This window comes from Helianthus annuus, chromosome 4, assembly GCF_002127325.2.
Source record: "Helianthus annuus cultivar XRQ/B chromosome 4, HanXRQr2.0-SUNRISE, whole genome shotgun sequence".
Lineage (NCBI taxonomy): Eukaryota > Viridiplantae > Streptophyta > Magnoliopsida > Asterales > Asteraceae > Helianthus > Helianthus annuus.
Window position 1 is genome coordinate 34,262,485 of NC_035436.2, and position 72,089 is coordinate 34,334,573.

The following is a 72,089-nucleotide window of genomic DNA, read 5'->3' on the forward strand; positions in this document are numbered from 1 at the left end:
CTCTCACACCTCATCCACCACCCACCACCACCATAACACCATCATCCACCACCATCATCCATTGTCCATCGTAGAGTGTGTGAGTCGTCTCGGGATCCAAGATTGATCGTAAGAGTTCTTGACAATCAAGGCCATGTTTGCCTAAGTCTCTTACATCACTTGGTGAAGACAAGTGTTTAGTATAATACTTTTTATTTTTAATCTTTTGCACTTTTTATTTGGTTTTGTATTAATGACTTTAATAACTAGTTACTTATGTTGAAGGTGATCTTTCCTTATCGTTTGTCCGTGGTGTCTTGGCATTATTTTACTGTCTATATAAAATAAAAGATTTTCACCATTCATATCTCCACGGTCTATATGGAGGTATGTTGGCTACCTGGTCGGGGGTTAAGGGAACGGTTTGGTAAGGGTCTTGCCCTTGTTCAGCGTTTAGAGGTCCTGCTTGGGACCTGGGTCAAATTTAGTAGGATCTCCTTCAATGCCCATAGGTATTGGATGGCGGGGATCCAAACTCTTTGACCCCCTCATAAGTTAACTACTATTAATACTATAACCCGGCTATTTAGGACTGTATCCCTGCTGACTCAGACTACTTAGCCGAGGGTAACGTCACCGCCAAAAGCGGGGCCTACCATAATTTGCATTAATAACTTAATTCATTATCTTTCAATAATCCGACCCTTTAGGATTGTATCCTTGCTGACTCAAACTACTGGGTTGAGGGTAACGTCGCCTTCAAAAGAGGGGCCTACTACAATAACTAAGATAATCTCTTAAACAAGTGCAAAAGTGCGAAAATAATCAAAGGTTATACTAACACACGTGTCGGATCCAAGTGATTCATCTTGTCTATCTGTTTTTATTTTATTTTTAGTTTCAGCATTTAGTTAGTTTTTATTTTCTTAGTTTAAAACATTTTTCTAACCTTTTTGATTTGATTAGACGTTGAGGATAAACCGGTATTAAAAGCTCTTGTGTCCTTAGACGACCTCGGTATCTTACCAACACTATACTACGTCCACGATGGGTGCACTTGCCCATATGTGTGTTTAGTGTTAGTGAATATCGTGTTTTATAAATTTAAAACTTGGCTAAAAGTGTAAAAAGGGGCTTAAATATACATAAAAAATATAACACACTTCACGCACATCAAGTTTTTGGCGCCGCTGCCGGGGACACAAGGATTTTAAGAAAGTTAGGAATCAACGGCCTAATCATATTTTTATTTTTCTTTAATTTTTTAGGATTTTTCTTAGATTTTTCAGCTTCTGCAGAGCTCAGCACGGGGCCGTGCCCGCTGAACACGCCCCGTGCTCAATCATTGGAACTGGCAATCCTGTTTTAAGTCAGACAGTAGGCTGAACACGGGGCCGTGTCCACTCAACACGCCCCCGTGCCCAAGATTCAGTTGCTGAAAACAGAACCGTTAGATCCCGGCGGTTGGTAATTTCTGACACAAACATGAGTAATAGTAATTCTTTTTACTTTCGGCACTCTTATGGTTTGTGGTGTCGAATATGTGGAGGCGAACATGAGGAATTAAAATGTTTTTTCCTCACTTATAGGCCCCACTATATAGACCCACCGATTCCTTGTAACCTTAAGAGGGGCGAAAGTAAAAATAAGCACTATTTCTCCCTCGAATGCGCCCAGCCAGATATTCTAGGAGAAATGCTCCTTGACGAGTTATTTCAACTAGAAGAACTACTTCTCAATTGGTCAAAAGAACTTAGGAAGGATTTTTTAGATCCATCCCAAGATGATGACCATGAGGAAATGTTGGAACCGCATTCCGACAACCTCGTTGCTCCCGAAAATACCTTCTTACCTAGAAAAGACGCGGACGATAGTCGTCCCTGTGCCGATTGTGCCGTGAAGGACTCCCCATCGACTTCGTTCGATGCATACATAGACCTGAGCGATTCGGCATACACCTTCTTTAACGAGAGCCCGGGAAAGGGTTGGACTTGTCCACCTAGAATGAAAATAGGAATTACCCTCACCGACAACCTCTTGCGTTCTCGCCTTAGTATAGGACAATTAAGGTATCTTAGGCACTTTGGGGTTGTTCCAACAAGTCAAGAACCACCCGATATAGATTAGCTCCTTAGTAAAGACAAAACTTCATAAGACAGCTTTCCGACACGGGGCCGTGCCCGGCCAACACGCCCCCGTGTCCACCAAAAGATTCCCCTCTAATCAGAACGTCAGAATACGGACAAACTGTGTCAGAATTTCATCTGCACACGGGGCCGTGTCCAGCGGACACGGGGCCGTGTCCAGCAGGCAGTCGTTTTCTATAAATGCAGCCAAAAATCCTGCACATTTGGACCAACTTGGGGACAGAGATTTGAAGGAATCTTCTCTCAAACAATCCTAGGTAAGTCTAAAAGAAGTTTCCAACAACCCATCTTGTCCTTTCCTCTTCTAGACATTTCCTTCTTCTTCATCTTTCTTCAAGAACTACCATGAAAAGTTTGAATTTTCAATCTTTGTGGTAGGGAACAATGAGTTTTGATCATAGAATCTTGGTAAAAACATGTTATGTAACATTGTTTAAAGTTATTTACTGTCAAAAAACTTGCGTAAACTCAGAAAATAACTTAAAAACCCAAGATTCCTTGCTCAAAAATTCTGCAGAAAGATGAACACGGGGCCGTGCTCAATGAGCACGGGGCCGTGTCCAGAAACTGTTTCGTCATATAAACTGCTTTTGGTTTATTTTTCGTAGAATGGCGAGTGAAAACAGCGAAACATCATCCGTTCATTCCTCAAACAGCCGAAGGGGAAGGAGGCCCTCCGTTGAAGCTACACTTGTGCACTACGTGATAGCGCTAAGGGAAGCTCTCGACGAAATGACGTCAGTAGAGGAGGTCCTCATTGACCGTATTAACGATCTTACAATGGGACTTGAAAGCAGCTTCCAAGAGATTAACCTTTTGCACCAAAGGTTAAACATTTTGGTGGCACCCCCTATGGAACCAGTCCTTCCACAACAAGACTGGAACTTGGCACTCGGTGTTAACAACCCTACCGGGTGGGAAGACTTTCCCGCAGAACCTCCTATGGAAAACCCACAAGAAGTTCCAGCGGAAGTTGAAACTCCTCAAACCAATGCAAACGAGCCCTCTTTTCTCCTTCCAAGGGAGGTAGAGGAGTGGCTTGCCGACATATGAGGAGAACCGCACCCGAAGGGAGGAGTTCTACAAAGCCTTATCTAACCAAGACTAATAGCTTCTTGGAAATTTTGCTAAATTAAAATAAAACATAGGGCTAGAACTCCATAAGTTTAATATTTATGTAATTTTTATCTTTATGTAATGTCTCTCTATGATTTGCAATGCTATGATGGTTTTTATGATTGATGGTTGACGTGAGAATAAAACACACTCATGGTGGTAATGGATGAAAAGGAACGAGAAAAATGGAACCATGCACGAAGAACAGAGCAACCCGACAAAAAAATCTCCACCACAGAAGGCTCAACACGGGCCGTGCCCAACCAACACGGCCCCGTGCTGAGCCCCCTGCAGAAAAACAAGGAGAAGCATAATAGCTTTATGAAAGGCCTTGCAAACCTTATCAAAGGGAAGAAGAAGTAGAGGATTGTTTTATTTTCTTGGTTGTTGTAAGCATGTTCCTGTGAGGACATTTGTTTAATTTCTGTATCAAGTCCCTGCGTGGACTTATTTTCCTTTCTGTAGGCCCATGCGTGGGCAGTTTGTCTTTTCTAAGTCCCGTTTAGGGCAGTTGTATTTGTTTTCAGTTTAATGAAGTTTTTAACTTTGTTTTTTTAATTATGTATTTTATTACACCATGTTATATCTTTTCAATTTATAATTGATCCGCCAAAGAAAACTCTTAGAGGTATAACTTAGCCAAAGTACTAATTGGCTATGATGGTACAACCTTTTTATGATAACAAATCTCTGTTAACATCTGAAAACATGTTGACATTCCTAGTTGTGCGGTGCGAGAAACCACACAAGCTTCCAAAAGGTACTTGGATCTTTCAGTCACATATAGCCTAAAATGATCAATGCGAATCATGGCTAATAAACATCAATATGATGTGTACACCAAGACATCCTTAGGAGATGTATGCTTATAAGCAAAGGTGTAATAATGACAACGAAAGTTAAATTTATAAACTTCTTGTCAAAAAGGGCAATGAACCTTGTTCGACCCTTAAAAGATCATTGATCCAAGAGATCGGTGGATAGATCTTAAGTCGTCCCTGTGACAAGCTTCCTAAGCGATTTTAATGTTCTTTGAGACGAGCTTAATGATAAATAAAAATGTCTTTCACGGCATTGGCAGTTGTGGAAATTCTATCTTTCCCTGCCTAATAGCATCAAGAATAGTATATTCTATTGATTTTTTTTTTGCTCTAAATGGTTTAAATAATACCATGACCATCTGATCATCAATGCGATGTATTTATATATAAATTAAATAATCATTATTGTTTGATTATAGTATTCAGTAAATGGCTGGCTCAGACGAAGCAAACAGTCATCCAGCAGAGGGCAACACCAGAATCAATATTACTGGTGCCGAATTGCAAGCATTAATCACCGCGGCAGTTTCTCAGGCGGTAGATGCTAAGTTTAAAGAGCCGAGTGTTGTCCGGTCTCAAACTCATTCTAGAACCCATTCTCAGCCACATACTCACAGGAAAAGTGAGTCCCTGCACTCGTCTAACCAAGGTAGTGAACCCAAAAAGCAGGTAGTTCTTGAGCCTACCCCTAGGCACGCCAAGGGTTGTACCTACAAGTACTTTGTATCCTGTAAGCCAAGAGACTTTAAATGAGAAAAGGGGGCGATAGACTGCATGAAGTGGTTAGATGAGATGGAAACTATGATAGATATTAGCGGTTGCGCTAAGGAGGATGTGGTCATGTTTGTATCCCAATCTTTTAAGGGCGATGTCCTTACATGGTGGAAAACGCTAGTACAGTCCACCGGGAAAGTGCATTTGTATAATCTCTCATGGGAGAAGTTTGTTGATCTGGTTAAGGACACTTATTGTCCGCAACACGAAGTCGAGCGTGTAGAGACTGATTTCCTCACCCTTGTGATGAAGGATCTAGACTGTAGATCCTATGTGACTAGTTTCAATTCCATGTCGAGACTTGTACCGTACTTAGTCACTCCTGAGCCAAAACGCATTGCGCGTTTTATTGGTGGTCTGGCCCCTGAAGTTAAGGGGAATGTAAAGGCTTCTAAGCCAACCACCTATAGATCCGCTGTGGATCTATCATTATCCCTCACTTTGGATATCGTGAGGAGTCGGGCTAAGAAGACCACCAAAGAGGGAAAGAGGAAAAGAGAGGATGATCAGTCTTCTCAGTCAAACAAGAAGGGTAAAGGGAACTCTGGTTCCAAGAAGGGGCAATCTGGTGATAAGCCCAGGTGCAAAACTTGCCACAAAAGGCATTTTGGTAAGTGCAACCGAGACCCACAGGCCAAACCATGTGGGATCTGTAAGAAAAAGGGGCACAAGTCTGTCGAGTGTTGGAATATTAAGGATGCAACCTGTTACGGTTGCAATGAAAAGGGGCACATCAAAACCAACTGCCCCAAGAATGCGAAGAAGCCTGAGGAGGCTAAGAAGAACAACACCAGAGTGTTCCAGATACAGGCAAGGGAAGCGGTGAATGATGAGAACGTCATAACAGGTACCTTCCTCATCAATAATATTTATGCTAGAGTCTTATTTGATTCCGGTGCTGATAAGTCCTTTGTAGACCATAAGTTCTGTAAGTTGTTGAATTTGCCCATTAAGACTCTAGACATAAAGTATGAGGTAGAACTTGCTGATGGTACCTTAGAAACAACTTCAACTCTTCTGGATGGGTGTTCCATATCCATTAAGAAGCATTCTGTTTTGCTATCCCTTCTGCCAATGAAATTGGCTGGTTTTGACATAGTTTTAGGCATGGATTGGTTGTCGCATAACCAAGCCCAAATTGCCTACGATAAAAAGCTTGTCATTATCAAAACCCCCTCTGGAGAACCAGTCACTATTCAAGGAGATACACAGTACGGATTACCCAGCAATGTGTCTATTCTCAAAGTATCTCAGTGCTTGAAAAATGGATGTGTCATTTACATGGCACAAGTGACTGTGAATGATCCAAAGCCGAAGATTGAAGACATTCCAATCATTTCAGAGTATCCTGATGTCTTTCCTGACGAGTTACCTGGATTACCTCCTAAGAGGCAAGTAGAATTTAGGATAGACATCCTCCCTGGATCTGCGCCTATTGCACGAGCTCCGTATCGTCTAGCACCTACCGAAATGAAAGAGCTCAGAACTCAATTAGATGATTTATTGGAAAAAGGTTTCATTCAGCCCAGCTCTTCGCCTTGGGGAGCTCCAATTTTATTCGTGAAAAAAAAGGACAGATCAATGCGCTTATGCATTGATTACCATGAACTGAATAAGGTAACGATCAAGAATCGTTATCCTTTACCCAGGATCGATGATTTGTTTGATCAACTCCAAGGAGCGAGTTATTTCTCAAAGATTGATTTGAGATCTGGGTATCATCAACTCAAGGTTCGAACTGAAGATGTTCCAAAGACGGCATTCAGAACGAGGTATGGACATTTCGAGTTTTTAGTGATGCCCTTCGGGCTCACTAATGCGCCTGCAGCATTCATGGACCTCATGAATAGAGTCTGCAAGCCATATTTAGATAAGTTTGTCATTGTCTTTATAGACGACATACTTATTTACTCTCGTAGCCAAGTGGAGCATGAAAAGCACCTTCGGTGTATTTTAGGACTGCTTCGACAGGAAAAGTTGTATGCCAAATTCTCCAAGTGTGAATTTTGGCTTCGTAAGGTCCAGTTCCTTGGACATGTTGTCAGTGAACAAGGTATTCAAGTAGATCCTGCCAAGGTAGAAGCTGTTATGAATTGGGAAGCACCTAAGACACCTACGGAAATTCGCAGCTTTCTGGGTTTAGCTGGATATTATAGAAGATTCATTGAGAACTTCTCAAGAATAGCAGCACCATTAACTTCTTTGACCCGTAAGAATGTGAAATTTGACTGGGGTCCAAAGCAGCAGGAATCCTTTGAAATCCTGAAACAAAGATTGAGCAACGCTCCGGTATTATCTTTACCGGAAGGAGTTGAAGATTTACTCATGCAGCGAGGCAATGTAATCGCCTATGCATCGCGACAACTAAAAGTGCATGAAAAGAATTACACCACCCATGATTTAGAATTGGGCGCTGTTGTGTTCGCACTAAAGTTGTGGAGACATTATTTATATGGAACTAAATGTGTGATCTATTCGGATCACAAAAGTCTCCAACATCTGTTCAATCAAAAAGAGCTTAATATGAGATAATGTCGTTGGATGGAAACTCTGAATGATTATGATTGCGAAATTCGCTACCATCCAGGTAAGGCGAATGTGGTTGTTGACGCTCTAAGCCAAAAGGAAAGAGTTAAACCAATTAGGATCAATTCCAAGAGTATTGAGTTGAAGAATAGTCTGAATGAAAGATATTAGCTGCACAAAAAGATGTTGTTTTGGAAGTTAATCTTCCAAATGAAAAGCTAGGTGTAACTTCTGAACAGTTAACACCTGGGAAGGATGGAATCCTCAGAATGAATGGAAGAACTTGGGTTCCTATTAAAGGAGGACTTCGAGATGTGATCCTTCAGGAAGCCCACAACTCTAAGTATTCGGTTCACCCTGGAGGTGACAAGATGTATCAAGATTTGAAGGCTAATTATTGGTGGATAGGTTTGAAGAAATCTATTGCCACCCATGTAGCTAAGCGCCTTACGTGTGCTCAGATTAAAGCTGAACATCAAAAGCCATCAGGTCTTCTACAACAGCCAGAACTCCCTACGTGGAAATGGGAAATGGTAACCATGGATTTTATAACCAAGTTACCTAGAACGAGGCACGGAAACGACACTATATGGGTTATTGTTGATAGACTGACCAAGTCAGCACATTTCTTGCCCATCTAGGAGACTCATAGCTCCGATAAGTTAGCCCAGTTGTACGTTGATAAGATTGTAGCTCTTCATGGTGTACCGGTGTCTATTATCTCGGATAGAGATACTAGATACACCTCTCATTTTTGGAAAAGTTTCCAACAATCTTTGGGCACTCGTTTGAATTTTAGTACTGCTTACCATCTTCAGACTGATGGTCAGAGTGAGCGTACCATTCAAACCTTGGAAGACATGCTTCGTGCATGTGTTATTAATTTGGGTGGTAGTTGGGATGACCACCTGCCATTGATCGAGTTATCCTATAACAATAGTTATCATACCAGCATTCAGGCTGCGCCTTTTGAGGCATTATATGGTAGGAAATGCAGAACGCCTGTCTGTTGGGCAGAAGTAGGAGAAGCTCAGATATCAGGACCTGATATAGTCCTTGAGACTACGGACAAGATTGTCCAGATTCGTGATCGCCTAAAAGCTGCCAGAGATAGGCAGAAAAGCTATGCTGACAAGAGGCGAAAACCTCTAAAGTTTGAAGTAGGCGATAAAGTTTTATTGAAAGTGTCACCCTGGAAAGGTGTGATGCGCTTTGGTAAAAAGGGCCAGCTGAGCCCTAGATATATCGGACCATTCGAGATCATCGAATGTGTCAGTAGTGTAGCTTATAAGCTAAGATTGCCAGAGGAGCTGAGTGGAATTCATGATGTGTTCCACGTTTGTAATCTTAAGAAATGCCTAGCCGATAAATCGCTAGCAATGTCTCATAAAGACGTACAAGTTGATAAAAGTTTGAGATTCATTGAGAAACCTATATCGATCGAGGATCGGCAAGTCAAAAAGCTCCGAAGAAAGTATGTACCTATAGTAAAGATCAAATGGGACGCTCGTAGAGGTCCGAATATACGTGGGAAGTCGAGTCCACTATGAAACAGAAGTACCCTCACTTGTTCAAGTAAATCTCGGGGTCGAGATTTCTTTTAAGGGGGTGAGAATGTAACACCACGTAAAAACGTGTCCAATTATGTATAGACATGTGTCCTAAACTTTAATTGTGAGAAAGATTGAGTTTGAAGGACTAAAGTTGACAAACAGTGAAACTATGCTTACAGAAGGACTAAAAGTGTCAAACTTGGGCCTCTGAATGACCACACGTGAAGAAAATATTCTTAAACGGGTAATAAATTGGATATAAGAAGCCGTTTGTAAAAATAATCGGAAGATTATAAATTACAAGGGTTAAAAGCGTCAATATGTCAATCCTGACCTCTGAGTGACCTTTTAATGAAACCGAGGCTTCGAAATATTCAAATATACTCCTGAGAATAAGTGGTAAAAATTTCACGTGATTCTGAGATCGTTAAGCATGTTTTCCAAACTTTGGGTTGAAAGTGTCAACTTGATGAAACTTGCTTTCATGAAGATATTTAACGAACTCGAGCCTAACGAAGTTGGATATTCATCCTAGAGCTTTACCAATTAATTACAAGGGCCTTATATGTCAAAAATAAGGTTAAAAAGGATTAAAAAACGTTCAGGGACTGAAACTGCCAACATGGAAACTTGTTTTGCCAGTTACCCATGTCCAGGCGGGCCGCGTAAGACCCTAAAGGATCCATATGCGGGCCGCGAGAGGTCCCTAGTGTCAGAAAATGTTGCCAGGTGCGAGTTTAAGCTGTTCCATCGCCTTATCTTCAGTTGTAACGATCCCAGGAGCTTTATGTCGGTTTATAAAACTTGCTAGGACACCTGGAGTGATCCTAGGGCCCCCCATAACACCTGGAAGTGATCCTTGATCATTCAAATTGCTATTTAAAGGAGCCTAGTTCTTGAGTTCATTTGCTCATGTGTATCAATTACTAATCACAACCATCTGGAGCTTGCTAAGGACAAGGAGAAGACTCTCAAGTGTAGAAAAGACTGCATGGACCTTAAGTAAGCCTCTAATTACTTGTTTAGTCGTTATAATTAGCTTAATTACTCTAGAGTCAAACTTAGCGTTAGTTTAGTTTGACTTTTGAATTAATCATGCATAGGTTAACTACTGATCAAATTGAAAGTAGTTATAAGACCACATTAGTATAGGTGATCAACCCTTAAAAGGGCATCTCCTAATTATCTCGTTTGACCAGTTAATTGTCGGGTCAAAGTAGTTTGACAATGTCAAACTAGACAGAAATTACAAAAATGATTCTAATTAGTAAACCAGAGGTTCTAAATTATATTTTAAGATTCTAATGACTTTGTAATAAATATTTAATCATGTTTTATCAGTCCTAATCCGACAATTAATAGTCTAAGGTCAGTTTATAACCGAAAGTCGCAAAAGCTTGACTTTTGCTTTGACTTTCAGTTCTGACCTGTTCAAGCTTAATTCTTCCACGTTTTAAGCTTCCATTAGGACCACATTACTTAGTAGTATAACCCTCTGGAGTTATATTGCATGGTGCCTAATAGTTCGTATAAAACCGAGATTTTTAGCAATGTGAATGGACTAAAACCTTTGCTACTGATATTTAGACATGTCCCGAAAATTTGACATCAGTTTGAGGTCTAGAATAGGAGTTATGCTCAATAGCGTAATTAAGAAACTTTTTAGTAATTAAAAGGCGTAATTAGCATAAGGCCTATCTAAACCCGATTTTTTGGCACCAAAAATTTTACTTACTGATGATAAATACTATTTTGGGATTTTTGAAGATTTTTATTTATTTTTAGGCTAAGCATAACATAGGATTATAGTCTAATTTCGGTTATTGTCGGTTTTATCCTTTTCATACATAAAATGAGTTTTACATAACATTTTAATGCCAAACTTTTTGCTACTGATTTTATATGATAAATATAATATTTTGAACCTTATAAACTGATCAAAAACTCCGAGTTCCTATTTTTACCCAAATAGCCCTTTAAATCGGTTTTTAAGCGTTTTAGCACCTAGTATGGGTCAAAACTATATTTGGCTTATAAAACTCATTACCTACTGATGTTTTAAGCTAATATATGTAATATTACAGTAAGCTAAAGTTTTTAAACCCAGAAGTCTATTTTGACCTTTAAAAGCTTAGGTAAAATTACCAAAATGCCCCTTCGGTGCATGAATAATTATAAAAGGTATGTTTCTCATATATTAAGTATCCTACAGATATAACTTATCAAAATACATGTTTTTACTAATTATAATCAGACCTGGAACTCAGTTTTATAAGTAAACTCTTTTAAGGGTATTAAAATTACCAAAATGCCCTTATGGGACTTATTTTGGTTTAAATTGCTTTTTGGGCATATATGTTAATATATTACTGATATATTAGCATATTTTGAGCATAATAATGATTAAGGCCTGTATATAATTTATTTGATTACCCGTTGCGCATTTACGCGTTCGGATCGGTCTACGTGACTAGTTTACGTAAAATAACCGAAACGGGCTTAACCTTATCATTTGATTCTCATTTTCCAGAATGTATTTAGTTTACCCATATTATACAAGTATCCAAGCTTGTCGGGTCTAAATCACATTCTATCCCGGTCTCCGCTTAATCTAGCATTTAGAACCGTAAGGTTTCCTTCTAGCTAGCCGGTCTAAGTCCTTGACTTATTTGAAGACCCGTTAGCATCCGAATAGGCTAATTAAACCTTCTATACAGATTAATAGCTTCCGGTAAAAGTGCCTTTCAAGAACCTTAGGAATTTTACTGCTATCACTAGGTAAATACTTTTAACTTATTTTCCCTATACGGGCTTGGGATACGGTATATTAATACCGCTTGGTTGGGTATGAGATTATTTTGTCGGATTGTGATTTAATAAATCCGCATAACCCGTTTTAATATGTATTGTTTGATAACATAAACATTTGGGGGTTAACGATCGTGTCCTGGATATCCTCGGCTCATTTAAGTTATTAATGGCCACGACCTATGCACGGGGTGCAGGCATGCACCTGACAGATGCAAATGCTAAATATTAAATTACCCACAAGTTAGGGATAACTCCTTTGTGGGTTCTATAAGTGGTGAGTCAGTTAATCATGTCCGGCTTTCAAACCGGCCCCACATGTATGACAAACATGTAAAACTGTATAGAAGATTTTAATAAAGATTGTCCCAAGTTATAAATGATTTGTGCCTTGTGCACCTAAATCAATTTTCTTAAATGTATTCAAAACGAGTCAGTTAAATTGTATTTACCAGTGTAAACTGACGTATTTTCCTAAAGATTGATTGACAGGTACTTCTCGAAATAGGCTGGAGTTATAGGGTGTTATAGAGGATCTTGCAAATCCATTAGATACCCGAAGTCTGTATTTTTGTTTCTTTGTACATTATGATCCGCCTGTGGATCTTATTACATTCCTGTCTGTACATTCATAAACTCGAACGCTCAGACGTTATGGTTTGTAATAGTTTATTTTACCCAGCCTTCCACTGTGCTATATTATTGTGTGTATTGACTATGATGATGTCAACTACGTCACGATACTCCCCACCAGGCCCACCGGTAATACATGGAATATTGGGGTGTGGCATACATGGAAGAATTGGCGACTTAAAACGAACAAAAATACTCTGAAGTTTCCCTAGAAAAAGCCTTACTATAAGTTTAGTCAAAACCATTAAAAGTTTGACTAAAATGTCAAATTATAAATAATGAGACTATTTACCATATTTAAAAAACTTAAATTCTGGATAGATAATATTTACCATATTTAAAAAAATTAAACTGTACCTCAATCGACGTGGTATAAGACATTACTTATTATTATTTCTGCTTAATGCAATATCCAGTATTGTATGACTGCTGCAATAAAAGGGAAAACAAATAAGCAACACTATCTATACATAATATTAATAGCAGAAATCGTCTGAAACACCAGGTCACAGAATTGAAGTTGTCTCAAAAATACAGAACCAACAAAACAATTATTTGATGATACTTTAGACATATATTGGTTACCTGATGTTTGGGTCCTTTCGAATGGATTTGCTTGAACCAAAGGGCAATAAGGAGATTGCAAAAATCAGATATGGAAAAAAAATTATAAACACAGGATCATCTAAAACGACCCGAATGATACAAATCCTTAAATACGCTAGAATTGACCAGTTATCTCCACAATAACAAACAAAATCTATTAGACGAACATCAAAACCTGAAAATATATAAATATCGAAATTATACCTTTGTGCAGACGGCATTTGTTTGTCAGAAAAGAAAACAAATCGAAGATCAACAAACCCTAGGTTATAACGAATGAAAATCAAATGAATGAACAATCCGAACGAAGATTGAATGTTAAATATTGATAAAATCATCGTGTTTAGTTGAAAGTATTTGTGATCTGACCTTGATTTGAAGCCTTGATATGAACTCCAACTTTTAAGAACGAGTTATGATTCAAGCAGAGTGGAACTTGTCGGAGAATGATTAGGGTTTAATTAGAAAGTTTGTAAGAAAATAAGAAGACATATAATCAAGAATCAAGAATTTATCTGATAAAAAAGAGAATCGTACCTTGGTGATGGGATTCAATTTTGAGATGGATGAGAGGGAAAAGATGCAGAAACCCTAGATCCGGATGAAAAGTGAAGTTCTGATTGGGTCATAAAAAATAAATAGTCACGCTAGATAATGACCCATTTACATCAAATGGGTCCGCTTTACCCATCACACAAAGGAATAGAAGTTTGAGCGGGAAAACACTAAAATGGAGCTCTAGATGGTGGACATGTGTCCCCTAATTAAGGCTTTTATTAGGTTGTATAGATTATACATGATTTTCTAATAGTCAGTAAAGTTAACATCAACAATTTTGAATTTAGTATAGTTTTTTTTGAACGGCAAAAAATCTCAAGTGTAAACCCATCCTGTTTGGGGCTATGTCCAAGGTCGACTTCTTGACCGCCATGAGACCATGCCCTCTAATGCGCGGGAACCTAATGGAATCCGTAACCCCCCCCCCCAGGGTCATGTTCGAAACCGGTATTAAAGCTCTGATTCGTCCCTTCATCCAAATGTCGCTCGAAAATGACCCAAGCGGGAATCGAACACGCGTCTCCACTAAGGAGGGCAGGCTATTAACCACTGCACCAACATCTCATGAGTTTAATTTAGTCTAGTTAAATTGTTGTTACTCATTTGTATTTATTATGGAGATATTTACCCCTAAATTAGCTCTCCTTATTTTTGTATATAATTGTTTTATGATTATGATTTATGATAATGAGATAAATGAGATTTTAAAGTTGTGATGTTACCAACCAAATATGATAATGAGATAAATGAGATTTTAAAGTTGTGATGTTACCAGCCAAATAAACAAAACATCCTCAAATTGTCGCCCACTTTCGAAGTCACTCCTCTGTCATTTTGTTTTTCCGATCTTCTTCTTTCCCATAGCCACCTCTAATATCATTGATGTTCCTCTTCAATCTCTATGCCACCTTATCGCTATCAAACTCAACTCCAACAATTACTTGACCTGGAAAAGTCAGATGTTTCCTATCCTAGCCTATCTCGATCTTTTTTTGGGCACATTGATGGCTCCCCTGTCATCCAACCGGAGTTCGTTACCACTGACTGAAAAAACCGTCCCAAACTCATATTTCACTATGTGGAAATCTGCAGATTAGAAGGTCATCCTTTTCCTTCACTCCACCCTCACCGAAGAAGCCATGGCCGAGGTGATCGGGCATACCTGGACTCGTCAAGTTTGGCAAGCTTTAGAGTCCACGTACAGTTACAATTCCCTTGAATGTATGCACACTCTTAAGGATTCTCTCAAGCAACTTCAAAAGGGAAATATCACCGTCTCCGATTATGATCACAAGTTCAAAACATTATGTGACCAACTCGCCGCCATAGGTCATCCGGACACTAATGATAACAAGCACACTGATTTCTTTGCGGAATTGGGTTGACTTTTGAAACCTTCTCCACAACTCAAAGGACCGTACACCCATCACCAACCTTTAATGGCGCATGCAAAGAGCCATGAAATTTTTCTTCTGAATCTTCATGGCACTCAAACTCCTCAAGTGGATTTTGTTGCTCAATAACAAAGAAATACCTCTAAACCTTCACATGGACGCTACATGGGGGTCCTCCTCAACTCGTGGAAGGTCTATAACAAACCATCACCGCCTCACTGATAACTTTGCAAAATAAAGAAGGCCATTGTGCTAGTTCATGCTCTAGTCTCTCAAGCTTCTCTCAACGGGCACACCACTTGATGCTCATCTAGCATAAGCGTTTCAAGTAGAATGTAACATCGCCCAAAACACACTAGACTGGATCGCGGATTCGGGAGCAACAACACACATGCTTTGCTCTTCAGATGGTCTAGACACGTCCTACACGGATTTCGGTAACACGTGTGTAACCTTTGGAAATGGTGAATCTTTACCCGTTAGCTGAATCAACCCAACCACTGTTAATAATCATATACTCTTACAAAATGTGCTTGTGGTTCCTAATATTACTAAAAATCTCCTTTCCATTGGTAAATTAACACATGATTCATCCGTTGATGTATTATTTTCTAACAATTTCTTTCACATTTAGGACTAAAAAAATAGCAGAGCTCTATGCTAGAGGTACTTGTGAATACGGATTTTATGTCCTTTCTCAAGGTCATAAGTCTCTTGTTGCTACTCTTTCTACCTCTCACTTTCGTTCATCTTTTGATAAATGGCATAGTCGCCTAGGACATGTTTTGTTTGATTTATGTTATTTTAAACTTGAATAAACTTGGTCACGTTTTTGTTGCATCTTTATTGTCTAAACCCGGTTTATGTTCATCTTGTGAATTATCTAAGGTGCATTGCCTACCTTTAGTTGAAATTACAAAAAGATCATCACATGTTCTAGAATTAATCCATTGTGATATTTGGAGCCCCGCACCCGTTATTTCTACTGATGGATATTTATATTACGGGATTTCCGCTGACGATTTTTCATGCTTTACATGGTTCTACCCATTAAAAGCAAAATCTGATTTTTTCAATAAGTTAGTCGTCTTTATGCAAAATCATTTTTCACATAATATCAAAGTTTTCCGAAGCGACAAGGGAACCAAATTCACAACCAACCGGGTTCAACAATTTTTCCAACAACATGGCATTCATCACCGATTATCTTTGCCCTAATACACCCCAATAAAATGGAAGGGCTGAACGAAAAATCATCACATAACCGAAACCGTTTTAGCCATGATGTTCAATTCTCATGCACCATTTAGTTTAGTTTATGGGTTAATGCTTTGTCTTCCACTACTTATAGAATAAACCTCATACGGACACACACTTTTGAAAACAAATATTCTTTTGAAATCCTCTACAATCAATCACTATCTTACATAGACCTTAGAGCTTTTGGATGTCATATTTTGTCCATTTCTTAGAGACCATACCAAACATAAGCTCCTACCACATAGTGCTCCTTGTATTTTTATTGGTTATAGTCCAAATATAAGGGGTACTGATGCCTTGACCCAACAACATCCCGAGTGTACATAACACGTCATGCAAAATTTGATGAAAACATTTCCCCTTTTACTACCACTTAATGAAGCATCTTTTATATATCTTCTAAAAATTTGATGACACCATTCCCTCACCTACAACACCATCGTACACTGTTTCCCCTACCCACACATCCAAAAGGTTAACTTTCACTCATACATCTTTGTGCGTCACATGCACTAAGCATCCCTCCACTCCTCTTTTTTTCAAACCCCTCAATCTACCTCAAACTAAATTCACTCATCAACACAACACCCATTTTCAACCCAGCCTATCTCACACTCAAACCCTAAACGTCCCCACAACATAACCCATCAGATCCTATATATCACAAACCAAACCTTACAACAGCCTCACCCGGTCTGACATCTTCAACACAACATTCATCTACTACCAATCCACAACACCCCGTCATATGTATCATCCATAACACCTCTTCGTCCCATGCTATGACCACCCGATGTAAATCCGACATCTTCAAGCCAAAACGGCATGTTGAACTCACCTCTGACTTCTAAAATCATCTCCATCACACCTTACTCATCACATACACCCCAAAAGGCTTCAAAATTGCCTCAAAAATATTCTAAGTGGGTAACGGATATGAATGAGGAACTTACCGCTCTTCATAGTAATGACACTTGGGAACTTGTTCAACGACCTACACATTCCAACGTTGTGGGTTCCAAATGGATATATCAGATAAAGTACAAAGCCGATGGCGCCCAAGGTTTCACACAAATTTCGAGACTTGATTTTTCCCATAACTTTAGTCCCTTTGTTAAAGCTTCTACAATAGGAGTGGTGCTTAGTTTTGCAACAATTCACAATTGGATGCTTCATCAACTTGACGTCAACAATGCGTTCCTATATGGCCACCTAATGGAAAATGTATACATGGAGCAACCACTCGACTTTATCAATCCAAAATTCCCAAACGATGTGTGCAAATTAAAACGAGCTCTATACTGTCTTTAACAAGCTCCACGAGCTTGGTTCCAACCATTTAAGTAAGTTCCTCGTTACCCTCGGTTTTAAATGTAATAGACCATCTCTGTTTGTTTACAACCAAAATACCATTTTACTTTATCCCCTTGTTTATGTTGATGATGTTATCATTACCAGCAACAATGAAAACATCATCCAAGAGTTCACAAGTCACCTAAATAAGGAGTTTAAATTAAAAGATCGTGGAAGATTAACTTTTTTCTATGACTTGAAGTCGCACACACTCCCACTAGTCCTTTTCTTTGTCAAACAAGCATGACTATGTCATATTGTCTCGAGCCGACCTTCTTGATTGCAAACCGGTTGCCACACCACTTAATACCCCCAATGCCTTCACCTCCAATGGCTCCTCCCTTCATGACCCTACATCTACTGCTCACTCGTGGGAGCCCTACAATATCTCACCATCACTAGACTAGGTTTCTCGTATGCCGTAAACCAAGCTAGTTAACACATCCAAAATCCAACAGCTTCCCATTTTCAACTCGTCAAACGAATCTTACATTATACAAAAGGGAACATCATCATATGGACTCACATTTGATCATCCTATCAAAACGGTTCTAGGGGTTATTCGGATGTAGATTGGGTGAGATGTATATAAACTAGACATTCAACATATGGTACTCCATATAATTAGGAGGTGGCAACCTAATCTCTTGGAGAGAAAACAAACAAGACACTATCCCACGTTCTAGTTGTGAATCTGAATATAGAGCCATGGCTAACACTGCTTTAGAAATCATATGACTAACAAATCTATTACGGTGATTGCATGTGTTACCACCGGGATGACCCACACTTTTATGCGATAACAAGAGTGTATTATTTTTAAGTCAAAACCTGGTATCACACAAGAGAGAAAATCACATTGACATTGACTACCATTTTGTACGTGAATTAGCCTCATCGGGGCGTCTTCATACTAAATTCATTCCTACCAAGCTCCAAGTAGCGGATATTTTTACCAAAAGCCTACAACGTCCACTCTTTGAACGCTTTCACTCCATGCCACGCATTGCTCCCCCACCTGTTCGCTTGATCGGGGATAATAGGCAACAAATTTAATATCGAGAATTATGAATTTAGTCTAGTAGAATTGTTGTTACTCATTTGTATTTATTATGGAGAAATTTACTCCTAAATTGGCACTCTTACTTTTTTATATAATTGTATTATGGTAATGAGATACATGAGACTTTTGAAATTATCAATTCCCCACCGCTAATCAAAGCAAGTCAATATGCCCAAAAATTTGTTGAAAGTTATAAACAAGATTTCATTCCACTCAAGTGAAGAAGAAGAAGTGAATGACAACTCCTAGGACCAAAGCAGTTGAAAAGTCAAACACTTCCATTAGTATTATTACATATAAGGGTTGTAAATGAACTGAACGTTCAGCGAACAGTTCGTGAACCGTTCGGCGGGAAGTTCGTTTATGTTCGTTCGTTTATTAAATGAACGAACATGAACAAGAAATTTCGTTCGATTAGTTAAATGAACGAACATGAACAGAGGTCTCGTTCGTTCAATTGTGTTCGCGAACGTTCGGTAAGGTGTTCGTGAATGTGTTCGTGAACATTCGTTCATTTGCGCTCGTTTATGTTCATATGTTTGTGTTTTAATTAAAGATTTTTGTACTTTCATATATTTTTTCTATACTTTTTATATTATTAAACTTTTATTTATTTTATTACCCTAACAATTAAATTAGGAAACCCTCTTTCACCTTGTTTATGCATCATTTCCCTTTCCTTTCTCATTATTTATATCGACGAATACGATTGACATCCGTTCCACAATAAAGGATTTAAGTTCCAGTGCTACTTTTTGGGTCATCCACCTTTATCCTTTGTCGCGTTCGCCAAATATATTTTGTTCGTTTGTGTTCGTGAACCGTTCGTGAACACGCTCATTTCCTTAATGAACGACCACGAACATAAAATCTCGTTCGGTAAGTGTTCATGAACCGTTCGTGAACGCATTTATTTCCTTAACAAACGAACACGAACAAGGCCTTGTTCGTGTTCGTTCGGTTCGTTTACAGTATAATATGTTCCAACACTTGTTTCTAGTTCTATTGTTCATATAAGACAACCCATAGTTGTTTGGGCTTAAACAATTCAAACTATTAACTGATGAAGCTTTAGGTGAGCTGCTTGAACTGAAATAACAAATACAACAAAAGAAGATTTTTTTTTGATCGAGATAATATTGAAATATTTTATTAAGTTAAAGAAGGAAAATATGTAAAGACCTAGGCTTTAGTATATCATCATCCCAGTGGAAAAACTGTTGGAAAAATAAGGACCGATAAAGAATACAAGAAAAAAACTCAAGTGTTCCTATCGAAGGTAGTTCCTGCCGATAAGTGTTGCTACTGAAAGCCCCCTAGGGATAAACCAAGTCTTGTAGCCGAGTAATCATTACTACCGATAGAGAACTAGTAGTTTACCCGTCCGCGGTCTGGGTATATATGATTAACACCATCCAAACTCACTGCATATTTTAATATCACAATGACTTCTTACCCGACTATTAAGAACATCAATAATTGTCTCCATATTTAAGATAATGATGACTTTTTATTCGATTTTGATTAGTAACTACAACTGTTCTTGTATTGTCATACATCGAATTGTCATACATACTAACTTAAAATCTTAGATCTAATTCGCACAATTTAAAATATTGAAGTAATTATTTGTAAATTGATTAACGTAGCAATTACTAACACCATTAAATGAAGTTAGATGAGATCTATGAAAGTTAGATGTTTACGAAAGTGTTAAAAAAACTACCAATGACAATCAAACGTAGATTATATTTATTGGCATAAAAAAATTATACAACAAACATATTTTAAACATAACAGACCAATTAAAATAACACATTAATTTTTAAAATTGATTCTCCATAGAGAAAAATATAGAGTGAATTGCAAGGATTCTCCTTTATCTTTATACCCATTTGCAGGCGCTGTCCTTTATGTTTAAAATTGATGAGTTTTGTACTTTATGTTTGCAAATCATACACGTTTTGTCCTTTAGCCCTAACCCAGTTAATTTTTTCTGTCAAATCTGGTCATGTACAATGCACATGAGGGTAAGATTGTCTTTTCATCCTATTCTTTAAAAATACATATAAAAGAAAAAAAAGTATTATATATCATAACAAAAACCCTCTTTTTCCCCAACAAATCTTCAACAGATCCCACCATTCTCATCCCCCATCTTCCCCTTCAAATAAAACCCAAATTGGCATCATAGCATGAGATCGAAGACATAAACATCTCCTGTATTCACACAAATATACAGGCTGAAAAAAAACCACAATCAATTTACAGCCTCACAAATAAAACCCAAATCAACCTCCGATTCAAGCCTTCAAACCAATCTGCAAGTTGAAAAAAAAAACCGACTGCTTGTTTTTGTTCACCGGAGATGATGGTGGTTGGTGCGTCTACTTTGATGGCGGTAGGTGGAGCAGTGGTGCGGTGGAGACAGTGGTGGTTCTTGATGGTTGATGGTGTTGATTGTTGGTGTTGCCTGAGGGATTGAGAAAGAGAGGGGGTTGCGATGGTTGATGGTGTCGCTAGAGGGTTGTAAGGGGTGGGTGGGTGGGTGGTGGTGGTGGTGGTGGTGGTGGTGGTGGTGGTTGGTTAAAATACTCAGTTCCTTTTTTTTTTTGAGAAAATTGAGTAAGAATTGGTTTGAAGGTTGCCGACCTGGTTACAAAACCGGATTCGATATCGATCTGATCTTGTGGAGTTGAAGCAATCTCATGATATTATTGTCCAGCGGCACTCACAAGCATCTCAGATGTGTGAGGTTCCATATCTCAAATACCAATACCCCTTCCAATGATAGCCTGTTTAGATCCCTTCAAACAAAACACCCATATTCCATTCATTTGACCTGTGAATTTTTCCCTTGACCATTATTTTGGGTTTATTAGCTTCTAAACACTGAAACACTTTTTATAGTTTGAAAGCTCTTTATCGTAGGTTGATTATAATTACAGAAGTAATATCGTTTCAATGTGGAATTGAAGGGGAAGATGGGGGATGAGAATGGTGGGATCTGTTGAAGATTTGTTGGGGAAGATGAGGGTTTTTGTTATGATATATAATACTTTTTTTCTTTTATATGTATTTTTAAAGAATAGGGTGAAATGACAATCTTACCCTCATGTACATTGCACATGACCAGATTTGATAGAAAAATTTAACTGGGTTAGGGCTAAAGGACAAAACGTGTATGATTTGAAAACATAAAGTACAAAACTCGTCAATTTTTAACATAAAGGACAGCGCCTGCAAATGGGTATAAAGATAAAGGACAATCCTTGCAATTCACTCGAAAAATATACCAACCACAAAACAACCACACACATAATAGTATGTATATAACACAAAGATAACAATAAACAACTAAATACAAAACCATAACTAAAGATGTGAAACAATAGTTTCAATATAGCTTGCACCTAATATGCCTTGCGTAAAGATGATAGGAAAAAAACCATGCATCTTCTTTGCCCTTATGTTTATCTGAGCAACATCACCCCATTCGTGTACTATAATTAACTTGTTATTTCCATCAATATAGTGCACAGATGACCCTATCATCAATGGCATAAACACACGGGATACAAAAGACACCACTTTCGACCAAGTTTCATTTTGTAGACGCCACAATTGAACATCTACACTACACATTTCAATACTAACCAACATATGAAGTTCATCTTGTATAGTCACCAACTGACCTATAGATTCCACACTCAGTGTAGTGTATCTGGGTATCCTAGATTTTCTATTACCTTCGACTCAAGATCCAAACGAAGAACCAAATGAAGAACCAAGAGAGAGAGAGATAGAGATGAGTTGTTCTGAAAATATTGAAGCCAAACGATCAATTATTTTTTATAAACTACTATAAATATTGTAAAATAAAATGTTACTATACTTAGTATAAAATGTAATATATAACATACAAACAACTACTAAAAAAGTAAAGACAAAAAAAACACAATGACAAAATACATAATTGTATAACATATTTGTATACACGCAACACACCTTGTCGGAGTACATGAATATGAAAAATAAATGAATTACTATGATGAATAATTATTAGAGAGGCTTCATGTTTACTTTTATTTTTTACATCGCTCATGTATTTGACACTGTATTTTAACAATTTTAATTAATAACTCTATTCTATCATTTTACCAGATATTTTTTTTGTTTATATTTTGATTTATTACATAACTGTATTTCATATATAGCCTTGTGTTATACTATTATTGTCATTGTGTTAATGATAACATTGTGGGTTAGTGAAACAGTTTGATCAATATTGTGTTTTTGTTATATATAATCTTTCTTGAGTATTATTATAATGTAAATTTATCTATTACAAAAGAAATTAACTATTCTCTACACACAAATTGAAATTTATGAACATTACTAACAGTCCTAATACAAATAATAATCACACAAGATACATCACTCATAAACTTTGAATTTAAATACAAAAAAAACAAACAAAAGAAAAGGTTTCGTAATCCACAAAAATGAAACACACAACATACATTTTAATTCACAAGCATAAACGTAACACATTAGTTAAACAAACCAACATACTAACTACATTTAAACTAAAAAAATAAAAACATAACCCATTTCTGGAATGTGAACATACAACGACGAACATGAACTACTTAACGCGTTTCACCTTCTTCTGATTATTCCTAAGTCTCTTCCTGTAGTTTAATCCACTTAGATTAACAACCGAACAACCACGAACCATTGAGTTAGACATATTGTTATCAACATCATGTACTCTTATCTGACTTTTGCTAGAATTAATATTAAATGTAATATATAACATACAAATACATGCACAAAAATAATGACATAAAAACACAACGGCAAAAACACAATTGTATAACATATTTGTATACAAGCAACACACGTTTGGTTTTTTTTATAAATCATGTAAAAATTTAAAAGTTAGTAAACTTAGACAACATATAACAATTTATGTTTACAATTACAACACATATTTTATAAAAAATACATGCTTAATGGCAAATGCTTTAACTAAGTTATTCTTTTTTAATACAAATGATATAAACCTGGATATACAAGACTTAAATACTTACATTTGTTCTTTACCATAAAATTATTTAAATTAGTAAGAGTAACACTTCATACTTATACATACTACAATTGAAGAAAATAAAATAAACAACATAAACGAAAAACTAAACATAACAGAACTACTCATATGAAAGTAAAAACCTACGCTTCAATTCCATTGAAACATTGACTTGTTTAAGTAAATCTTTTATATGTACCATTAACTCCACGTCCTTCATTCCATTCTCACTGTTATACAGAATTGCCATGTCACGGACGGCGGTTGGAGGCATTAACAGCAAGGTCTTAGATACAAGGTCTCAAGACGCAACTCCATTCTCCATAGCATCAAAACATTTCCTAATATCTTTAGCAATCACTTTGTCACCTTCATATTCTTCCCTCGCTTCTTTTATAAAAAAGTTGCTTGAATTGCTCTCCTTCATTAGATGAAGTTGATGCTATTATAACAAATTTACTTTTTACTGAGATATCTGTAAAACTTAAATAAGTTAACATCTGTTTATGGCCAAACATCTGTTTAAGGTAAAACATTTGTTTAAGTCCAAATAAAGACCATAATTCGAACTTACCTTGACTCTTCAGCCGGCAACCCTTCTGATGTGCGAGCACAACTTCGTCGCTAGATAGTCGCTTAAACAATCCAACATGGAGGTGACTAAATCATTCGACTCTCAACAAATACTTTCAATGTGCCAGCCTCCTAAATGGATGCAAATCACAATAAAGATAGTATAAGTATACATACTGACTCGCAATTAGAGAGAGGCATAACTTCATATAAAGAAGTCATGTATTAAGTAAAGTTCACATTCATGTAGAGTCTATATTTAACTAAAAAAATATCAGTTTGTTATCATATTCTAAGATATTTACACAACAAACAACAAATAAATCAACTATAATATTAGGAAGAATCGACATACCATAAGAGCATTATAAAATGTGGAGGAGGGGCAATGATACACAGTCTTTTTAACTCCATCCTGATAAAATTTGTATTTTTATAATGACATAAAAGTTGTACTAATTACTTCAGAAGTAAACCAAACAAAACTACACTTTAAGCCGAATCAGTAACCAATTAGCATTTACATTAACCTAACTCATCAAGTAATAAACATGGTCTGAGCCTATACACCCTTTAAGTCGAATCAGTATGTGAAACTTTAGTAAATCAAGCTTCCTTATAAAAGCCGAATCAGTATGTTTAGTAGATTAAGCTAAGCTTCCTTATAAAATATCGAGTTAATTGCCCGGATAGTCTCTGTGGCTTCACGCTTTTTTACGTTTAGTCCCTACCTTTTGGAAATAGCAGGTATGCTCCCTATGGTTTGTTATTTTGTTACTCAGATAGTCCCCTGAGTAAATGTCAGTTAGTTTGGTCAGTTAAGTTGGTATGAAATTACTAAATTGTCCTTACTAAATATAAAAATCTGCTCTCTCCTAAAAACCACTACCACTGTCACGTCCACTCCACAGCCGCCATCATCACTCCCCACCACAGCCGCCACCACCATCAACCACCCGTCCCTAAATAAACAACCACCACCATCCTCCACAATCATCCCCATCGTCACCTCCACTCCACCACCGCCACCATCTCTGCCCACCACCACCGCCGTTGCCATCCCCTTCTATCACCACTACTCTGCCTCCGAAACCTATACCCGCCTTCACCATCTCCATCTTTCACCACCACCATAACACCTCCACAGTCCCACACCACATAACACCACCACCACCACCCCTATTTCCCAACCACCATCATTTCTTTGATTTCTTTCCTCTGTGTGTAAACTAAGTAAACATATACTATCATCAACTAAGTAAACTATGAAGTCAACAGTAAGAACAATAGATTCTTCAATTATAAATTATTAATTATTAACATCAGTCATCATTCATCAATAACTAATCATCAACTAACTGGCTAAGAAGACAACAGTAAGCAGTCTAATTGAAAAACAAAAGTCAACGGTTAATTAAAGTTGGTATTAACAGACCAGACTATCGATTTGAACCAAACTAGACCAAAACCCAAAAAATTAACAGATTTTTGTTGTTAAAACCGACCATTGTGCCTAAAGACGCATGGTCGAACTGGTGCGGGTCCAGATTTAACTGGTTCGGCGGAGTATTCCGGTGGCGGTGGAGGTGTGTCGGTGAACACGCGGCGGAGAGATGGTGGTTTGTTGGTGGTGGTGATGATGGCATCCGGTGATGGTGGTTTGTTGCAGAAAAGGAGGAAGAGAGAAAGAAATGTGGGGATCAGTGCGGAACCAGTCCAAAAAGTTAGGGGTATCCTAATTTTTTTTTTTAGGATCAGGGGTATCCTTTATATAACAGAAACGGAGTTGAGAGGTATTTTTACACTACGAAAATGGAGTTAAGGGGTATTTTTACACTACGAAGACGGGGTTGAGGGGTAGCCCGTGCTACCCCTATTTGTACTATAAGTCCGCCACTGGTGGGGATGGTGGTTTGTTGCAGACCGAACAGAAAGGAAAGAGTGGGTAGGGGTGGGTAGGGGGTAAAAGTGAAGATTTTTATGTTTACTAAGGACAATTTACTAATTTCACACCAACTTAACTTACCAAACTAACTGAAATTTACTCAGGGGACTATCTGAGTAACAAAATAACAAACCATAGGGAGCATACCTGTTATTTCCAAAAGGTGGGGACTAAACGTGAAAATCGTGAAACCACAGAGACTATCTGGGCAATTAACTCTAAAATATCCATTAGCTTATTCGAAAACTTTTTATATGATAGCTTTGTAGATTTACCCATTACTTAAAATCTAAAACATATAATTCAACTTTTGTAGCTGCCATCATTTATATATGAAACAATATTATTAATTATCAACCTAAAGTAAACTTTTTTAACAAAAATAACATATAAGGGTGATTTAAGATTGTCTCATCCGAGGCATATTTATCTGATTAATATGAAATAAGAGTTAGAGTTAATTACACAAATGGGTCCTGTGGTTTATACATAATTTCGCCTTAGGGTACTAACTTATTTTTTTTAACAGGTTTAGGTTCTATGGTTTCAATTTTGTAACACCTTTGGGTACTAACACCAAAATTAGTTAATTAATGACTAAAATACCCTTGCATTTTTTTAAGTTTATCAATGTAACACATTTGGGTACTAACACCTAATTTTATTTAAGTTTAAACCAATTTTACAAAATCTATTTATTTTTTTATTTTCATTATTTTATTATATCTCTTAATTAACATAAACTCTATTTATTTTTTTTATTTTCATATTTTTATTAAATTTCTTATTTAACATAAAATCTACTTGTTACACCAGTATTTTTTAAATAGATTTTTAAATAAAATCTACTAGCTATATAGTTTTATGTAAATTAAATTTTCATTTTCAATTTTGGATTGAAATGATTGATAATAATAAATATCTTTCATGTAAAAAAATAAGCCTTTTTTTAACTCGATTTTTTTGTTCATTTACATTTTACTATTTTAGAAAGATATTTAATTTACATAAAACTATATAGCTAGGTATTTTAGATAAAACTATATAGCTAGGTATTTTAGATAAAACTAAAAAAATTTAAGCCTTTTTTTAACTCGTTTTTTTTTTTGTAAAATAGATTTTTAATTTACATAAAACTATATAGCTAGTAGATTTTACTGGTGCAACTAGTAGATTTTATGTAAATTAAATATTTTCTAAAATAGTAAAATGTAAATGAACAAAAAACGAGTTAAAAATGGATTAATTTTTTTTACATGAAAGATATTTATTATTATCAATCATTTCAATCCGAAATTGAAAATTAAAATTTAATTTACATAAAACTATATAGCTAGTAGATTTTATTTAAAAAATCTATTTAAAAAAAATACTGGTGTAACAAGTAGATTTTATGTTAAATAAGAAATTTAATAAAAATATGAAAATAAAAAAAAATAACTAGAGTTTATGTTAATTAAGAGATATAATAAAATAATGAAAATAAAAAAATAAATAGATTTTGTAAATAAACTTAAATAAAATTAGGTGTTAGTACCCAAATGTGTTACATTGATAAACTTAAAAAAATGCAAGGGTATTTTAGTCATTAATTAACTAATTTTGGTGTTAGTACCCAAAGGTGTTACAAAATTGAAACCATAGAACCTAAACCTGTTAAAAAAATAAGTTAATACCCAAAGGCGAAATTATGTATAAACCACAGGACCCATTTGTGTAATTAACTCTAAGAGTTATATAGAATGCATCCAAATGTTAAACATTTAAAAATTAATAAGGAATCATGTAAAATTATAACTATTTCCCGGAGTCAGACAGTCAGTATGTGATTTTGATGTAATTCATTCGATGGGAAACAAAAGGTGTGTAATTACTATTATTATTACTATACATATAAAATGTAACAAACCATTACATGTGTAAAGAAATAAAGAGAGTAACCTTTCTCCCACTTAGCCGAGTAATCATTTACTATGAGTATTAGATAAGCCTGATCAGGAGTTAACACTCATTTTAGCCTTAAACAAGTACTATAGCAGAGAAATACAGCCGTTGAATCATTATGCGACTCAGGACCCCCATTAATCATACTATAGCCTTAATTTAAAACCTAATCATCATGATCAAAATACACGTAAGCCCTTTGTTTGATTTGTAACTTTTATTTGTCTATATGCCATCATACCGGTTGAACATATTCTAACAGACATACAAAATCAAACTTGAGGAAAGTTAACTAATACTTAGTCATTCATAGTACGATATGCGGTTGCGCATGGCCATTAATTAATACCCGTCTATGAGCTCTCTTAATAAGACTTATGGGTAATAGCCCTTCAGTTATAGGATCCTTAAGCATATCATGAATGTATTCGATACAAAACTTAGTTTCCTCAATTCGTTCATAAACGAATAATTAATTGCGTATCGAAACTTAATGCAGCACCTCTTGAACTGTTACTGTTCAAGGAGTTATGGTGGCTGACTTTATCACACTAATTCTTCAAAACATTATATGGAATTAATAAACTTATGAGTCCACTGATTAAATTTCCAACAACATTTAGTGACCATGTTATGTCATTATAACTTAGGTTGTTAATATCAGTGCATTATGACTCCTCCATGAAATAGGTTTTGTCTGCTGACATAAAGATATACCCGAAACTGCATTTTATAATCTTTGAATATCTCAAAGTTAGAGTAATAAACCGGTTTTAATTCTCACTTCTTCTTTAAATTGTAGTCTCTCGTTTCTTTTAAAGATATTGTAATACTCCATTAGATGCTACACATTAATCTAGACATATCTAGTGTGTTGCAATATGAGTAATATCTAAACGAGTATAGACTTAAACTTACATAAGGCTTCTAATTAATGAAGCATAAATAAATAATCTCATTTATCCTATTATCCTCTAAAGGAGAGCAATATTGATTGTTACATATGTAAGGACCCATTTAATGTTAAACTTATGGAACGAAACTAATATCCCATTGGGTCTATCTCAGTATGTTATGATATCAATCACGTAAGAGATATCTCTGAGTTTTATTATATCAAAGTTTGTGTTAACAATGCTTTGACTTATGTAACATATGCTTGTCAAAGAATGTCATCTATATAGACAAGTTTATTTTAGTTGCTCCCACTCATCTTGAGGTAGGTACATTAATCCACTTGATTCTTGATGAAAATAATTACGTTAGCTTTTCATCACATTATGATGTTTGCATTAACCCATACATGGATATTATTGGCTTACAAACAAAGTGTTCTTTAACCTTCAGTTTGAAACTTTAGGTTGTTATCTAATGAACATGTAAATGTGTCAGCCATTTATTAGGGAAAATCGTTTTAATGTTCATCTAATGTAGCTTAAAACTATTATAAGCTACTAGAACAGTGATGATCCTCAAAGAAATCTTTTGTTAGATATGCAATAAAGATTCTTTAATAATTTATCTCTTCCTGAGTACAACCTTTGACAATCAATCATGCTTTTGAGTGTCTTAACGCTTATATTAGGATTTGGTTTAGTCATGAACACTCTTAGGTAACTTAATCAAATCCCAAACGTTATAAGAACACACAAAGTCAGTTTCACTATAAAACTGTTATATTCCATTCAAATGATTGATTTACACTAATGGCTTAATTTGAAGAGATAGGATCAGTAAACATTTCCAAAATCCATTTCAACTTCAATTAGGGAGGTTATGTAATCATCAAAGTTAGTAGGCTTTTAAACCTAGATGACCTCCTGAGTTGATTATTGGGTTCATTAGAAGTTTCAATTTTATGGATTAGCTCTTGGTTAGGTTGCTATCATTTTCATTCTAAGTTTGTAAGAGTTGGTGCAGTATAGTGTACAAGAGGTGTAATCGGAGTTAAATTCGGAGTGAATTTAATGACACTCTTCCCCCCGCCTCTTGTATTCCTTGCAAGTCATAATAAGGACTTTGACTGCTCCCACTAACCTTAGAAATCTTTAGGAACTCAGCATGCTTAGGGTCAATACTTAACGACCAACAAATTCTAATAGAGAAAACATGAGTCGTTGTAGTTTCTCTTGTTGAGGATTATGTTAGTTTAGGTAAGAAATCTAAGTGCGCCCACAATTAAGCAACAATGAAACTTTTGTAAGAGTAGCATTAGATTTAAGGAGATAAGGTTTGATTGAACAGTGTCGTGATGGAGCGATGTCTTGTACAAGAGGTGTGAATTTAATGACACTCTTCCCCACCTCTTGCAACTATTGCAAGTTATTATTAAGACACTTAATGCTCCCACTGATCTTTAATATCTCTAGAATGCTACAAGAGAAGTTTCAATGAGCTACGTGACGTGGGAACCTATCACATATATGTTAGACTTTATTTGATTTCTTTAATGTCCAGATATCATAAGAAACTTTAAGGACATATTTAATAGAAATCTGATTAACTACATATATGAATAGAGTTCTTCTAAGACCGTAGGCCATATGCGACAAAGTTTAGATACAAGTTGATAGTCTTTCAAATGATAAATGAATTATGTCTGAATATTCCATTTGGAATAAGTTCCACGAATGTCAATGAATGACTTATGATGGACCCATACTTATTCCTTAAGCCAAATAATATTTAGGGCTGTAACGTCATGATTTAAAATCACTTAAAATGAGATTAGATGAATAATCATCCTCATTAACCACGTCATGATTTCTCATGAATTTTGGTTCTAATGGATGAAATTTATAAGTCTCATTTTCCTTTTGTCAAATTCTCGTTAGCATGATGACAAAGGTTGTGAAAAATAAGGTATCATCTAGTTTCATCTTGGTAATGTTTCTATCCAGATATTTAGAACAAATAAGAGGAGAGTTTAAGATAAGTGTGACTTTATGTTGACTATGCAAACCTCACAACCTTCATAACATTGCTTAATTATGATACTGTATTCTGATTAATCTCCAGAATATATAAGGTATCGAAAAGCGTTGTTGGAAGACTGTTCATTATGGTTCTTATAGTCTTAACATTTAATTTTGTCACTAACTCTCATGTTAGTTATTTGTCGAGTTCTGGTAAGGAAACGTATGGAACTAGAGTCAACTAATCATGTGTTAATTGGAATATTAAAATTATCAGACTTAAATATCATTAGTAAGTTTCTATCTAATTAATTTATCCAACTGTTCTTTAGAATAATGGATAGTCTCGTTGCTTATGCCTAATCTAATGACATAATTATGCAGTGAGATTTTCCCTTGAAGAACCTTAACGTTGGGATTAGCACTTGTAATTTGTCTATGGACTTTAGAACAATCCTCTCTTAAGGTTTTAGTGGTTGTAAGGTGAATAACATCTTATTTTCCAGTTTCAAACATTTATTTCTATGTACATATGTTGCTTATCAACACACTCGTTATACTTTGGTACTTTTGAGTGTTATAGCTGATTTATAATGCATCAAATTGTACAAATGAAAACTTAGTATGTAATGTACTGGAAAATGTACTTATTTCCATGCGTAAGCCCTTAACTTTATGGGTCATGGTATTGTACATTATAATATATTCACATATACCACTTAACCATATAATTTATAATTAGTTAAATAAAGACATGCACCTTAGGAGTTCTTGTAATTGTTCCACAATTATAGATTAGTCTTAGGAAAAACTTAATCTGGAATAACTTTAGTGATAGCAATTATGTTAGAGAGTTCTTGATTATCATAAGAGACATCATGTTCGATTTATCCTAATCATCATGCTATACTTTTCTTCTGTAGTGCCTTATCAGAAGAGAGCAATAAGGTTATCGTGTCTTAAGAGATAATCAAGGATTTAATTTAAGAGCTAATTCTTATAGAAACTTTAAATAAAGCAAAACATTTTAGGCTTAGGAATTAGAGTGGATGAGATATAGATTTATAGAAGAAAAATTATAGTGAGTAAAAATATGGGTACTAAGAATAAGGCAGACAAAATGATCACAAAAATTAATTGAGGATCATTAATATAAGGATCATTATGTGAAGAGGTTGTGATACGTCTATTACTAACATCAAAATAATAGACTACTTAAAATTCTACTTAAACGAAGACAAAACAGCTTTGGCCAGAAGTGTAATCATTTAAGCATATGTGCAAAGTGGTTGTAACAAATCAGCTTTGGCCAGAAATTGAGACAAACACTTTAGTTATGCACTTGTTGAATATGCCATCTATGAATGAATTAGATCAACTTTGGCCAGAAATAAATACATTCATGCTTATGATGCACACACAACATAGCTTTTCGTAATACTTGGATGATAAGTAGATGCATCAAGTCAGCTTTGGCCAGAAATGATGCATCAGAAGCTCATTCAAGTAAAGCCATTTTGGTTTCTGTAAAACATTATTTGATCCTCATTAATTAACTAAATAATTACAAAAACCAATAATTTAATAGCAAACCACCCGTTAGCGCGGATCGAACTCCGCGGTGAGTTCGCTGGGGGGTGCGGGGGACAGCGTGCCCCCGCCCGGGGTTCGGGGCGGAGCCCCGAAAAAATTTTTCCTTAGTTCACATTTAAACAGCTTAAAATAATGAGATTTCGAGTCGCAACCACGATTTCGACTAATGACGTTATGGTTGCGAGTCGCAACTACGGTTTCGACTAGTCACGTTATGGTTGCGAGTCGCAACTACGGTTTCGACTAGTCACGTTATGGTTGCGAGTCGCAACCTCATGGTTGCGAGGGATGACGTTATGGTTGCGAGTAGCAACCTCATGGTTGCGAGTCATGACGTTATGGTTGCGAGTAGCAACCTCATGGTCTCGACTAATGACGTTATGGTTGCGAGTAGCAACCTCATGGTTGCGAGTAGCAACCTCATGGTTGCGAGTAGCAACCTCATGGTTGCGAGTAGCAACCTCGTGGTCTCGAGTAGCAACCTCATGGTTGCGAGTAGCAACCTCATGTTCTCGAAACTTCCTGTTACAGCTGTTAATTGTGATGACATAACTGAAAATTCGAAATCTAAGGGATTATGGGATATTATTTCCTGTTTTAAAGTGATCTAATTTTATCAACATATTTCGAAAATAATAACTGTTTATCTAATAACAGTTTCGAATAAAAATTAAAAGATAGAATTAGATCAAACATGGAAAAAACACCCATTAATCCTAAATCATTCCAAATCATAACAGAATTTTCGAATTTTCACATGAACATGATGAACCCTAATCATAAAAAAATAAAATTCTGGAACCCGAAACCTGAATTTTAATAGTTTTACTAAACAGATTTCGGCTAAAATTATAATCCAGTTAATTCGGTGAACAAAACAATTAATCTTTTCATCGAAATCATGATTTCGAGTCGATTCTTATGACTCGAAACCGGCTGTTAAGGTCATACGGTTTTTAAAGAAAAATTCCGTTTTCCAAGTTTCAATCCCAGAATTATGGATACGAAAACAGAACTGACTAATCAACATATGCTCTGATACCACATGTTGGTTCAGTTCTGTTTGTGCATGAAGGAAAACAATACAAATCATACCTGTCACAGCAGATAGTGCAGAGGAGAATCCAGTAATAGAGTTCGACATGCCTGTCATCTTGATCTGGTTCCTCCTTAGGGTGCTGACTGATGATGGGGACTTAGAGAACCGAAAAGGGGTATCGGTTATGGAGAGGAGGTTTCGTGATGATGTTATGGCTTATGGGGTCTGTGAATTGTGAAAACTGAGTAACCCTTAAACCTCCACATAACTCTCCTTATATAAGCACCCAGGAGGAAACCTAATTAGTTACTAAGGGTAATATGGTCCATCAACAATTACCAACTAATTAAATAATAGGTTCTAATATATTTTGATCTCTATAATGTAAATGATTAAGATGGCTATAGATTAAATATTAATACTTAATATATTTAATCTTACAACCTTGAGAGAGAAACAGATTCTGGACCCAAAGAAGAGAGAAGTTTGTGAGTAGATGAACACTATAGGCCAACCACCGTTTCCGATGGCAGAGACACGGTGGTACACCGGCAACGACGCCACTCACAGTGCGTGCGTCACCTCTCTCCGCAGCGTGAAGAACAGAGAACTTCTCATCTTTCCTCGTTTTCCCCTTCCCCTCCGGATTTGTCTTCTTTGTGATTTCTTCTCGAATACCCGCCACTAAGAACTTCTCATCTTTCCTTGTTTTCCAAAGCCCCTTGTCCTGATGGTTTCTGATTTTACCAGAGTTAAGGCAACCCATGAGCTCATTATACTGCTGCCACTCAGCATCTATTGTTGGGCCTGCATTCCTTTGTTGTTGGCCCTTGTTCTTCGCATCGTCACCCATAACCCCCACCAGATTCTCTTTGACCCATATATCATCATCACCTACCGCCTTCTCGGATTTAGTCAAAAAGTTGACTTCGTGTTTATCAAAGCCAAATTCGAGCACTATTTGCTTAGTAAGATCCAAGACACCTTTTCATCTTTAGTTTGATCTCGCCAGGAATCCCACTTGTTTCCTTCTCAATATCTTCACTTGCATTTGACTTGAAGGTAGTTTCGACCATCGAACGGTTAATGAGGTGGTACCAGATCAAAGTCAACTTCAAGGCATGAAACTCATGTGTTGCTGTTGGGATCTTTCGTTTTCAGCAATCTTCAAACATAATCAATTTTAAAAAAAACCCAAACAATTAACAACTTAAAACCAATCATAGAACATATATATTAATGAGAGAACAACCTTAGGCTTAAGGGTGTTCTCCAGATCGGTTGTCGGTTAATTTGATATAAACCGAAAACCAAACCGGACCGAACTGAATAAGAGAAATGACTATCCACATGATTAACTAAATAAGAATTTGCTTACGGTTTCGGTTGAAAACGAATGAATATATTCAACCGAATTGTTTTTTGGCTACAAAATAATTTAAAAGAAATATTTTACTTATGAAGATGTCCTGAACTATAGAACCGAGAACTGGACCAAATATAGTCGGTTCGGGTAGGTTAGTTCAAGGTTTAGCTCCTTGGTTCGTCAGTGTAACGCATGAAACATGACATGCCATAAATTCTTTTAAACTTCACAGAATTGAGTGTACCTTAGTTCACCATAGCCATAAGTCATCCCTTTCTCAGTAAGAGCATCCCTTCCAAATAGCTTTTCACACTCTTTCTTCATTAACTGATCTAAAGGGTTTAATCATGTTCATTGTTTGCAGCTTTGACAATCCGTGCCTGGATATATATTATAACAAAAAAAGATTAACCCTTATCTTCATCTTTATCAGGAGTAAAAAAAGCATAAGAAGTGTGTCATGTTTATTTGGACCAACTGACAATTCTTCATCCAGTTTCGATTCTATATTGTCCAATTAAACAAACCTTAACCAAATCATCAAACTCCCTACAAGAAATTCGCATTTCAGAAATTAAGTTACCTTTAATCATGGTTGTTGATTCCTCAATAATCTGAAAGGTCGACAATACGAGCAAAGCCCCTACCGTCTCGTTAGATTCTGTGCGAACCAAGTAAGACATATTAAAAATTTAGAAATCGGTCAGTGAAGTGAAGTCCGGTGGTGAATGGACAATTTATAACGAAAGAAATTGTTTATGGACTTAACAGCAGAATCATTTAGAGAAGATAAACATCATACCTGATAAACAACAAACTGCAACATCATACCTGATAAACAACAAACTGCATCGTCACCCCTTCATTACCACGGTTACACTGTGTTCCTGAGTTTAATAAAGGAAAGATAAGGAAAGAAAGAAAATTTAGGAGAGAAAAGAAAACAATACAAAGGAAAAGTTAAAAATTTATTTGTGTTCCCAAGTTTAAAAGTAAAGGAAAGAAAATGAGAGGAAAATAAACATTTTGTATGTTCCCGAGTGGAGAGGAAAAGAAAGAAAAGTAACAATTTTACTATTATACCCTTCTAATGATTACTACTGTTAACAACATAAATGATGGTGGTTTAAACGGGTACTCTGAAGGCAACTGAATTCGACCATGATAAATTCCTCCTTCAAACTCAGTATCACTCAGCCCCCTTATTGCAAAATGCCATTCATATATTTTCCTGCAAAATGAATGCATAATCGATTTGTAATTGCTAACCCATTACCTTCAGCACATATAAAAATAGAGGTGTACAAATCGGTTAATCGGTTTTTAAAAAACCGGTTAAAAAAAAACCGGTTTTTTTCACCCAAAATAAAAACCGGTTTTTTTAATAACCGGTTCGGTTAATAACCGGTTTTTGAGGTCCAAAACAATAACCGGTATAACCGGTTGGGACCGGTTTTTAACCGGTTTTTCCCAAAAAAACCGGTTTTTTCCGGTTTTAACCGGTTTTTTAATAACCGGTTCGGTTAATAACCGGTTTTTGAAATCAAGAATAGTAACCGGTATAAAAACCGGCGGTTAAAAAAAACCGGTTATAAAAAAAACCGGTTAAAAAAAAAACCAGTTTCGGTTTTTTTTCCGGTTTCGATTCTAAAACCAGTTTTTTTGTACACCTCTATATAAAAATAAGGCAAAAGATCAAATACAAATAATCTTAACATACTAAACATACAAATTGAAGGAAAACCCAAAAAGATAAGGTGGCATTTTTGTAATTACCACCAACTATCAAAGTTACAACAAAAAATACCTAAAAAAACACAATTTTTTTTAACATTTTTTATTAAAAAATCGCTACATTTCGTTAGCAAAAAAAAAAAAAAAAAAAAAAAAAAAAAAAAAAAAAAAATTTTGCTGCTACTAAAAGTAGCGATTTTTTAATAAAAAATGTTAAAAAAATAAAATAAAATAATTTGTGTGTTTTTTTTTATTTTTTTAGATTTTTTAGGTTTTTTGGGGGTTTAGTTTTTAGCATTTTAGCTTGGGTGGGGGAGGGGGGGTTAGGTTTTTTTTAGGTTTTGGGGGGTGGGGTGGGGGGGGGGGGTAAGGTTTTTTGGGAGGTTTAGTTTTTAGCATTTTAGCTTGGGTGGGGGGGGGGGTGGGGGTTAGGTTTTTTTTTTAGGTTTTTGGGGGGTGGGGGGGGGGGGGGTAGGGGTTTTTTTTAGGTTTTTGGGGGATGGGGGGGGTAGGGTTTTTTTAGGTTTTTTTGGGGGGGGGGGTGGGGGTTTAGGTTTTTTTTGGGGGTGAGGGGAGTGGTTAGGTTTTTTTAGAGGTATTTGTAGAGTAACTTTGATAGTTATTGATAATTACAAAAATGCCACCTTGTCTTTTTGAGTTTTCCTTCAATTTGTATGTTTAGTATGTTAAGATTATTTGTACAAGAACTTTACCCATAAAAATAATGATATCATAGACCATTATATTATACTACTTAACCAATTTTGAACACAGAATTGGTAAAAACTATGTAAAATTAACTCCAAATCCAACATAGTCATGTTCTTTCCCATTCATCCTCTAAAGCATTGTCCAAGTAACCTTCAAGAGCGTAGGCGAAGTGGTAAGCGTTCTAGTCCCTCTAGCATTTTCGCACCCAACTTCTACTGGTTTTCTACCTTTTTAACCCCTTAAAGACCACATTGGTTTTCACGGTATCGGTTTCGTAAATAGCCATTACAAATGGCTGTAATGAGAGAACTATTATTGATCTCGAAACAATCATGTTAGATAAACAACCAGAAATTAACCCAGAGAATACTTGAGAAACAATGAATATCAACGATTGAATGATTGAATCTTATTGAACCAGAAAATAAATTACAAGAAAGAAATTACAAAGGGAATTGAAATTGAAGAAGTATCTACAACTATTACAAACCATCTATTTATACTAAAAGCTCCAAATTCAGTTACAACAGACCGTTGTAAGAATTTTCACAAGCACCCCCTGTTCTTACAAGAATGTAAGAATCAGTCCTTGAAGCCCAACCACTGTTCTCACCTTACCAACTGATTTACAGCCACTAACACACCCTAAACACTGCTTACTATCCACTGCTTATCACAACAGCAGTTGTCTTACAGTTGTTCATCATCAGTGATTACCATCAGCTGTTTAATCTTCATCAGCAGTTTAACACAAACAGTGTTTACAAGGACTACATCAGCTGTTTGCCTCTTTAGTATACAAACAGTGGTTTTCCTTATTCATTTAATGCTCATTAGTGTTTACAATTAAAATAAAATGTTACTTTCTTTCAACAGATCACAAAAGAGAGATGGGTACTCTGTACTTTCCAGCTTACTCTCAACCCGTAAGAGCGAAATTAAGAGCACTATGAACATCCACTCCAATTTGGGCTTCAGCTTTCTCCGAGTCAGTTGAGGCTGAACAGTTTCTGAGTGAACTCAGTTAGGCCTTTTTAAACCTGAGCTGGGTGAATTCGGTCAAGGGGAACAACAGTGAAATATTAGTATAGCATCATATACAATCCTTTTTGAACCTGGGCTGGTGTCGTTACGCGCGTTTAGGCGTTGGTTGTGTAGGCATCTCTTATGCGTGCGGCGTTGGTTATGGGTGTTTAAAGGCCGGTCACGCGTACCGGGGCTGACAAACACCCATCATGCGCCGCGTAATGCGTGTAACCCAGCTTTGACACACACTTAACCTAGCACTCGACGCGTAACCGGTGCGGGTTACGCGCGTTTAAGCGTTAGTTTTGCATGCTTAATGCAGGTTACTCGCATTACGGTGCTGATTACGCATGGGTTAAGCTTGAACCGAGTTTTAACAATGTAATCATTATACATACATTATATGACACTTATATTTAATGACATCACTAGTTACTACATAGGAAGTCCATTAAAAATGGTATATAAGTTTATGCAGGTGATATTACTTAAGTGAATATAAGACAGCCAGTTTTAGGTTAATGTCATTGACAGCTTGTTGAGCACAAGTGCTAGTCTTCGTGACGAGTTATTGAAAGGGAGGTCGAGAGATTGAAGAGATTATAACCGACACTTGGGCTTGGGGACTTTTTTTATGCAGTTTGTTTTTGGAAAATTCAAGTTCAGCAGTAGACTGTAACTGCAGGCGGATAACCCGCTGGAGGGTAACTTGATGGGAGATAACCCGCCTGCGGGTAATCGGTGGATAAGATGGAGTTGTGAAATTTTCATGTGAAGTGTTATTATATGGGTTGATGCAGAGGTGGTGAGTCTCCATCAACGGAGTGTAAATGAAGAGGACCGTCATCATCGGAATCTTCATCGGAGTGAAAGTGAAGGTGAGAGCCGGAATTCGAATGCGAGTGGTGATGAACGGTGGGTGGAATTCTCCTTTTCTTTGTGGCGGAAGGTTGATAAAGGAAAAGTTGCTATCTTTTTATGTACATGTTCCTATGCCTATTTCAATAACTTGCAGCATTGTTATAGCCTTTGTGTAGGGGTGCTAAACGGGTCGTGTTCACGGGTTGGTGGTCAACCCAACCCGTCCCGAACCCGAAATTTCAGATGAACCCGAACACGACACCAACCCGAAATTTCAGATGAACCCTAACTCGACCCAAACCCGAAATTTCAGATGAATCCGAACTCGACCCGAACCCGAAAATCGTGTCATACATATGAACCCAAACACGGCCTGAAAATCGGTACCGGTACAAGTATTTGCTTTTATGGTTTTCAATTGATATAAACAGATGTGTCGATTGCCAGTATTGTACATTAATTTCAATTGATGCCCGATTGACGGTCCACACATCACCTAGAGTTGAGAACTGTTATTGATGCCCGATTAATGATTTTATACTTGCCTTGAAGTGAAGAAAGAAACATGTGTTATTGTGGTGATTTGAGAACTGTTTGTTGCATAATATTTTTTGGTTTCTGGGTGGTGTTTTATGTCAAGTAACAAAAGACTATCCTGTTGTACCATTATTAGACTTGTATTTATTTGTGATGTTTTATGTCAAGTAACAAAAGACTATTCTGTTGTACCATTTGTTAAATGATCAGTAGTTATATTTATTTTTTGGGCGACATGATCAGCAGTTAAATGATGAAACATGCAGTTGATTGAACTATAGAACAGCATGTAATGAACTTTACATAACCTGTCATTCTATTTAATAGGCTTTCAAACTTTACATTATAATAACAAACATGTATGATTTCTATACTAAACCAACAGAGCATGCTCATATATACCGGGTCCGGGCCCGCTGGTTGGGTATTGTAATGTTGTGAAACGAACATGATCCATGACAAACAAATAAATTAGAACAGCAGTGTAGAGGCGGCTGCTGCTACTCATATACCATGTAAACCTCAGAAAGTGTAACCATCTGAAGAAGTGTTTCCGCAAAATGAAGATCCTGCATCTCATACCTGACAGACAAGACTCAAGTGAACCTCTGAAAGAACACCATCTGTAGAGTTTACACTGATCTTTCGGTATGCTGGAGGCGTGTAGACGACACTACTCCCTGGATCCCCAAACCCTCATATCCAGCATCGTGTCGAGATCCACTCTTCTTCAGTGAGAACACAGTTTGACTTTCTAAAGAAGTCAACTATGTAAACTCAACTCCATGAAGACACAAGTTGCTTGACAAAGGATACATAACAACAAAATTAGAATGGAAGAATTTTCCCCATTCCGTTGACATTTGCAAACAATCCTACAAGATCCTTTCTATATGGTAGATACGATCTCCTCTTTTCAACTTCATTTTCCGCTCTTTTTTGCACGTAAAATTGTTCGTGAACCGGCGTTTGCGCCTTCCACCTCCCCCCAACTTTCGTTACCTCACCCAAATTCTGCTTTTGCTTCGGACTATCCACCTTCTTCAACACCATCGACTCCTTACCTTCGCTAGTACTTTACCCGTCCGGTGAACGGGAAGGTTAACATCAAAATCTAAAAAAAACCATTTTGCTTAAATAAAATGGACTGATCTAATGGAATGATGGCAATAAAAAGATCCCCTTTTTCTAAATGAGTAAAGTAAACCAACCGGATTCTATTGCAGATGTAACATAAAACAGGTCAAATAAAACCCAGTTCTTCTATTTCGAGTTACCCGCTTCAAAGGCCTAATTTGAGGTGGAACTGGCCTTGTTAACTTTAATGTTATTGAGATCCCTGCCATAAGAGTAAAGCAAACTTACAACACAAATCCAAGCCAAATCACTACTTCAGAATAAAGTACAAAACTCAACTAATCAAATGCACCATTGACCATAACTTACAAATTCATGTGAAAACTAATTAACAAAAAAGATCGGTAATTTAGAAGGGCGGAGAAACATACAGTCTAGTAAGATCCAGCAGATTGATTACAAATTTACATTGGTAGGATATAGGTCAACAATTGACACCCTATAGTAACTAAAAAGACTATCTTATAAGGAAATAACATCAAAAACTCCTTAAACCATTTTATTAAAAAAATATGATTATAACTGGAATAAGTTTTCTTTTCTTTTTTGATTAATTATAAAAAAGATTAAAAAAAAGGAAAAGGTGGTTCAAGTCAACCTGACATGCCCGTTTGTAGCATGCTGTTTATCCGTTGCCCAACCCACCCAATGTGGCAACTCTAGAAATTAGCATGCCATAGAGGAAGGGCAAATAGTACCATTAAACTGCTAAAAATTCCTACCTTCCAGAACTCTATGGTTTTATCATTAATGGATAGCAAAAAAACATGGCATTGTAATATATATGTCAAGCAAAACATGTATGCCGTTGGCGATTTCAGAACAGCGTGAAGCCGTGAACCGATAAAGATATTATCACTAAAATCCAAATTAAAAGAACAATTACAAATATTATCATTTAAGTAAATGTGTAAGAAGGCTTCAAGAGCAGAATTTAGAAAATGTAAATTAGTGATTAGTTGATTACCACTCTTCATCATTTGTAACACAAATAACTGGGATGGAATGATCGTTGTTTGCGATTCCAGTTGATTGGCTTTGGAACTGAAAAAGAAGTCAGCCATGAATCATTGACATGAAATTTTGCAATATGCTATAAACACTTAACTCCACCACTCCACGTTCAACTTGTAACTTGCATCACACGTGCGCTTCCAAAAGACTCGGTCATCCTCAACGTCCACCATGACTCAGATCCACACATCTCTTGACCTTTAGTTGGACCTGATCCATTCAAACCTGCAACCGTAATCATGCTCCGATGACCCGCCTTATTCTTGGTGACCCATTTAAACTAAACGGTCAACCAACTCGACCCGTACTTGACCCGTAATAACCCGCAACATCAAGACTAACCCAAAAATGGTTACAGTGTATCCTCGTGTTCCATTGATGATGATCGGTAGAGCGTGGCGCAATACGAGAAGAGTCATAAACTGCAATTGAATTATACATAAAAAAACTACATTTTGATGGGATTTTAGTGCTTAGTGGATGAATTAATATTGAGATTACATACAATTATAGCAAGTACACAGCAACAAATCAAACTTTTGGAGCTAAGAGTGATATACTCATCAAAGTTGGGTTCATCATCACCAGCATAACCCATTGATGAAACCCGCAAACTGTATAGATCCCGACCGGAAATCTCCCAATTACCCCTGAAGTGCGAAATGAAAACAAATGTGAATATATTAATAGCTGCAGTCTAGCAAAAAATGTACATAGATGAAAATCACTAAGGTCAAAACGACACCTGAAATTCATTGGAATGCCATCACAATGGAATAACGGAGGTGGTGATGTATATCCGGGCTTGAATGGCTGAAACTCGAAGAAAAACAAAAATATAGTATATTAATCATATAGCAGTAAAGATAAATCAGTTTGATTCAAATGACAGAATAAAATCTTTTAAACCGTTTTTTAATTAATAACTAAAACGTTTGTTGGTTGAGGACAAACCTCGAGGCAAATTTCGCATATGGTGTTTCCCTACTCGTTGCACCACCTTTGCACACATTTGCGATAGGCATACTGAAAACATATTGAATTAAACAAAGTGAGTTATTGATATGCAGTTGATACAAGAGTTGTAGAGCACATATTTGGAGCAGCCAAATAAAATATAAAAGCAAGTAGGTTAATAAAAGCCAACTAAAATAAAACTGACGTAACTTTTGATTCACCTCGTCTTACAGGGCCCATAACTCATGGACAAAAACAGCAAAACGGGCCAGACGTTGTGACAAACGACATAGGCACAACTCTCGGACTAGATTCCAATTTGAGGGCTTCCATGATGCCACCTGCCATTTTATTCCAATATAAAGGCACTGCTGGGATATTTAAATCCAAACTGCTTGACACATGAGATGAATAATAAAAACACAATATTGGTTCATGTCATACGAAGATATTGAAGTTGATGGTTATAATATAGGATCCAACAAATTCTTAAAATGGTATTAAAAAAACACCTGCTGCACTTTAACCTTGCTACTTGAACCACCTGCTGCACCCTCGTGCGAGTCAAAATCCGCAAGACCATTCTCTAGTGCCCTCACCAGATTTTCGAAGTATCTGTGAGTCAATTTAGTCAAATCAGTTAACTTTATTCTAAAACAATTAAATTTCTCCTCGGTGATGTCTTTGTCTTCGTTTATAATATAAGTTTGTAGTTTTTTAGCCTCTTCGATTTTCGGTATGTAATACCCGTATTCAACTATCTGTATCCATGCCGAGGAAAAAAGACACAATAGATCGCAAAATATAACACATACGTCAAAAATAGTTTCGATGATGCCATATGCACCAGAAAGAAGTAATAACAATGGCTTGTACAGCCTTTTTCCTCTTAAACTATACTTTAAAATCTAAAAAAAAAGCACAAACCTTGCTATCATTTACGCAGATTTTAAATGGAGGGTACATGAGGGTGCTCATGTTTTTCTTCCTTTTGCATAGATCTGCAAAGACACTTCCATTTTTCATTCAAGAAATAGTGAAACCAAAGGCCTCTGTTAATCTAGGAACTCGGCCCACTTCCAGTGTTATGAAAATCCATCTGCAACCCATAAAAATATATATGTCGACTTTTATGATGATGTGAAAACCGAAGTAGAGATTCGGAAAGATATGACAGGTGGTATTCATCATGTTTCATTGTGGTATACTTCCAAGCATCTTTACTACAGTAGTACAGCCACTTCATGTTTCCGAATGACAATAACCAGTGAGAAGAAGCACAATCATAACCGCTAAGAATGTTAATTGTCGTTGAAATCATCATGTATGATTTCAGAATGGTGATTGTAAGCAACAGAAGATAAAACGGAAATGGTACCTGCGCAAAGTGTAACGACTTCGAAAATATGAGAACGCAGCAACCGATCAATAAATGACCTTCTATCAAAAACACTGAAAAACCCCAATCTGTAACAGAAATCAACCTAGATAGCCATTGGAGAAGAAGACGACTTCTGAATCTTACTCACCAGTCTCATTGGGTACACCAGAATCTCTTTTCCCGCGGACAACTCCGCCTCTAGTCCGACAATTTCCCATTGGTGCTCTCAAACAACATGAACAGCGAATTCTGTAATCAAAATAATCACACACAATTAAACAAAAAAACACACCCGCATGAACAGAAAAACAAATATAAAAACAATAACCTAATCAAAATAAAGAAAAAAAACTTACAAATCAAAAACATTAAACAACAGTTGCATACGATTCTCCACACAAACCTCTGTTGCTAACCCCAACTAACTAACAACCTCTGTTGCTAACCCCTGTTAACTAACAACCTCTGTTGCTAACCCCTGTTAACTAACAACCTCTGTTGCTGATCCACTGTTAGCTAACCACCTCTGCTGCTAATCCACTGTTATTAACAACCTCTGTTGCTAACCCCTGTTAACTAACAACCTCTGTTGCTAACCCTTGTTAACTAACAACCTCTGTTGCTGATCCACTGTTATTAACAACCTCTGCTAACCCCTGTTAACTAACAACCTCTGCTGCTAACCCCTGTTAACTAACAACCTCTGCTGCTAACCCCTGTTAACTAACAACCTCTGTTGTTGATCCACTGTTAGCTAACCACCTCTGCTGCTAATCCACTGTTATTAACAACCTCTGTTGTTCATCCACTGTTGATGGATCCACTGATTCCTAACAACATCTCCATCCACTGCCATCTAAACCATCGATCATTTACCCGTATCACTCACCTTCCCGGAATTCCCAAACCCGCTAATCGCAGCATTCCACCAGGAACAATTCGACTCGACAAACCCCCTTCCGAAATCCCTCTTCGCCCTTCGAATCCCCACACAAAAATCGCCATTATCCGCCCTCAAAAACACGATCAAATCACCCGCCACCAACGTCTTCTGGTTGACAAAATTACTCCAACCAGTTGTCAAGAGATGCCTGCGAGGCGTACCCCGGTAAATATGCTGGAACTTCCACAACTTCCCGTGAACATCCTTAGCCACTATGTTCTGAACCGGCGGCTCCGCCGTGTAATCACCATTTATGCTCTTTTTGAAGTGTTTCCGAAGCTTCATCTTTCGGCTTTTGAACTTTGACATCTGGGTTTTTATTCTCTTGACGATTCGGCTTTTCCTCATTGCTCAACTGACCCGACGATGCACTTCTTTCTTTGACCTTACTGGTTACATTGTGTCGATAATTCAACGTGTCATTAGAACTGACTATCCATCTGACATGTTTAATATGTAGCTCAGATAGAGACATACCAATAAACAAAACAAAGATAAGATGAACTGACATGTTTAATAAGAAAATTATTTTCTAATTAGTAGTACCTGGATGTCGATGTCAATATCTTTCATCTTGTGAGTGACTCTAGAAAGATTATCCATAGTTGATCTTCAATCAGCCAGACATTCAGATTCGCCCACATCTTGTCTTCGAATTTGGCTTGTGAGTTCATGTAATCGTGAACTTTATTCTCAATCTGCAACGAACCCACATCAAGAAATTTATTAAAACAGTAAATTAACAAAATTAATTGTGACTGTTTTGACAACACAAATCAAGAATACTCAACAAAACTAACCCGGATTTGTGACTTTTTTTTGACAGTCCACATCAAGAAAACAGAGGGTTAAGGATTCTACAAATTGCTGTAAACTGAGATTTTGTTCATCAATCAGATTCATCTCAAATTTCCTGATAATCAAGATGTCAATCAGAAAACATCACCATTTATTACTCAAACAAACGAATTGCCAAGTCTAATTACCAAGAACCCTATATGCAGAATTAAGATTAATGAATTCCAAACATAATCAGAAGGAGATTTAACTTACCCATGTACGATAATGAAGCCATACGATGGCCTTTTGATCTCCTTTTCGCTCCCAGAACCGTTAGCCAGCAAGATCAGTATCCACCTTTGTTGCTCCATACTACACACATGAGATGAATAATAAAAACACAATATTAGTTCATGTAGTACCAAGATATTGAAGTTGATGGTTATAATATAGGATCCAACAATTCTCAAAATGGTATTAAAAAACACAATGAAATGCTATTGAAAAAACACAATGAAATACTATTAAAAAAACACAATGAAATTGATCAAACACTTGATAGGCAGCCACTTTCTTAGACAATTTTGACCCATTTAAGAGGCAGCTTTGACCCTGAATTTGAAATAAACACAAAATCAACTTCAACTTCAAAACACAATATATGAAATAATACATATAAAATGGGAAGCAATTAATCAAACACCAGGTTGCCAGGTTGGCAGTTTGAATAGATATTCACGGAAGTGAGCGAGAATTCAACTGAGTGGTGAGCATGGTGAACGCCATGGCTGCAAAATCATGGTTGCTTCAATGGTAGAAACTATCAATTTCCACCACGAGCCCTCCGGATTTTACCCCGTCAAGAGTTGTATGTGAAATTGCGAACCCTAAATTCTAAAGCGAAGTTACCAAAAAATACGAAACTGACAGTACCTGAGGTTGAGATTTCACTTCTAGGGTTTCCTCATGTGAAGAAGCAGCGAAGTCAAGTGGGAAGCAGTATCGGTTGATTGGCTGAGGTTGAGATTCATCAGCACGACATGATAATCACTTCTAGAAACGCCGCAATTGAACTGATATGTTTCATCTTGTTGATCTGGGTTTATTGATTTGGATTTGTGATTGTATCAATTATAACCAGCAATTGAATTCAGATAAATTTTAGACAGAGGAAGAAGAAGATTTGAAAGTGAAGGAGGAAGCGAGTTTATATGTATAAGGGTGTACGGGGCGCAATCGGGGAGTGGTGCGGTGAACGATTTCCCCGATCGGGAACACCGCCGCCATCCCCGCGGGGTCCCGAATCGGGGTTCAATTTGGGTGGGGGGTTACCGCTTGATTTTGCACATCGTTCGAGGAATATGACCGTTGAACGGTCGAATTTTTTATAAAAAAAAAAAAATCACTTTTTTTAAACTAATATAAATACCCAACTCATTTTCACCCTTTTTTTATACACAACCCATCTCATTCTCACCCTTTTTTTATACACAACCCATCTCATTCTCACCCTTTTTTTATACACAACCCATCTCATTCTCACCCTTTTTTTATACACAACCCATCTCATTCTCTATATTTTTTTAAACTCTCCAACCACACCCATTATTTTTTATACTATCCAACCAAACCCCATCCACTTTTTATTTTTTATACACCGAGCAATGGAGAACCGACCCCGCGAGGCCAAGAAAAAAAATAAGGGGCGGGTATCGAAACCGTCTCGAGATGGTTCGAGCGGTGCAAATGCTCAACCACAACCCCCTTACGGATACACTTCACAACCCCCGTTTTATTTCCAACAACCTCCACACCCCTCGTTTTACAACACCCAACAACCCAATTTCGGCTATTTTCAAAATTTGCTATCAATGGACGCTCCTCCTCAATCCCCCGCCTTCGACCCATATGCTTATCGTTCTCCACAAGTTCCTTCAAAATTTTCTAGTTTGAATGTATTTTTTTTTTAAATTTAATGAAATGTCTTTTATATAAATTTTTAAACATCAACAAAAAAAAAATAATAATTTTGAACTCACCTAATAGGTGAGTGCCGCCATCAAAAAGGGGAATTAGGGGAGTGTATTAGGTGAGTTGACGTGGCACCATGTGATTGGTTAGGTGTAATATGGGGGACTCACCTATTAGGTGAGCACCCCTTACACCCTAAGGGCATGTGTAGTCATAAAGCCCTTTTGGGGCGTTATGCGACATGTGGCGCGCCATGTGTGCGGGTGGGCGTTATGGGGCGTTATGCATTTAAGCCCGTAGTCATAAAGCCCCTACCCATCAATACCTAATTATTAATTTTCGTTTTTATTAAACAATTATAAAAACATTAACCTTTTTTTGATTGGTCCAACCTTAATCACCTTCCTCCCTCACGCCGCGAAGATAATAGCGCCTCCCCCAAATTTCTGAAACATGGCGCCTAAGGGGGTGGTGTGCCCGGCGCGATAATGGCGCTATAAGGGGCTATACCGCCCCACTACGTTCAACCTAATTGTAGGGGCAACAGTTGAGGGAGCGTACCCACGTACCGAGAAACATGCAGAAAACTATGGAAAACTTAACTGGCGTTGAAAAAAATAACTGCCAAATTTTTTGGGTTTGAACGGATGAGATTAAATCTTGGAGATAACCGCCAGGATTATTACGGTCAGGATTAACTAAAACGTGGGTTTGACCGGCGGTTTCTTAGCGGCGAACAATATATTAATAATTGCTATTGAAGAAGATTATTAGGGGGAGCGGGGCACCCTCGGTGACCCCGTGCGGGGACCTATTTTGCCGAGCGGGGGCGGTGCCGCCATCTAGGCGGGGAGCCAAATGGGGGTCCAATTTCGCGGAGGAGGCACCGAAGAAGGAAGGAGAGAGAAGGTGGGCCAGCCTTTATTTCAACCAATGAAAACTTTTCTTTTTTTCTTTTTTTTTTTTTTGAATAAAAAAACAATTCCCTAAGAGGGGTGCATCCCGTACGTTTTTGGACAAGAGTGAAGTTATAGAGGGGAAATGACATGACAACGTATGATTAGGTTACAAAAAGTTTCCCCTCACCTCATTAGGGGTGCCCCCTTCACCCTTACCGTTACACATTGCTACCATACACGTTGCTATCAGTAAATTTTGCTACAAAAGGACATTTTTAATGAAGACATAGGTAAGAATCACACTAGGAGGTTCTTAAAAGAAGTCAAAGATTGCTATTAGCAAGTTGTTGTTATGCCTTAAAAGTAGCAGAGTAGATTATATATTAGGATATCTTGAATTATCTAGAGTAAATTATAAGTTTTGTCCTTTATGTTTGTTCAAAATTTTAGGCGATGTTCTTTACCTTAAAAATTGATGAGTTTTGTCCCTAACGTTTCAAAATCCTACACGTTATGTCCTTTAGGCCTAACCCAGTTAAATTTTAATGATAAATCTAATTACATAGACCCCACATGAGGACAAATTTGTCTTTTACCTTTTCAATAAAAATATTAAATATATATTTATAAAGCTTTATTTCTCAGTCAGTCACTCTCCCTCACCTCTCTCTCTATATCATTCTCTCTCTAAAGACACCACCTGCCACCACCATCTACCACCCACAAGCACCGCCTTGTACCACCGCTTTTGACCACCCACCCTCACTAACCTACCCTCTCTCTATCCATCGCCCACCACCACAACTCCAAACCCCCAAACAAAACAAACTGAAAAGGCAACACCACCGCCACATCCAGGAACCCCCCCTTTCTGACCCCGAACCGTCGCCACATGACTATCCGGCGATTTAACTCGACTTCAAGAACAACTAGAACCCGATCCGCCTCCTACACCACTCTTTTCGACCCAGATCTGAATTTTCAGCGACTATTACAGTCGGCGTCGTTTCCTATTCTCGAGCAGTTGTTGTAGAAAGCTGAAAGGATTCACATTTGAATCTGAAATAGACAAGAGTTTCAGGCTAGTTATTGATTGTTGCTGAATAAACAAAGAAGAAAATAATAAGCAGGGTGTCGATATTTTCAGAGTTGAATATCGGATTAAAGATTGTAGGTTTTGATTGCAGCGGAATAGAAGTGGATATGAGTTTGGTTCGAAGAAAAATTTGAACCGAAGATAATCTGATAATATCACGGATCGTTTCAGATCTGAATTGTTTTGATCCGTTTCTGATTCGTTGTAGTTGTAGAAAGCTGAAAGGATTCACATTTGAATTTGAAATAGACGAGAGTTCAGGCTTAGTTATTGATTGTTGCTGAATAAACAAAGAAGAAAATAATAAGCAGGGTGTCAATTGAATTAAAAGATTCATAGTTGGGTTTGTTTTGTATACCAAATAAAAAAAATGAGGGTGGGAGGTGGTGGCGGCGGGTGATGGCAAGCGGTGGTTGGAAAGAGAGAGTGTGTGTTGGTGTGTTTAAGAGAGAAATTGTAGGATAGGATGTTCTACTTAGGTTGAGGCTTGGTAGTAATCGGTTAACTGGGGTGGATTAGATTGAATGTGGTGGTTGATGGTGGTTGTTAGCGGCGGTGGAAGTGGGTGGTTGGTTGGGGGAAAATATGATGACAGTGAGAGAAAGAGAAGATAAAGTTTATATAAAACCTTTTATTTTTTTGATTTTATACAAAGAGTCCCTCATTAAAAGTTGTTTACACAATACCCCCTAAGAAGGTAAAAATACTAAAATGCCCTTTTACAATCTGATTTAACAATAAAAATCTGACTAAGTTAGGGCTAAAGGACATAACGTGCAGGATTTTGAAACATTAATGACAAAACTCATCAATTTTAAAGGTAAAGGACAATGCTTGAAATTTGGGACAAACATAAAGGACAAAACTTGTAATTTACTCAATTATCTATTATCATCTAGATTAAAATGTAACCGGTCTGTCCCTAGAATAAAAAATATTTCAACTTAATTATCGATATAATTCTAGTAACATGCATATGACATTCTACATTGTGGTTAACAATTGATCAATTGTAAAAGGCGCCTTTGAGAATTTCTTTGATGAAGTTTGGCATCCAAAGTGGGCTCTTGAGTGTTTTGGTATTATTTCTGTTAAATTTCAAACCAAAAATACAATCATTATAAGTAAGCACACTTGATCTAATACATGTGTAGTTGCAGATCTAAGAGTTTTCATCAGTGAGACTTAAACAATTGTCGATTAAAATGGGCCAAGCTTATGTCAAGTAAAAAAAAAAAAATTAGATGGTAGAAAACAGATAAAAAGAATTCTTGTACAAATTTTATATGTTAAGTTCGAATTTTGAAGAACTATAGGAGGCCTCCTCGTCTCCCTCTCCGGTATAGTCAATTGGCTTCGCTCCTATCCTATTTTGAGAATCAGCACTTGGCAACGAATGGATCAAGAAGGTATATAGCAGAATTTTTACATTTAAGCAAAACAACACCATCCTAATCTAAACACTGCTTTTCTTATGGGCTCGAGGCGACAAGTAGCCTACTTTGCTTCCTCAATTGCTCAAGGGACAAGATGAAATAAGCTTTTGTGGAATGCCTTTCTGGCGAGGCTTTGAGATTAAACTAATATCTTTCAATTTGAAGTAGTGTGTGGTACGCCTTCAATTCAATAAGCATACACCGGCCAGAATAGTTCTCATGTCCCATCAGGTAACCTATTATTGTTTGATTCCTTGCACGAGTAAGTTAAAGGGGGTTGTCGGCTTAATTTATAGTGAAATTGCCCGTTCTTACCCTTACCGATATCATCGATCCTAAGCTAAGGAGAAGTGGCAGCGAAAGGAGGATTTTGATTGAAACTAGCACCGAATTCTCCACATATTTAATGATGACACTTTCATTCTTGAATCGAATAACTTATGAAGAAAGGGATTTCCTTACTACTAGAAGATGACAAGCCTAGGTACAATGCAAGCATGCTAGGCTAGAGAGTCTTCCACGACCTTCTCACAACACCCGTAACCTCGAATCTATCCGGAAAGAAACTGCCCTTAAAGTAGTAATATATTGAAACCTCAAACCCTTTCTGTCAACAAAATCTAAAAGATTAGCGGGAAGGAGCTCTCGCTCTCTTCCATATTCAATTACCGAAGCGGATTCTATGCATTAGACTAACTAGAGTTCATGATTTCCTGTGTGAGACAAAGGAAGCACAAATTTACTTAATCCGCGAAAATGGATATGAAAGACTTGTCCTTCCTCTCAAAAGAAGGTTTGTTAAACTACATAAAAAGAAATGTATATTGGCTTTTTCTTGAGCTACACTTTCAACTACTATCAAATCCCCCTCATCCTTCTTCTCCCTAAGAATTAAATGAACCAAGTTCACCTATTCAAGACGAGAGTGAGGAAAAAAACCAACAAGAAACTTCCCCCTTTTGAGGTATTTTTTTTCATAGGCTTGTGGTCTAAGAGTACCCCTTCTGCCTAATCATTGTTTAGAAAGTAAAAACAGAATTCTAAAATTTCTTAAACTAAACTTTGTTCTTTGACTTCATTTGTCTTCGTTAAGTCCAGTTCAAAGTTTAGTGTATCCATCAGTCAATGGCATTTTCTTAGCTAAACGTAGATCAGAAAATAAAAACTTTTACAAAAGTCCGTATTTCACGACTGTAACAAAAGGTTATCCGATGCAAATACTTTATCCAACGCACGACATCAACAAAACGAGGCATGAGAACCAAAGCGTAGGCAAGTCTCTCTTTTCCCTTCCGCTTACTGAAAATCTGGGTAACATGCTAAAATCCTTGTTAAGTGCTAGAAAGCCTACCTCTCTCTTTTTGCTTTAAGTAAAATCGATGCTTAGTGTCATTATCCTCTTCGTATTCTTTTTGGGAAAGCAAGTCCCATCGAGTTAGCTCTTGGAGTCAAGGTATGCCTTAAGGTAGCGACTAACTTTCAGGTGAGATGGTTTAATAGTAGATTAGATAAAGGTTCTTGCTACTTCCCACGAGGAGAGGGGGTAATTGTACAATAAATTTAATGAAAAGAGGTTATGTTGAGCGCTCAGTCTTGTTATGAATTAAAGTGGTGTGGACCAAATATTGGTGAAAAATGAAGAATGTTAAGATTTTTGGTAGTTTTTTTGAAGACTTCAATACCCCTAACACGCTACACTTATAAGAGTATGCACTTCCCATTCTTCACCCCTAACCATATAATTTAACTAAGGGGCTGTTTGGTAGCCTCTGAATTGTCATTAAGAGGCAACCTCTTAATGGAACTATAGGAATATGAAACCTTCCTCTCATTCAATAGAAACGGTTACAATATATACATCTAAGTAATCCGCTAAATATGGAAACAATATCAACTATAAGCTATACAAAATATTCACAATATATGCGCTAATACACCCCCGCAGTCGAATCGGGAGGTTTCCGGACGTTGAGACTGGAACGAAAGTCGTCAAACAGGACACGAGGAAGCCCTTTAGTAAATATGTCAGCAATCTGGTAACGTGATGGTACATGCAAAACGCGAACACACCCCCGTTGGACCTGCTCTCTAACAAAATGTATATCCAATTCGATATGCTTCGTCCGCTGATGATGGACGGGGTTACCAGACAGATAAATAGCACTAACATTGTCACAATATACCAAAGTGGCACGAGACAATGGTCGATGAAGCTCAAGCAGTAGGTTTCGAAGCCAACAGATTTCCGCAACAACATTAGCTACACCCCTGTATTCCGCTTCGGCACTGGATCTAGAGACTGTGGCTTGCCTTTTAGAAGACCATGAAAGGAGGTTGTCACCCAAATAAACGCAATATCCAGAAGTGGAGCGACGAGTGTCAGGACAGCCAGCCCAATCAGCATCAGTATACGCAAGAAGAGATAAATTAGGGGCAGGATTTAGAAGAAGGCCGTACTCCGAGGTACCCTGTAAATAACGAATGATACGTTTAAGTGCATGCCAGTGATCTTCAGTAGGTGAGTGCATGTGCATGCAAATCTGCTGAACAGCGTAGGAAATGTTCGGTCTGGTGAAAGTAAGATACTGGAGAGCACCAGCAAGGCTCCGGTAAGTGGTGGAGTCGGCAAACGGAGGGGAAGAGGCTCCGCTGAGCTTCGGATTGGTGTCGACGGGGGTTGCGACTGGCTTACACGAATCCATAGCAGCACGATGGATGATGTCACGGGTGTAAGCCTGCTGAGAAAGAAACATGTTATTGCCAGACCGTGTAACCGAGATGCCCAAAAAATAAGTCAGGGGACCAAGATCCTTCATAGCAAACTCGCCAGCAAGAGCAGACATAAGACGTTTGCGTAGATCATCGGATGAGGTGGTCAAGATAATATCGTCGACATACAAAAGGAGATATGAAGTGTCTCGACCATGGCGGTAAAAAAAAAGTGAGTGATCCGATCTACTCTGAGCAAAACCCTGCAACAACACAAAGTCAGTAAAGCGTTGGTACCAGGCTCGAGGTGCCTGCTTGAGACCGTAGAGGGACTTGCGTAAACGGCAGACATAATCTGGAAAATCTCGACTGCGAAACCCCATGGGTTGATGCATAAAGACCGTTTCCGCAAGGTTGCCATGTAGGAAAGCGTTCGTGACGTCTAGCTGATGAATTGGCCAAGCCTGAGAGAGAGCCAGAGAAAGAACCAACTGAATAGTAGCCGGTTTCACAACCGGGCTGAATGTTTCACCACAATCAATCCCAACCTGTTGACTACGACCATCACAAACTAGTCATGCCTTGTATCGTTCCAAACTCCCATCGGACCTGAATTTATGTTTAAAGAGCCACATACTGCGGATGATGTTCATGTCGGGTGTTCGAGGAACTAACTCCCAGGTCTCGTTCTTAATAAGTGCACTAAACTCGTCAGTCATGGCATTAAACCACTCGGGTATAGACAAGGCAACTTGAGGATTTTTGGGTATAGGGACGATGGTAGAGGTATGAAGGTTGAATGGATGTTTTGGTTTAACGATACCGTCCATAGCGCGAGTGCGCATGGTCCGGATGGGAATAGTGGACGAGGGATAGGACGGAGATGGGGTAGACGAGTTGGTGGAGTTGGGAGATGGCTGGGCAGTGGTGCTGGGAACGGAGGGGGCTGTGGCTGGGTGCGGGTTGGCTGTAGTGGGTTGGGCCGTGGGTTGGGCGGGGAGAGGGGGAAGTTGGGCTGTGGTAGAGGGAGTTGGCTGGGCTGTAGTGGGGGGGTTTGTTTGGGCCGGGAGCACGGTAGTGGTCGGACTAGAGGATGGGTAGGAAACCCGATCCCAAAGAAGTGGATGGAGGCCATTAGACAAGAAGTCATAGGCCCGGGGAGCGGGTGGCATGGTGGAGGCGAACGGAAATATCGTTTCCTCAAAATGTACGTGACGGGAGACATAGAAGGTGTTCGTGGAAAGGTCGAGGCAACGATAACCCCGATGGTTAGGTGGGTAGCCAAGGAAAACGCTGGGTTTGGAGCGGTTGGCGAGTTTATGGATAGTCGTGGAAGGAAGTGTAGGGTAACAAAGACAACCGAATACCCGGAGATGATCATAAGTTGGGTCACAGTGGTAAAGCCGAGTGGTAGGGGTGAGGAATTTGTGGTGTTTGTTGGGTATGATGTTAAGTAAGTAGGTGGCCGTTTCAAGGGCGTGGTGCCAAAAATTGGGAGGAAGAGAGGCTTGGGCGAGGAGCGAACGTAGCATATTATTAATAGTTCGTATTTTACGTTCGGCCTTGCCATTTTGGGAGGAGGTATATGGACATGAAAACCGGAATTGCATGCCTTGTTGTTTGCAAAAAGATTGAAAGGAGGAATTGGAGTATTCCTTCCCATTGTCACATTGAAACTGTTTTATTTTCTTTTCAAATTGGGTGGTAATTAAGGCATTAAATTGAGAAAAAATGGAGAAGACCTGTGATTTATTTGCAATTGGATATGTCCACAAAAAATTAGTGAAATCATCTAAGAACAAAATATAATATCGATGGCCCCCGGTGCTAGGCACTGGCGAGGTCCATAGGTCACTGTGAATAATATCAAAAGGTAAACAAGTAGTATTGGGAGAATCATAAAAGGGAAACTTAGTACTCTTGCCAAAAACACAAGGTTCACATAAGGTTTTATTATGTTTAGTAATAGTAGATGAAATAGGTAAAGATAACGAATGCAATAAAGAATCGCTCGGGTGCCCGAGTCGTTGATGCCAACGATCTTGAGTGGTAGCAGCAAAAGCGGTAGAAGTGTTGGAGGGGAGAGGAGCAGTCAGCGGATAGAGGTCGCCCGAGCTATTGCATCGTAGGAGGGGTGCCTTGGTCTTGAGGTCCTTCACAGTAAAACCGAAAGGGTCAAATTCAATAGAAAGTAAGTTGTCGGTGGTAAGTTTTCGGACTGAAATAAGGTTTTTAATAAGGTGTGGGGCAATCATAACATTGTTTAATTTCAATGGAGGGTAAGGAGGTGGAAGGGTGAAGTTGCCTTGTCCGATAACAGGAATGGTCATGCCATTACCGACAGTAATAAACTTGTTAGTGCAAGTATTAAAAATAGACGGAGAGATGTTACCTTGGGGGGTGGTCATGTGACCCGTTGCACCCGTATCCATGATGTCTTGCGGGTCAGGTTGATTGAGAGATAGAGTGTAGAGGGCCTGTTGAATATCCGTAGGAGTGAATGCAGCAGCCGTGTGAGCTTGATTCGGATGTGGCCCTAAGATGCCGGCAGTGGGGTTATGTGGCCGCGGGTTGGTGGGGTATGGGCAAGGCGGTGTGCCGTAGGGAGGAGCAGTGTTATTGATCAGAGAACCCCATTGCTGAGCCGTCCAAGAGTTGGGAAAAACGATATAAGGATGTTGTGGTTGACTCCCGTAACCACGACCACCGCCCCTAGAACCGGAGCGACCACGGCCACGGCCACGGCCCCGACCGCGGCTGCGAGTGGAGTAGGTAGGAGGCTGATCAGCCGCTGCTGAAGGGCTGGCCGCTGCTGTGAGAGCAGTGGCGGAGGCGGAGGCGGCGCGTGTGGCTTGAGCTTTCTTTTTAGTTTCCTCCATAGTAAGACGGGAGCGACATTCACTGAAGTCGGGCAAGGGGTCTCGGTGTTGTAGAACGGTGGAGATGCTGTCATAGGCATCGGTCAGCCCACTTAAGAGCTGGGTGACCAGACGCTGGTTGTCAACCGGTGCCCCGACATTCTTTAGTTGGTCTGCCAGATGTTTAACCTGTTGACAGTAGGCTGACATGGAGGGGAAAGCATCAAGATGAATGTTGGAGAACTGCTGTTGGAGTTGAACCTGACGGGCACTTTTATTATCGCTGAAGTGATCAGCAACCGCGGTCCAAGCTTCACACGCGGTTTGGCCTGGGGTGAGAATTATGCGGAGAAGATCAGTTGAGATAGTGCCATAAATCCACTGGAGAACAATGGAGTCAAGGCGTTTCCAGAGGGCCTCCGACTCGGCCAGGGCAGCGGCTTCAGCAGAGCCGGCGGCGGGAGTCGGGTCAGCAGCGGGTGGCTTGGGTTTGAGGTGATCAAGGACCTGGTAGGCACTGCAGTGGACCTGAAAGAGGGCGGTCCAGGTGGTGTAGTCAGAGGTTTCGGCTTCGAGGGTGATAGGAATCATGTTTTTGATGTTGTTGACCGTCATGGCCGGGTGAATCTTGGTTTCCATAGGAGCAGATTGAGGGAGGTAGCAAGAGGGGGGGGGAGGTGACGACGGCAACAAGAAGAAGAAGGGGGGAGCGACGGCGGTTTTAGGGTTTTGGATCACTGGACTCGTGATACCATATAGGAATATGAAACCTTCCTCTCATTCAATAGAAACGGTTACAATATATACATCTAAGTAATCCGCTAAATATGGAAACAATATCAACTATAAGCTATACAAAATATTCACAATATATGCGCTAATAGGAACCATTAAGAATTTTACCAATGAGAAGGTAGAAGAATGTGACATGTGATGATTTACCATTCAGAGGTTACCTCTTAACCATTCAGACTTGAGGTTACCTCTTATTCATTCAGAGGTTTTAAACCATTAAGAGGTAGCATCTGAATGATCATTAAGAGGCTACCAAACAGCCCCTAAAAAATACATTTTTCGAAATTTGTTTCTCACTTTTTGTAAATCTCATATATGCTACTCCCCCATACGTATCTCTATTCAATAAAATAATATTTCTATATTCTTATTTTATTATTTTTTCTCCTTCTTCCACTCATATCCACCCATTAAGATTAAAAAAAAAAAAAAGATATGGAGATGAACAATGAGAAACAAATTTGGGGGCTTGATTTATTTTCTCTTAAAAATATGAGGGATGCAGATGGGAATGGGGGATGAGATGTAGAAGTGTCCATGTATTTTCCTGTTTCCCTCGAATTAAGAAATGGGGTTGTGACGAGGGATGGATAGACTACAGTCTGCACGATTTGGTTTTTTACCTTTCCAAACCGAATCTAGAAAGGAAGCTCTGCCTAAGAGGAACCTGTTTAATGAACATAATAAACAGACTTGTGAGAAGATCAAGACGTTTAGGTTTACTGGGTTGTGTGTGTATGGTCACTGATAGGCTAGTTGGGGTCTTTAAGGTCTTCCTTCCAAACTTAAAACTGGTTAAAATGAACCTTCTATCACAACGACCACCATCACCACCACTCTAGTTGGTTAGTTACCATCGATATCTAAAGCTATCTGTTATAGTTTTACTGGATTTCATCGCCACGTCAAAAATGTTCTGCCACGTAGACGTAAAGATTCACTCATTTATTTTCACATTTGAGTATAATAGTTTCGGTAACACAATCTATTAAAATAATATATAACTTAATTTATGTTAAAATGAAAGTTGTGATAAAGTGGTGATATAGAATTATTTCATTGCATGTTGCAATTAATTCTCACCATGGTGTCAGGCTTTTTTTGCATTGTAGTGTGAAGGAGCTCACGTCCAAAACGGCCTCACGGCCCATAAAGTTGGTTGGGCCTTGTGTGGTGTTACAAAGGGGCGTGGTACCCTAACAAATGGTCTAATATCCCACCACACCTCAACCAAATTTTGAAACACATGTAGTCGAAAGAAACAAAAAGTCATAAAATCAAAAACATGAATTAATAACACATATACTAAAGAATTCAAAACTTTATTTATTAATTTTCGAGTAAAATGCCAGATTGGTCTCTAAGTTTAGGTCATTTTTGTCACTTTAGCACAAAAATGAAACATTTTGAATCTGGGTCTCTGAGATTTCAATATTGATATCATTTTCATCCAAAATGGCAAACTGGTCAGAATTTTCTGTTAACCTACACCTTTTTTGCCGTGTTCCTCATTTTAATGAAGGGTAGAATTGTTTTTTTATCCCTTAAATTATCTATATGTTATCTATATTGATGTCATTTTCATCCAAAATGGCAAACTGGTCAGAATTTTCTGTTAACCTCCACCTTTTTTGCCGTGTTCCTCATTTTAATAAAGGGTAAAATTGTCTTTTTATCCTGTAAATTATCTATATATTATCTATATATTAATAAGAAAAGGCAATGAATAGTATTTTTATTATATTATATTGTAATATAATAAAATATTATATATAGTTTTTTTATAGTTTTATTATTTAAATATTATAATAATTGTTATTTTCTTTACTTTTTGTGACACCCCAGGAAAATCAGTGAACAGAACAGTTTACCTAGCTTCCTCAGTGAGTGCATACCAAATTTCGGGACGAAATTTCCAACTAGTTGGGGATAATGTGACAACTCGGACTTTAGACCTACCTTGTGTAACGTATGTGAACGTGTTATGATTACGAGCTTTGATTTAAATGAATGTTATGTTATTATGTGCTACGTGTATTGCGTATTTAATGTGTTTGTTGTTATTAAAAATCGAATTGCACAACACACGGCCCAAGGGCAGCCCAAGCGGATGGGCCGGCCCACTTCCCTTATGCGCGAACAACTATACACCTTAGGGACTTAGTTACTTTCTCAATTGTTACAACACAAGGATACACACACAAACCCTAGCTCCCGTTCTCTCCCTCTCGTTCGCGAATCGAAGGCAACCATCTCGAATCTTTATCGTTCGGATATCATTCTCGTCCTTTCAATCGGTTAGTGTTTAATTGTTTTGTTAATTGAATGATTTATGTGCTTAATGAATCGGCCGAACATGTTTGATTAACCGGCCGGACGTGTTTGTTAACCGGCCGGATATTGTTTATTAATCGGCCCTTATATTATCGGTTGTGAATTGATATCGGTTAAATGGATGATTAGATAATACTGTTTGATGATAACATATTGATTTAGTTTTTGTTGATCGGCCGGATAGGCCTGATAACCGGCCGGACTTGCTTGTTAATCGATCGGATAGGGTTGGGGTTATGAACATGAACCGGTTATGCACATGTAGTCGAATGATTAACTTGGTTAATTGGTTAGATCGTTCAATTAGGGTTCATGTGACTTGAATACTAAATGTGCTTGTTTGATCGATATCACGTTAAACGACTTGTGGAAATTGTGTTAATTGATAGGGTATTAGGTAACTGATAATCTAATCGTAACCAGCTTGCATGATATTCGGATTATTGAATCAATCGCACCAAGTAATCTGTTTGCACAAGATACCCACACACAAGCTGGTCCGGTTACACATCCGATCGTACGAGTGAACTGTTGGGCCGAATAACACGGACTGTCCGCACGGACGGACCACACCAACTGTTCCGCACGAGTTTCCGACCGGACGGATTGTTAATCCGGACGAACTGACCTATCACACGAATTCCAATCCGGACGAACTGTCAATCCGGACGGATTGTAAACCGGACGAATTGTCCATCCGCATGAACTAAACTGCTGGTCCGCACGAACTGAACTGCCATCCGGACTGACAACCGCACGAACAGACCATTCATACGAGCTGACAGATCCGCACGGATTGTCACTCGCACGAACTGTCACCCGGATGAATCGTCATTCGCACGGATCGTCCATCCGGACGGACCAAATTGCCACCCGCACGGATTGTCCAATCCGGACGAACTGCCATCCGCACGAAATGTCACTCGCATGATTTGATTGGTTTTTGTTTGGGCCATGATTTGTATGCTTGCAACTTGTTAGTCTGTGTAACCCTACGTGCTATACGTGAATCGAACCTGACTTGAATAAATGCATGATAGGACGTGATTGACCATTACTTGTACCTGTTCACTTGTGTATCTGCCGAGCAAACCAAGGTGAGTTCACACAGCCAAGGCATGGGATTTCCGGGTTGGGAATTGGGTTGAATATGATGAATGTGGAATGATTACTCGTACTTACGCATATACCAGACTATAGACCATCGTCCTCAGGTTAGTCAGGACACGTTACGTAAAGCCTACGTAACCCAGTATATTTGCCATATGTCTCCCGGGTCGGGAGGACACGTTACGTAAAGCCTGCGTAACCCAATACCTTTCTACTGGCTTCCGGGTCGGAAGGCCACGCTACGTAAAGCCTGCGTAGCCCCCACGCGTACCACTGTCCTCGGGGAAGGGCACGTCACGTAAAGCCTGCGTGACCCTGTACGTTTTCCTGTTCTTGGTAAAGAAGAACACATGGTCGGAAGATAGTCTAGTAAGTACCTTAATGAGAAGCCCGTTATAAAGGATAAACGTGAGAATTCCTCACCAATAAAATACTCTTGCTTGGGAAGCCTTATTAGATGAGCTTACGCATGATTATAACAAACTTATTCCCTGTGAACTCGCTCAACTAGTTTGTTGATTATTTGCTGCATGCCTTGCAGGACCTTAGGTATACTTGGAGCTTGCACCAGAGGAGAAGCGGGTCGTTGTGGACAAGAACTCGTGAATGCTTATTAAACACTTTTACATTCACATATTGATACTTATGTTTTGGGTTTTACATTTAATGCTTCCGCTATTTAAACAGTGTTTGGTTTTGAACACCAATTATGTCTTTGATTATTATTAAATGCTATGTTTGATATAATTGGTGGCTTGATCCTGGTCAGTCACGCTCCCAAGCGGTGGTGCTCCGCAGGTGGATTTTGGGGGTGTGACAGATTGGTATCAGAGCCATTGGTTATAGAGAACTTGGTTTTAATATGGGAAAATGTTTTTATTAAAACCGGACTATAACCAGAACAGTGCTCTCAACGATCCACAACGACGCTTCGCTCCACGTGCAAGACCTCGACATCCTAGGTAATAAGGTTTATGTTATTGCCTGTTTGCTAGAACTGCTTAGAACTTTGCTCGCATTACGCTTAGATACACATGCTTTGATTTCATGAGAACACCTATATGCCTACGCTTTTCTGTCATCGCCCTACTCGCGAACCATTCTTACGTATGCTACTTGTTACTATGAAGATCATGTCTGGAAGAATTAACATGACACAAGCCCAGCTAGAGGCTCTCGTTCAAGCTCAAGTTGCTGCGGCACTTGCAGCCGCACACGCAGGAGGTATATCCTGTGGTTATAGCACACACTAGGATCTTTAGATCCTACACTCCTAAACTAGCCCTTGTAATTAAACCCTGTCCTATTCGTACGCAATAGGTCAACCAACACAGCAACCAGTCGGCATTTTCAAGAATTTTATGGACTGTCGTCCAGGTACCTTCAGCGGCACGGAGGGAGCGGTTGGACTCCTCCATTGGTTCGTAAGGCTCGAAACTGACTTCGAGGTGCATGATTGCCCTGAGTCTCGTAGAGTAAAGTTTGCTTCTAGGACACTCGAAGGTGCTGCATTAACCTGGTGGGAAGCACAGGTTCAGATGTTAGGGCTGGCAGCTGCTAACGCCACTCCCTGGAACGAGTTTAAGGATTTAATTAAGGAAGAGTTTTGTAGTCGAGAAGACATCCACCAGCTAGAGGAAGAGTTCCTCAACCTACAGATGGTGGGGTCTGAAATTGAAGTTTATACGAGGAGATCAAACAAGTTAGCCACATTTTGTCCTACTATGGTAGACTCTCCCACCAAGCGCATCGAACAGTATCTCAAAGGTCTAGTGCCCGAAATTCAGAGTCTTATGACCACAGCTAACCTTGGCACTATCCAGCAAGTCACTCGACTGGCTCATCGTCTCACAGACCAGGCTGTGGAGCAGAGCCAACTACCAAAGCGTGCTGGTACAGATACTGCATGTGCTTCTAGAGATAATAAACGCAAGTGGGATGAAAACCAGAGCACGGGATTGATTTCGGATGACTACTATTGGCACGGACAGCAGTTTACTAGTAATCATGGGCAGAAAAGATATCTAGGAATTCACCCATGGTGCAACCATTGTAACAGACACCACAGTGGACGGTGTCGCAAGGAACGATGTCAGAGATGTCTTAAGATTGGTCATGAAGCTAAGGATTGTCGAAACTCACGTCCTGTAGGTCAGGAACAACAGCCTCAAGCCCCACAGGCTCAGTGGCAGCAGCAAAGTTTCAGAGGATGTTTTCAGTATAGTACAAAGGATCATTATGAAAGACACTATCCACAATTGAACTGGAACCAGAACCACGACCATGGAAGCAGGAACGGCAATGGGGCTAGCAGCGAGAGAAACAATGGAGACAATGACGCCCACGACCGTGTGTCTGGGATGGGTCAGGGTGATGCAAGGGACGATCTTAACGTAATAATGGGTAAGCTACTTCTTGTCGACTCTTATGTTACTATATTGTTTGATTCGGGTGTGAATACCAATTATATGTCCTTGAAATTAGTTGAATGATAAATCATACACCAACTCCCTTGAACACCCAACGTGTCGTAGTGTTAGTTATTGGTAAAAGTCTAGAAGCTACACTTAGTTCAGGGTTGTAATCTTATCCTCGCTGGTCAGACGTTCCCTACCGACCTCATTCCTATAGTTCTGGACAGCACCTATAGCTCACACACCGTACCGCTTAGCTTCAACTGAATAGGAAGAATTGTCAAAGCAGCTACAAGAGCTCTTGGAAAAGGGCTTTATTCGTCCAAGCTCGTCACCTTGGGGAGCTCCAGTGCTTTTCGTGAAGAAGAAAGACGGTACGTTCAGGATGTGCATCGACTACCGTGAACTCAACAAGGTGACGGTGAAGAACCGTTATCCTCTTCCGCGCATCGACGACTTATTCGACCAGTTGCAAGAGTCGTGCTACTATTCGAAGATAGACTTAAGGTCGGGGTACCATCAGCTGAGAGTCCGGGATGAGGACGTCTCCGAGACAGCCTTCAGAACTCGTTACGGACACTACGAGTTTCTCGTCATGCCATTTGGGTTAACGAACGCGCCTGCAGTATTTATGCATCTTCGTCTCATATTGGAACTCCTTCGGAAGGAACAGTTGTACGCCAAGCTTTCTAAATGCGACTTCTGACTTCGTGAAGTCCACTTCTTAGGCCACGTAGTGAACAAGGATGGGATCCATGTCGATCCATCCAAGGTGGACTCGATCAGAAACTGGCCTGCACCGCGTACACCGACAGAAATACGACAATTCTTAGGTCTGGCAGGTTACTACAGACGGTTTATTAGAGACTTTTCGAAGATTGCTCAGCCGCTTACGCTACTGACACAGAAGGGTGTTACCTATCGTTGGGGAGAGCCCCAGGAGACTGCTTTTCAGCACCTGAAGGATAGACTTTGCAGTGCACCTATCCTCTCATTGCCAGAGGGCACAGACGACTTCGTGGTTTATTGTGATGCATCAATTCAGGGACTTGGATGTGTGTTAATGCAGCGCGACAAGGTTATCGCTTACGCCTCTCGTCAACTCAAGATTCATGAAAGGAACTACACGACGCACGATTTAGAGCTGGGAGCTGTTGTATTCGCGCTTAAAATATGGCGACACTACCTGTACGGTACCAGGTGCACGATTTACACCGATCACAGGAGTCTCGAGCATATTCTTAAGCAGAAGGATTTGAACATGCGTCAACGACGATGGGTCGAGTTACTGAACGACTACGAATGCGCTATCAAGTACCATCCAGGCAAAGCCAATGTGGTGGCTGACGCCCTCAGTCGGAAAGACACTTTACCTCGGCGCGTGCGAGCGATACAGCTTACGATTCAGTCTAGCCTTCCAGCACAGATACGAGATGCTCAGATGGAAGCATTGAAGCCCGAAAATGTCAAGGCTGAAGCCTTACGCGGCTCACGACAACAGATGGAACAGAAGGCAGACGGCGCCTACTATGTAACGGGGCGTATTTGGGTCCCACTTTATGGCGGTCTACGCGAACTTGTGATGGATGAAGCTCACAAGTCTCGCTACTCGGTACATCCAGGGTCGGATAAAATGTACCACGACATCAGCACTACTTATTGGTGGCCTAGTATGAAGGCCCACATCGCTACATACGTTGGAAAATGCTTGACCTGTGCGAGAGTCAAGGTCGAATATCAGAAACCAGCTGGCCTACTCCAGCAGCCTAAGATACCGCAATGGAAATGGGAAGAAATTTCCATGGATTTTGTCACAAGCTTACCTAGATCCCAGCGTGGGAACGATACGATATGGGTGATAGTTGATCGACTCACCAAGTCTGCACACTTCCTACCTATAAAGGAAACGGATAAGTTCTCCACACTCGCAGACGTTTACCTTAAGGAAGTTGTTTCGAGGCACGGAGTGCCCACGTCCATCATTTCGGATCGCGATGCACGATTCACGTCAGAGCTTTGGCAAGCAATGCATAAATCCTTTGGCTCACGATTAGACATGAGCACAGCATACCACCCTCAGACGGATGGGCAGTCTGAGCGAACGATCCAAACGCTTGAAGACATGCTAAGAGCATGCGTTATCGATTTCGGCAACGGCTGGGAAAAGCATCTCCCTTTGGTGGAGTTCTCGTATAATAATAGTTATCACACCAGCATTCAAGCCGCTCCATTCGAGGCATTGTACGGGCGTAAATGCCGGTCACCACTCTGCTGGGCAGAGGTGGGAGATAGTCAGATCACGGGTCCAGAGATTGTTGTGGACGCCACAGAAAAGATAGCACAGATACGACAACGCATGGCGGCAGCACGTGACCGTCAGAAAGCCTACGCGGACAAGCGTAGAAAGCCATTGGAATTTGAGGTCGGGGACCGGGTTTTATTGAAAGTCTCACCCTGGAAGGGTGTGGTACGTTTTGGCAAACGGGGCAAACTAAATCCGCGGTATGTCGGACCCTTTGAAATCATAGAAAAGATTGGCAAGGTAGCCTACAAGTTGAACCTACCAGCTGAACTCGGGGCAGTTCACAATGTCTTTCACGTATCGAACTTAAAGAAGTGCCTATCAGATGAAAACCTCATCATTCCTTTTAAAGAACTCACTATCGACGAGCGGTTGCAGTTCGTCGAGGAACCAGTAGAAATCACGGACCGGGATGTGAAGGTCCTCAAACACAAGAGAATCCCTCTTGTCCGAGTTCGTTGGAACTCCAAACGTGGCCCAGAGTACACCTGGGAACGCGAAGACAGGATGACAGAAAAGTACCCCCAGTTATTCGGGAACAAGGCAACCACTACTGAGGCTGAAGCTACTACTTCGGAATTTCGGGACGAAATTCCAGATCAACGGGGGGAGGATGTGACACCCCAGGAAAATCAGTGAACAGAACAGTTTACCTAGCTTCCTCAGTGAGTGCATACCAAATTTCGGGACGAAATTTCCAACTAGTTGGGGATAATGTGACAACTCGGACTTTAGACCTACCTTGTGTAACGTATGTGAACGTGTTATGATTACGAGCTTTGATTTAAATGAATGTTATGTTATTATGTGCTACGTGTATTGCGTATTTAATGTGTTTGTTGTTATTAAAAATCGAATTGCACAACACACGGCCCAAGGGCAGCCCAAGCGGATGGGCCGGCCCACTTCCCTTATGCGCGAACAACTATACACCTTAGGGACTTAGTTACTTTCTCAATTGTTACAACACAAGGATACACACACAAACCCTAGCTCCCGTTCTCTCCCTCTCGTTCGCGAATCGAAGGCAACCATCTCGAATCTTTATCGTTCGGATATCATTCTCGTCCTTTCAATCGGTTAGTGTTTAATTGTTTTGTTAATTGAATGATTTATGTGCTTAATGAATCGGCCGAACATGTTTGATTAACCGGCCGGACGTGTTTGTTAACCGGCCGGATATTGTTTATTAATCGGCCCTTATATTATCGGTTGTGAATTGATATCGGTTAAATGGATGATTAGATAATACTGTTTGATGATAACATATTGATTTAGTTTTTGTTGATCGGCCGGATAGGCCTGATAACCGGCCGGACTTGCTTGTTAATCGATCGGATAGGGTTGGGGTTATGAACATGAACCGGTTATGCACATGTAGTCGAATGATTAACTTGGTTAATTGGTTAGATCGTTCAATTAGGGTTCATGTGACTTGAATACTAAATGTGCTTGTTTGATCGATATCACGTTAAACGACTTGTGGAAATTGTGTTAATTGATAGGGTATTAGGTAACTGATAATCTAATCGTAACCAGCTTGCATGATATTCGGATTATTGAATCAATCGCACCAAGTAATCTGTTTGCACAAGATACCCACACACAAGCTGGTCCGGTTACACATCCGATCGTACGAGTGAACTGTTGGGCCGAATAACACGGACTGTCCGCACGGACGGACCACACCAACTGTTCCGCACGAGTTTCCGACCGGACGGATTGTTAATCCGGACGAACTGACCTATCACACGAATTCCAATCCGGACGAACTGTCAATCCGGACGGATTGTAAACCGGACGAATTGTCCATCCGCATGAACTAAACTGCTGGTCCGCACGAACTGAACTGCCATCCGGACTGACAACCGCACGAACAGACCATTCATACGAGCTGACAGATCCGCACGGATTGTCACTCGCACGAACTGTCACCCGGATGAATCGTCATTCGCACGGATTGTCCATCCGGACGGACCAAATTGCCACCCGCACGGATTGTCCAATCCGGACGAACTGCCATCCGCACGAAATGTCACTCGCATGATTTGATTGGTTTTTGTTTGGGCCATGATTTGTATGCTTGCAACTTGTTAGTCTGTGTAACCCTACGTGCTATACGTGAATCGAACCTGACTTGAATAAATGCATGATAGGACGTGATTGACCATTACTTGTACCTGTTCACTTGTGTATCTGCCGAGCAAACCAAGGTGAGTTCACACAGCCAAGGCATGGGATTTCCGGGTTGGGAATTGGGTTGAATATGATGAATGTGGAATGATTACTCGTACTTACGCATATACCAGACTATAGACCATCGTCCTCAGGTTAGTCAGGACACGTTACGTAAAGCCTACGTAACCCAGTATATTTGCCATATGTCTCCCGGGTCGGGAGGACACGTTACGTAAAGCCTGCGTAACCCAATACCTTTCTACTGGCTTCCGGGTCGGAAGGCCACGCTACGTAAAGCCTGCGTAGCCCCCACGCGTACCACTGTCCTCGGGGAAGGGCACGTCACGTAAAGCCTGCGTGACCCTGTACGTTTTCCTGTTCTCGGTAAAGAAGAACACATGGTCGGAAGATAGTCTAGTAAGTACCTTAATGAGAAGCCCGTTATAAAGGATAAACGTGAGAATTCCTCACCAATAAAATACTCTTGCTTGGGAAGCCTTATTAGATGAGCTTACGCATGATTATAACAAACTTATTCCCTGTGAACTCGCTCAACTAGTTTGTTGATTATTTGCTGCATGCCTTGCAGGACCTTAGGTATACTTGGAGCTTGCACCAGAGGAGAAGCGGGTCGTTGTGGACAAGAACTCGTGAATGCTTATTAAACACTTTTACATTCACATATTGATACTTATGTTTTGGGTTTTACATTTAATGCTTCCGCTATTTAAACAGTGTTTGGTTTTGAACACCAATTATGTCTTTGATTATTATTAAATGCTATGTTTGATATAATTGGTGGCTTGATCCTGGTCAGTCACGCTCCCAAGCGGTGGTGCTCCGCAGGTGGATTTTGGGGGTGTGACACTTTTTAAGTTTGATAAGTTTGGTTGTCACAGCCCCCGATCCCCACCTCCCGGGAACGGGCGGCCGTGAGCCAGTTTCGGTGGTATCACATTTATTTATCCAATTTGGCAGCGGAAATTTTCATCAGGATCGTAGTTAGGAAATATTTTAATCAGAGTAAACCACCATGTTTATAACATTAAACATATGGGTAAAAACCCAAGTTTTTAATACACACGTTTCATAGGAATAAATCCTATTTATTTAATAAAAACATCCATTTTATTCTTAGGTAACTTCATTGCCACTTTTCCAAGCCTTCAGTGCTGTCCAGCTGGCTTCTATTTGGCTTTCACACTTTGTTACCTGAAACGCGTTTTAAAAACATTTTGTCAGTGGGAAATACTGGTGAGTGAATCCCAGTTTAATCAAGTTTAAGTAAAAACCAATTTGCAGTATTGAGGGCACATCCGCAATTACATTTGTATCCAAGACATCACAATTAACATCAGTGGTACGGTCATACTCAACATATGGGATGTTACCACGCCAGTAACCAATTTTGTATACAAAACCCCAACATACCCACTATAATTGTATTCTTTACAAATACTCAATAACTGTCATTCGCATGGAAAGGTATTTAAGGTTTTGTAAAAACAGTTAACAAAAAGGAGATTACTCACAAAAATGAGTACATAAAAAGAAGGATCAACTCACATTGCTGTTTTAGGTTTTTCGTAAGGGTTTCCTGGAGATAATCTATAAATTACACAAATGCACGTGTGTTAGTATAATAACCCATTTTAACATTAGTAATACCCTCCCCGAGACGGCATTCCAACGACTACGTCGGGCAGAACCACGACAGCCGTTACGGAACCCTAGATCAATCGGGCAGCGTATCTAATACGTCTCCAGGGGTTATAATACTTACATCGTAGCAGAACCTCGCTAATTTAGGGGGTATAATGCCCGGGTATAGTGTATACTACTTCAGAAATTTAGAAAGAAAGAAAAGATTCGAGCGATCAGACTGAAGGCCCGATGCCTTCTATTTATATTGCTGAAATTGGACTCCCACGCGGCCCGCGTGGAGTTTGGGCCTGGTTCTACGCGGCCCGCATGGGCTTAAGGTTTTGGCAAATCCTGGTTACTACTCGCGCGGCCCGCGTTAGGTTGAGGTGAGGTCTATGCGGCCCGCCTCAACTTAACTTTTATTTTTTATTTGTTTTATATAATATAATCTAGTTCGAGGGCTCGGTTTTCACATACGGGGTACATATAAAGACACATAGATACATTTAAAGATATATTAGGGTATCGGATTTATTATGAGGATGTCGGTTTTACCGAGGGTTGTTATATCCTCCCCACCTTGTTTTAGAGCTCGTCCTCGAGATCTACTGGAACAAGTGTGGATATTTCTTTTGCATTTCTGATTCTAGTTCCCACGTGTACTCGGGTCCTCTTTTGGAGTCCCACTTTACTTTGACCAGAACTAATCTCTTATGCTTGAGATTCTTAACTTTCCTATCTTCAATTTGTAGAGGCTTCTCCACAAACTTGAGTTGTTCATTAACCTCTATATCCTTAAGAGGTACTATGAGTGATTCATCAGCTAAACACTTTTTGAGATTAGATACATGAAATACATCATGTATTCCTGCCATTTCCTCTGGCAGTTGTAGCTGATAGGCTACCGGTCCTATTCTTTTAAGAATTTTGAAAGGTCCAATATACCTAGGACTTAGCTTTCCTCTCTTGATGAATCTTACCACTCCTTTCCAGGGAGAGACTTTCAATAACACTTTATCTCCCACTTGGAATTCTAATGGTTTGCGTCTGTTATCAGCATAGCTCTTTTGGCGATCACGTGCTGTTTTCAGTCGTTCCTTGACTTGAATGATTTTATCAGTTGTTTCTTGTACTATCTCGGGTCCAGATAATTGTTTTTCCCCAATTTCTGCCCAACAGACTGGGGTTCTACACTTTCGTCCATAAAGTGCTTCGAATGGTGCAGCATTGATACTTGTGTGATAACTGTTATTATAAGAAAATTCTATTAAAGGTAAGTGTTCGTCCCAATTACCTCCAAAATCAATTACACAAGCTCTAAGCATGTCCTCCATTGTCTGAATTGTCCTTTCGCTTTGTCCGTCCGTTTGAGGATGATAAGCTGTGCTTAGATTTAACCTGGTTCCCATTGCTTTTTGGAAACTTGACCAAAAATGAGAAGTAAAACGGCTATCTCTATCGGAAACAATTGATAAAGGAATGCCATGTAAAGAAACGATTTTATTTACATATAATTTGGCTAATTGTTCCATACTAAAGGTTTCCTTTGTTGGTAAGAAATGAGCTGACTTGGTTAATCTATCTACAATCACCCAGATTGTATTATTACCTTTCCTTGTTTTAGGCAATTTGGTAACAAAATCCATTGTTATCAATTCCCATTTCCAAACGGGTATTTCTAATTGCTGTAACAAACCTGAGGGTTTCTGATGTTCAGCTTTAACTTGTAAGCAAGTTAAACATTTAGAAACATAAGCTGCTACATCCTTTTTCATCCCTATCCACCAGAAATTTCTCCTTAAATCCTGGTACATTTTATCATTTCCTGGATGCATCGTATATTTCGACTTATGGGCTTCTTCTAATATACGGTGACGTAAATTTCCTAATTTAGGTATCCACATTCTCTTTTTATGGAACCTCCAAATACCATCCGTTCCTTGTTCTAATTCCTTAATCATTCCTTTTAATTTTTCAGTATCTTCCTTGATTACTGATTCTTGTGCTTTTCTAATCTGATCGTTTAAATCTACTTGTAGATTTAATTTAAGAGAACGTACCCTTTTTGGCTTTTCGTGATATTTTCGACTTAAAGCATCAGCCACCACATTTGCTTTTCCTGCATGATACTGGATATCACAATCATAATCACTAAGTAATTCCATCCATCGTCTCTGTCTCATATTCAATTCCTTTTGCCCGAA

General features: G+C 38.8%; 2 long non-coding RNA genes across 16 annotated transcripts; both read right to left on the reverse strand.

Annotated features, from left to right (window-relative positions):
• Positions 1-23,754: 23,754 nt before the first annotated feature.
• LOC118491397 lies at positions 23,755-35,948 on the reverse strand. Of its 4 annotated transcripts, none has more exons than XR_004891605.1 (6): positions 35,890-35,948; positions 35,642-35,719; positions 35,303-35,438; positions 34,137-34,857; positions 24,258-24,388; positions 23,755-24,158 (listed from the first exon to the last, which is right to left on the reverse strand). It is a non-coding gene; the product is annotated as an uncharacterized LOC118491397 (long non-coding RNA). The 4 variants fall into 4 exon arrangements; XR_004891604.1 differs by having other exon boundaries at positions 35,861-35,942; XR_004891606.1 differs by lacking the exons at positions 34,137-34,857; positions 35,890-35,948 and adding an exon at positions 24,612-24,671 and having other exon boundaries at positions 35,642-35,847.
• Positions 35,949-40,220: 4,272 nt separating this feature from the next.
• LOC110936112 lies at positions 40,221-47,324 on the reverse strand. Of its 12 annotated transcripts, none has more exons than XR_002589740.2 (16): positions 47,073-47,324; positions 46,413-46,511; positions 46,160-46,272; positions 45,906-46,057; positions 45,209-45,799; positions 44,773-44,970; positions 44,414-44,665; positions 43,963-44,134; positions 43,548-43,650; positions 43,257-43,376; positions 43,033-43,104; positions 42,824-42,891; positions 42,584-42,728; positions 42,032-42,500; positions 41,139-41,266; positions 40,221-41,041 (listed from the first exon to the last, which is right to left on the reverse strand). It is a non-coding gene; the product is annotated as an uncharacterized LOC110936112 (long non-coding RNA). The 12 variants fall into 12 exon arrangements; XR_002589735.2 differs by having other exon boundaries at positions 44,773-45,000; positions 45,031-45,799; XR_002589732.2 differs by having other exon boundaries at positions 44,414-44,487; positions 44,565-44,665; positions 44,773-45,799.
• Between the last annotated feature and the right edge of the window lie 24,765 nt (positions 47,325-72,089).